The sequence below is a fragment of the Setaria italica genome, chromosome IV (genome assembly GCF_000263155.2).
Source record: "Setaria italica strain Yugu1 chromosome IV, Setaria_italica_v2.0, whole genome shotgun sequence".
Lineage (NCBI taxonomy): Eukaryota > Viridiplantae > Streptophyta > Magnoliopsida > Poales > Poaceae > Setaria > Setaria italica.
The window spans coordinates 2,448,252-2,518,501 of record NC_028453.1 but is presented as its reverse complement, the minus strand read 5'-3'; the positions used below and the strand labels follow the sequence as shown (position 1 = coordinate 2,518,501).

The following is a 70,250-nucleotide window of genomic DNA, read 5'->3' as shown; positions in this document are numbered from 1 at the left end:
TGTCGCCGGCGGCCGTGAGGCGGTTCGCCGCCCTGGCCCGCGCCATTGCATCTGCCATTCTGCCCTGCTTCTCCTCATCGTCGTCCTGGCTCTCGGCGCCGGGGATCGTCGTCCTGGCTCTCGGCGCCGGGGCGTTGGGCGGGCCGGACGCGCTCCGGCTCCTGATCACACTCGCCGGGCGCAACCCCGTCGTCGACATCGGCATCTGCGTCTTCGTCATCGGCATGTTCGCCGCCCAGCTTCTCGGCATCCTGCTGCTGGCGCGATACGTCCGCAAGCCGTCGCCGCCCGCAGGAGGAGCCGGCGCGGGGCGTGGCGCACCGGGCGCCGCGCCGGCCGCGGATCCCCTCGCCTGCATCACCCTGCTGCTGTCCCTCGCCGCGGCGTCCCTCGTCACCGCGAGCCTCGTCGTCGGCCCCGGCGGCCCGGGCTCGGTCCGCCCACTCGTCGACCTCGCCGCCAAGTACTGCTACCCCATCGCCATCGCCGCCGGTGCCGCCCTCCTCTACGCCACGCCTCTGCTCCGCGTCTTCCGGGAGCCGCGGAATGCTCGCGGCCGCGCCGCTCCTGCGGAACGCGCCGCGACGACGCGCCACGCGGCGCGCTGCATCGGCCTGCCCCTGGTCGTCGCCGCCGTCTGCGTCCTCCTCGTCGCCATCCGTTTCGGTGCGGACGGTGACCTCGACGCGCTCCGCATCTGTCCCGGCCACACCAACACGCCCGTCGCCGTCGCGGTCGGCGCCACGCTTCTAGTTCTCGTCCGCTTCTACCGCAGGGCGCGTAATGCGGCCCCTGCCGTCGGCGGCGACGCTGCCCCTGCGCCCTCAGCACGCTGACGTCCGTGGTCGTCGCCGTCTTCACCCTCGCCTGCCTCCTCGTCGACGTCGTCATCCCGAATATACCCCGCCCGGGCGCGAGGCGGATGGGGTCATGGGGAGACTCGCCGTGCATGCGCCGACGCGGATCTGGTTGGTATCATATACTACTAGCTGTTCTACTTTTAGTATTCCAGAATCCAGAGCTCGTGTAAAATTGTACCGTGAGCCGAGTACTGTACTAGTTGTACATACTTTTACAGCAAGAATCTGGAATCTCGATGGGGAAGTTATTCTGATGTTTGGATCCAATCCAACTAGCAAGGTGGCCTGTGCAAATTGCACGGGTAGCTAGTGTTTTTTCAATCTTCTATTTTTTATACATTAAAAAATTGGATGCAAATAGTTTTGTTTGGTGATGTCAATATAATTGTCGTCTTAATTGCCAAATCAATGTATCATCTATGGTCCTTCTCTCAAAAGTTATATTATGTGGTGTAAGTATAGAAACATATTTTTATATATTTATAGAAAGAATACTATATATATTTAATGTGAATATAATTTTTTTTAAAAAAATTGACTGGCAACTTATATTTTTGCTTGAGAGTTTTAGATGCATGATAAATTATCCTTAGATTTTTAGAAGAAGATCTAGGTGAGTGGTTCAATGTATATCAGCAGAAGTAATAGTATTCTTTATTTCTCAATCTCAGGTTGCTATAGCCCTATGCATGCTTCTATATATATTATCTTATGGTTATTGCACATTTTTCCAGCACGAACCGTGCATGGGTCAACAAAATCATTGTTGCAGTTGGCAAGGCATAACCTTCTTAGTTATGCTCGTTCCCTCTATCCTACTTCTTCCCCTCTCTCCTATTTCTGTTCCCAAGGAGAAAAGTCCGATTTTATAGTGTTCTGAGTTGGATAGCAAATCAATGCGTAGTTTTGGTGGGGAAATAAGAAACAACGGCGGTGCTTATAATTGATCAACAACAAGAAAAGTCAACTAGGTTCTATGCATTAAAAAAAAAGCTAAAACGATTGAAAGCTAAAACGACATGTAATTTGGAACGGAAGGAGTACAAAGTAAGATGATGCAATTTATGTTCCGAGTTGCCTGCACCTGTTCCGGCCATCCACACCCCTCTGAGCCCTCTGAGCCTTGCTCCAACCATTGATCCATTGCAAACTAGATACAGTCCCGCATGAACTGGAAACAACCTTTGCTAGCTCCAGTCACTGAATCCAGGGCACCTGCAACTTATGCCAATGACCTGAACTGAGAAAGCAGAGAAGTTGATCGACGAAGCAAAATGAGCTAGACCGAGCTATGTGTATGTTTGTGTGGCATGAACATACCACACTGGAGGGATTCCTCAAGCTTTTCAGCCGGGCTGGGAGGCAAGGCACAATGGGGCCTCAATGCGTCGTGGCGTGTGAACTCAGAGGTTCCGAGAGCGACATGGCGCAGTCTGGTGGGATAGGGACAGGGCGACGACGGGCAGCTCCGGATCGGAGAAAAACGATGCTCTTGAAGGCTCGCAGAAGTTTCTATGCTTAGCGACTAAGGTTCAACATTCAAAGGGGAAATTTCAGGGAAGCTTCTTTGTGGGCCATGATAATTTGCTTGGAAGTTTCTGCCCGGGCGGAGGAATCGTCGGCAACCTTGGTCGGCAGGAGCACCGAAAGTCTCGCGGAAGCAGTTGCCGGAGGATTTGGGCCGGTGCCGCGGTGCCAGCGTAAGATGGCTACGTGAGGGGAACTGAGAGGTGAGAGCTGAAGCTGTTCTTGACTTCTTGCGCTGCAAGGATATGTAAGTGCTCAAGACCTCCGGAGTCCTACAGTGCTCATGTTCCATTGAGACTCGCTAGAATTCGAGGGCCCGTACAATGGCCTGCAACTGCAAGGTTCGGTGTGTTGGCTTCTGCTGGCTGCACAAGCAGCTGCATAAAGGCCAAAGGCCCACAGCCCAGTCTCAAACGCCTCTCAAACGCCTCACTTGGCTGCTGCAGCTGCAGCTGCATCAGCAATCTCAACCGAACAGCTTTTCAGTTGCTGTTGTTTGAAGGTGTGGTAGACGTGTTGCCATCCCAACTTAGTTAGGCACTTGTTGCTCCAATTCAGTTGGTTTTTCTCAGCAATGCAGAGGTTGAGGAACGTTTTTGTTGTCTCCTCATCCCAATTGGCATGGATGTTAGCCATCTGAGCCCAGTTGTACAATGCATAGTTTGAGTAGGTAGGAGCTGCAATTTTATTTAACAAAGAAGAAAACGCAAGAGACATAAAAGTAGACAAACTCAGTACATAATGAACATGTCACTTGCCTTAGCAGTTGTCTTGGCGCGTTTGTAACGGAGATTGTATGGACAGGCTAGTGGGGGAGAGCATGAAGAAGTGGATGACAATGCTAGTGTGGAGAAGAGTGCACTTGAAGTAGGCTCGCTGCAAAGGACTGCATATGTGCAAAAGAAAATATTGTCAGATCAGTGCTTCAAATTTCCACTCAACATTGTACCAGAATTTAGTTACTAATCCAATAAAAATTCAGAGAAGTTTATGTCAAAATTTACTGTGAAGCACAAAAAGAAAGACCACAAGCTATTTACTATGAGAATTTAGTATACGTCAAAATTAGTTACTAATCTAATAACATTCAAAGAAGTATATGTCAAAATTAGCAGCAAGCAAAACCACGAGGCAACCTAGTGGTGAAGCACCAGTGCAGCAACAACAATGTAAAACATGTGTCTTGTATATTTTAGAAAGAAGCTACTACACATTTCAATTCACCAAACCAGTAGCACATCAAGCTGCTTGAGTACCAAAATTTAGTTACTAATCCAATAAAACTTGCGTAAAGTTCGGGATGTTCTACTTACATCAAACAAAGACCTCAACAGGGAAGAGAAATTAAAACATTTGATCTTTTGTTATGAGAAAACACATGAGCTACTCCTTCTGTATGGAAATATCTGAAATTTAGAAACTGTGTTGTCAAAATGCTGGATGAAAAATTAGCAGCAAGCAAAAGCATGAGGTAACACAGTGGTGAAGCACCAGTGCAACAACAACATTGTAGAATCATGCTGACTTGTATATTTCAGAAAAAAATACTACACATTTCAATTCACCAAACCAGTAGCATTTGAAGCTACTAGAGTACCAGAATTTAGTTACTAATCCAATAAAACTTCCGCAGAGTATCAGAATTTAGTTACTAATCCAATAAAACTTCAAAGAAGTATATGTCAGCATTTACTATGAAAAAATATTTATTTGTACCAAGAATAGAGCATTTACTATGAATATAGTATAGTATATTAGCAAAATTTTTGGTTATCCAGGCAATTTCAACCAAAAGATGTTGAAACGGATTAAAACTAGGATAGAGTAGAATGGCGCAGATGAAACTAGGCCAAGCTAACAAAATTTAAAGAAGGTAAAAGGCAGAAATACAAAAGGTCAGCACCCTAATACTAGAACCAACCCTACAGATGCTACAAAGGTTCAGAGATATCCCACACTCAATCATAAAATCGAAGTACTTACCCCAAACCACCACCACCACTATCGCTACAAAAATATCCGCTTGAGCAAGAAGTCTATAGCGGTAAAACTGCTACAAAAAATGAGGATTGCCTAGATCTGAATGGGGGCTTCCTCGGGCTATGGCGGCGGCAGGGCCAGAATATGGCGGATGGGAGATCTGAGTGAGGACCTCTTGCTCGAGTTGGTAGGCGGGGGGTGCCGCGGTGAAGATAGCGGCCGCCGCGAGCTCGGATCCCGACTGGCATGCTGGGCGGCGACCTGGATCCCTAGCGACCAGCTTGACCCTGGGTGCCTCGGCACTGCGGGTAGACGACGGAGGACGCGGTGGGGGCGAATGATCCGGCGCCGGCAACGAAAAGCCCAACCCATGCTAGATCTGCTATCCTGGAGGTCGCTTCACCTACGGAGGTAGGATGACGCTGGGGACGGAGAAGGAGGGACCGATGGAGGCGGAGAGCGGGCGAGAGGGAAAGCGAGGTGGATAAGGTTTGTATTGTTGCGGATAGAATGAGAGAGGGAGAGAAAAGGAGGTGCGAAGCCGTCAGTAGGCAGCCGAACAGCTGCAGTTCGGCAGCCGAATGTCTGGACTCATCAGCGCAGTTGGAAAAAGCCCAGCCGGCTTTTCCAGCGCAGCCGAAACGGGCTGCTTGGATCTACAGCGTAGCAGGCTGAAATTAAGGTCACAAATCAGCTCCATCAACGGTTTTTATCTAACTTCACCGCCCATGGTTAAAGCCTGAAGAGATTCAACCGACCAACCACAAGACAACTACGGATGGATTATCTAGAACTTGTTGAAAATATAGGGCATGCGTTTCCTACCCAGGAAAGCCGGCAATGTAATCACCACTTCACCAGCAGCCTGCACGTTGCTCACCATCTTCCTCAGCTTCTCTATCGACCGTTGGTAGCAACACTTTCGATACTACTCTTTTTTTTAAAAGATAATAACGGATACTACTGGTTATACTTTTCCCAACTACTCCCTGCAACGGTCTCATGTGACTTCATCGCCGACCACACGACAACGGGTAATCCGGCTCCGCCGCTAGAGCGTCTGGGCCGGCGGCCCGGTCGGTGCGCAGTGCGTTTTATTTCCGTCTTTCTGTCTTTCTAGGGGTTCGGATTTTCATCTCATCCATCCTCCATGGATGGTCTTGACGGAATTGCTTACTTGTCATGTCGTTAGCCGGCGTGATTTGCGCGCCGAATTTTCTTACCACGCGAATAGTTCAACGACGACTTCCATGTGACACCAGCTTCTCCTGGTGATACGGTCGTGCAGAATCTGCGCCAGTGGATGGCTCCAGTTGAACGAGTCGCGGATTCGGGGCAAGTGGCCGGCCGTGCACGCACGACGGCGACCGTCGACGTCGATGCTGATCTTTGGCAGCGCAGAATGTCGTCCTCTATTCACACGGTCGATGCTGATCTTTGGCAGCGCAGAAGGCGAGTCAAATCCGCGACTCGTTCAACTGTAGCCATCCAGTGATCAATTCACCACGTACCCAGCTACTCCTGGTGATACGCGCAGCAGTGCGGGAGTGTCAGGGACACTTCCGTCCCGTCACGCACAAGTCTTTTCCCAACAACAATGTGGGGGAATGAGTGTTTGATACCAGTAAAAGTTTAGCACCTATCGTATCGGGTGTTTAGATACTAATTAAAAGTATTAAATATATGTTAATTATAAAACTAATTGCATAGATGGAGTTGAATTCGCGAGACGAATCTATTAAGTCTAATTAGTTTATGATTTGACAATGTGGTACTACAGTAACCATTTGCTAATGATAGATTAATTAGATTTAATAGATTCGTCTCGCGAATTAGCTCAAAAATACTGCAATTAGTTTTATAATTTAGCAGCCAACGGCGATGCGCCGCGCCCGGCGCGCCGTTGACCATATATGGTCTACGGAGGAGGTAGAGGACTTCGCCTCGTCCTGGAGTAGGTCGCAGCGGACCGCGGCGCCGCCATGCTCCCTCCGTGTCCCAAAAACCGGCAACTCCCCACGGGCCATGGCCATGGCCTGTGAAGTCACGGCTGACGGTCACGCCACGTCGGCGCTGACGTCATAATCCGCTGGGTGCCTTAATATCCCCGCACCAGATCGACTGACACCGTGGCGACCTTTGTCTCTGCGTGCTTGTTCCGGAAACATCCTCACAACTCTCTAGAATTCCAGGACTTTACTTCCAATGAAATGATTGATGCTCGGACCTTCGAGGTTTTCGCTCAAGCTATATCTTGGAGGTGACGTACACACTGCGTGCCATTTGTTCTTTGTTTGTAAAAATGTTATCATGTATGTACTTGCTCTTTGTTAAATTGAGTCTGGCTTTTGGTAAAAGTAACTTATTTTCAGCCAATCAGGCATCGAAACTTAAGCTGTTCATTTTTCATTGGTATAAAAGTTTGCATCTACGAATAAAAAGGCTGGAGAAGGAGAAAGGCAAGGAGAAAAGTCCGATTTTATAGTGTTCTGAGTTGGATAGCAAATCAATGCGTAGTTTTGGTGGGGAAATAAGAAACAACGGCGGTGCTTATAATTGATCGACAATAAGAAAAGTCAACTAGGTTCTATGCATTAAAAAAAAGCTAAAACGATTGAAAGCTAAAACGACATGTAATTTGGAACGGAAGGAGTACAAAGTAAGATGATGCAATTTATGTTCCGAGTTGCCCGCACCTGTTCCGGCCATCCACACCCCTCTGAGCCCTCTGAGCCTTGCTCCAACCATTGATCCATTGCAAACTAGATACAGTCCCGCATGAACTGGAAACAACCTTTGCTAGCTCCAGTCACTGAATCCAGGGCACCTGCAACTTATGCCAATGACCTGAACTGAGAAAGCAGAGAAGTTGATCGACGAAGCAAAATGAGCTAGACCGAGCTATGTGTATGTTTGTGTGGCATGAACATACCACACTGGAGGGATTCCTCAAGCTTTTCAGCCGGGCTGGGAGGCAAGGCACAATGGGGCCTCAATGCGTCGTGGCGTGTGAGCTCGGAGGTTCCAAGAGCGACATGGCGCAGTCTGGTGGGATAGGGACAGGGCGACGACGGGCAGCTCCGGATCTGAGAAAAACGATGCTCTTGAAGGCTCGCAGAAGTTTCTTTGCTTAGCGACTAAGCCCTTGTTTACTTTCCTCCAAACTCCCAACTTTGACACTATGCAAAAAGAAGATTCCCCATCACATCAAACTTGCGGTACATGCATGGAGTACTAAATGTAGACGAAATCAAAAACTAATTGCACAGTTTTGTTGTACTTTGCGAGACGAATCTTTTGAGCCTAATTAGTCAATATTTGGACAATAATTCATAAATACAAACGAAACGCTACAGTGTCGCATTTATGGCAAAATGCCAATTTTGCAACTCCCAACTTGAGAAGTAAACAAGGCCTAAGGTTCAACATTCAAAGGGGAAATTTCAGGGAAGCTTCTTTGTGGGCCATGATTTGCTTGGAAGTTTCTGGCCGGGCGGAGGAATCGTCGGCAACCTTGGTCGGCAGGAGCACCGAAAGTCTCGCGGAAGCAGTTGCCGGAGGATTTGGGCCGGTGCCGCGGTGCCAGCGCAAGATGGCGACGTGAGGGGAACTGAGAGGTGAGAGCTGAAGCTGTTCTTGACTTCCTGCGGTGCAAGGATATGTAAGTGCTCAAGACCTCCGAGTCCTACAGTGCTCATGTTCCATTGAGACTCGCTAGAATTCGAGGGCCCATACAATGGCCTGCAACTGCAAGGTTCGGTGTGTTGGCTTCTGCTGGCTGCACAAGCAGCTGCATAAAGGCCAAAGGCCCACAGCTCAGTCTCAAACACCTCACTTGGCTGCTGCAGTTGCAGCCGCAGCGCTGTATCAGCAATCTCAACCGAACAGCTTTTCAGTTGCTGGGATAGGCAAAGGTCAAAGTTTTGCACTAGCAGTGCCAGGCATGATTATGGGGGTGTTTGGATACCCTTGCTAAAGTTTAGCACCTGTCATATTGGATGTTTAGTGCTATTTAGGAGTATTAAATATAGGCTAATTACAAAACTAATTGCACAGATGGAGTTTAATTCACGAGACGAATCTATTAAACCTAATTAGTCCTTGATTTGATAATGTGGTGCTACAGTAACCATTTGCTAATGATGGATTAATTAGGCTTAATAGATTCGTCTCGCAAATTAGCACAGGGGTTCTGCAATTAATTTTATAATTAGCTCATGTTTAGTCCTCTTAATTAGCATTCAAACATTCAATATGACACTGTTTACCACCTAGTATCCGAACACTCCCTGTAAACGCGGTATGCCGTGCAGAGAACTGCAGCATATATCCAAAACGGCAAAAAGGTTGCCGCAAAAACTCCGCCCGAAAGACAAGTTTCATGCAGAGGGATCCGCACACCCTCCAAATTTCTTGCCACTCTGCCAGCAACCAGCCTGCAGCATGGCCTCCAAACGGCCGGGCAACCAGCCCCAGGGGAACCGGTCCGCAGAATTTGCGGGCGATCCATGCGTGCCTGCATGGGATCCATCATCATGTGCATGCCTAGTCCGGATGGAGACAACGTATGCGAATGTGATGCTGATATCCATCGATCGATCTATCCACCAGGAACAGAGACATGTGACATATCCAGTAGTGACCGGGACACGTGTCGACGTGCCAGGTGCGCCACGAGGGCGGGAAACATTGGGCCACTCGAAGAAATGATGCTGCAACTCGCGGCGAGTCCACCAAATTCTTGGCTCTGTCAACTCTCGTGCCCTTCCTCTCAAAAAAAAAAAAAAAAACTCTCGTGCCCTTGATTCCCTTTGTCTCTGTCCGGCGGCGCCATGTGATGATGGCGGTGAATACTTCCGGTGCTCCACCCCCTTCCTAAACTCCCGTACTCCACCTAAACAATACACATCAAAATGTGCATGATAAAAACAACAAAAAAATATAGATGGATAGAGAATGCAAATATCTACATTCATGCAAAGTTTTAGGATGAACAAATTTTATGAAGGGAAAGAAAAAAGAGAAAATTGCTATATGAATAGTGCGGGTTATGGATCGATATGAAACAGTACACCCAACCCGTTAACATCCTGTTTTTCTCTTTTTTATTTCTCCTTGCAAAAAATTGTGTTCATCCTCAAATTTGCATCAATATAGATCTTTGCATCCTCTATCAATATATATTTTTGATTGAATTTATCATGCACATTTTGATGTGTATTGTTGGATGGAGTACGGGAGCATGGGAAAGGGGTGGAGCATTGTGAGTGTTCTCGATGATGGTGAGGTCCGGCCCCGCCTCTGAACGGAACCGGGGAAAAGGAGTCAAGACAACGACGATCTCCTTGTCCAAATAGGATGGTTCCGTTGAGATTATGAAAACGTGGGTTCAGGCGGGGTATTCCAGAATCCAGAGCTCGTGTAAAATTGTACCGTGAGCCGAGTACTGTACTAGTAGTACTATACTTTTGCAGCAAGAATCTCAGTTATCTGATGTTTGGATCCAATCCAACTAGCAAGGTGCCCCGTGCAAATTGCATAGGTAGGTAGTGTTTTTTCAATCTTTTATTTTTTACTTAAAAAATGGACGCAAATAGTTTTGTTTGGTGATGTCAATATAACTGTTGTCTTAATAGCCAGATCAATGTATCATCTATGGTCTTTCTCTCAAAAGTAATATTCCGTGGTGTAAGTATAGAAACATATTTTTATACATTTATAGAAAGAATACTATATTTAATGTGAATATAATTTTTTTTAAAAAAAAATTGACTGGCAACGTATATTTTTGCTTGAGAGTTTTGGATGCATGATAAATTATCCTTAGATTTTTAGAAGAAGATCTAGGTGAGTGGTTCAATGTATATCAGCAGAAGTAATAGTATTCTTTATTTCTCAATCTCAGGTTGCTATAGCCCTATGCATGCTTCTATATTGTCTTACGGTTATTGCACCTTTTTCCAGCACGAACCGTGCATGGGTCAACAAAATCATTGTTGCAGTTGGCAAGACATAACCTTCTTAGTTATGCTCGTTCCCTCTCTCCTACTTCTGTTCCCAAGGAGTTTTCACCATACCGCGGTTGTCACTGAAGACACACACGTACTGGACAGTGCGGGTCATTTCCTCTTGTTGAACACTACCTCCAACATGCTATGGATGGGCGTGCATATCAAACGTCAATTTCCAAATTGCTTTGTTCTGGATCACTTCAGCGTTCCGTGTTACTGCATCATCTATTCTTCCTTCTTTCCTATTTTTTTTACTCTTCGATGGTCCGCTGATCACAATGATGCACACCAAGACATCACCGTCTCACTACTTCTCGTTGTTGCCGGTGTTGATCACTATGCCTCTGTGGCCACATTAGGGTGATACTCAACATTGTGATTGGGTGGGGATCGAATTGTGTGGCTGCTATGACATGACAGCACCACCGTGTTTTCATTGTTGTGTCCCTAATTTTTTTTTATCAATGTTCGTGGCTTTCTAAATCGTAATCGCGTCTTAGCTTTGCAAATCTTCTTTTCTATCTTCTGATTGAGCATTTGTTCTCCATATTCTGCTATCTGGCTAAACTTCGTCATGAGTCATGACTAGCCCAAGTTTTTCTCCATGGTAGCTCTCACCCTCTTAGAATCTGACCGATGTGCTAACGTTTTTCTCTCCTTTCGATCGTAGTTCTTCCCATTAAGCTACTGTGGGGGTGAGGTAGGTGCCCTGTGCTTTGAGTATATTGTCACTGTCAAAGTGCATACCATGGATGAATGACGCATTGTTTATAACACTATCATATCTCTATTTTCAAATGCTTTACTGGGTCCTTTGGTACCACCATATCCAAGATCTATGTTGCTTGCGAGTTGCAATGGATGGATGGACGGCCTCATGGTTCCAAATTTCGGGCCTGTTTGACCATATATTGATCGAGTTGCATGCAGACATTCCAGCAAAAGTGATCTTCGATCGATCAAGATGCATGAATACATTCGCATCAAAATTGATTAAAGACCGTGAGGCTACTGCTAGGGCCACACGCATAGTTAAGAGTGTATGCATATGTTGAGAATTACTGGCTCGGCTAGTGCTAATAGTCCCAGCACGATTCCGTGTCCTCATGGTGTTTGGTGCGCCAGCCAACGTGGTCACAAATGGGGAAAGGGAAGGAAACACGAAGTGTGCTCTACCTCGACGTGAACTACTGCTCTCTTATGCCAGTCAATCAATTGTTTTCACTCTAAAATGTGTCCAAACTCGCTTAGTTGATCCTCGACTTGCTCTATTGTGCAAACACTTCATGTAGTACGACCACATCAGCTTTGAATACCCACTGATCGGACAGAAGAATATGTGGCCGCCGCCTCCTTAGCCATTGGTCTTGGATTTGTGTTGACCACCATAACATTAGGGTTTGCTAGCTGCTTTGATTTTCAAATTGACCAGCTACTCCCCATGTTACGTCACTTCTTTCATAGGCTGGCCATTTCAAGAAAGGAGAGGCATTGAAGCCTACCAAGATATAGCTGGTGGTACATGGTCGGTGACATAGCTTAGTTGGTTAGATCTTTTTTATAGAAGTTGTTCATCCAAGTTTGAGTTCTCGACTTAGCACGGATGCTTATATTTAGATTTATTCTACGAATTAAAGCTTCTATGCTTTCAGCAGATAGGCGATAGGAGACGTGAGGACCAATGGTGGTCACCCTTGGATGATGAGTGATTGACAACGTTGTGTTAGTTTGATGTTGCTCTTGGCTTGTGATGTGCATGTGTAGGATGCGACGTGGCGGTCGACGGTGTGAAGGTCAAGCGAAAGGTTCATGCCGATGGACCAAGGGTGGTGAAGGATGAACGCGAGTAGGCTTGGACCGATGGACCCGAGGAGTCTGGGCGAAGTCACGGGCGGTCCACATGGGGCACGGAACGACGAGAGGACACAATGGGATGGAGACGGCGTCGGTCGAGTCGAGCGGGAGGCTTGGCGGAGGCCGGACACGCGTCGACATTGAGAAGGTCGCGTGGCGGCCAAGCGAAGATGGACAGTTTGGGTGGTTTGGGCCTCAAAACCACCGCATAGGCAGGTTTCTCGGTTTGGGCCTCAAAACCGGGGGCGAGCCTGGAGCTTCGAGAAGGAGGGCACGTGGCGTCATCACGAAGCTTGCGTCGAGACGAAGCAAAGTCGTGAAGGCAGCATGTCCGTCCGATGCGCGGATAAAAACTTGGACCAAAATGCCCCTGCGTGGGTAGTTATCCTAGTTGTAGCTGTAGGGGTAGTATTGTCTTTCGTCCTGGACTATAAATAGGGATGGGGATTGGTTATTTCAACACCTCTTTGCTTAACAACTCATTATCTTTTGGCTTAGAGGTTAATCATATGTTTAGTGAGAGAAAAGAGGGAGATGAGAGGGTAATTGCTCTCGCTTTCTTGATTTCTTCATCTTTAGTGGGTGGATGAAGGGAGGAGGCTAGTCCTCATCTTGTATAGAAGATGTTCTCGTGATTTAGCTTTATTTGTTGTCTCAAATCGTGCTAAATCTTTGATTCCCGAGCGTTTTTCTTTTTCCCTATTTTCGGAACTATTTTTGGGGAATTTTCGTTCATCACGTTTGAGCCCGAATCTTGTGAGATTGGTTGAAGTGAAATGTTGCTAGGACCTTGGAGAACATCTTTGATATGATCCCTTTTCAAATCCCTCACGAATCCGGCTTGATTTTGAGTTTTTCCCAAATCGTATTCTTGAGTTAGAGTTTCGGCTCTCTCCAAAATCCGCGATAAATCCTTGAGGTTTTTGAGATCTTTTCCATGAATCTATTAGCCCTTAAGTTGCGCATCTATGGCTCAAGTTTCGTCTCGATTCGTGGAGTTTTGAGTGAGGATTTTAGAGTTGAAGTTTCGAGTTCTTCCTTTGTTCTTCCTGTTCCTTGTCTCTGTTCATCTGCAGGCTTCAGGGCGTCGGGGTGAGCAGCTGACCAGGCGCGAGTGTAGCGGCCCAGCTTGCTGCCGAGAAGCCCAGCAGGCGTGCGGCCCAGCAGCGTTGGCTTGGCTCACGCACCAGCACCCAGGTGGGCCTCCAGGGAGCAACAGGGGCACGCAGCCCAATAGCGCAAGTCCAGGTGAGCAGCAGGTCGTGCGTACAAGCAGTGAGGTTGTTTTTTTTTGTTCTCCGTTATTTATGGTAGTTTACTTTTTAATCCTTGAAACTAGTTAGCTAATTAGTGATTAACTGCGTTAGCTACTTTTTGATCTCTCTTTGCTAATCATGCTTAGCACTTAAAGTAATCTTTTTCCCTTGCATGCTTAGGTGAGAAATTTGTTAGTAGTAACCTTTTAATCTCTTTGGTGCAAATTTGTTGGAATCACTTTATGTTCTGCTTCCGCCATGTCATGCATGTATTTAGATCACTTTGAGCTTTGCTTTCGATACCTGTATCGTTTCTAGGGTGAGCTTGTCATGAGTTGACTTGTGTCATCTTGACGATATGTAATAAGTGCCATTTGAAGTAATACAGTGACCATGAAAATTCAGAAAGAAATCCAAAAGAAAAAGAAAGGAAATTAGCAAAAATTCCAAATTCGGCCAAATTTTGACCGAAATTTGAAATTTCAAATTTGAAATTCAGCAAAATTTGTCAAATATGTGGAATACAAGTGTAAGAGTATTTAGAAGTAAGGGATCAAAAAGTTGGAACCAGATTAGTGCTAATTATCACAAAAGAATTAGAGAAAGAAAAAGAAAAAGAAGAATTGCTGTTTACTGTTCACCGTCCGAAAACAGCAATTCAGAAAAACAGCCATAGAGTCTGTTTTCAAAATTCATTTCTGGAGAATTTTTCAACTAAGTGCACCATGACAACTATACCATATTGAAGTGTGAACTTTGGACTACAATAATCATGTGTTTTTGGTCAGGAACAGTAAAGGGAAGGAAGTCAAACTCGAGCTCAAAATCAGCACAAAATCACAAGTGACTGAAACTCTGAAATTTTGCTAAGTCTGAATGACAGTATGACCTCAACTTTGGGATTAAATTCAGAGCAATGTAGTTAAGAGAGGGTACTCGTTCATGAGCAAAATGGAACATTGGGACAATATAGAACATGTTTGAGGAGAAGTTGGACTGAGGGCAGAAGAATTTGATCATGAAATCGAGTCATTAAGTGAGCTCCATGACACTGTCGACGACTGACGAAACTGAATAAAGGTTTCGGTCGAAATTCAGAAGAACTTGAGAAAACAAATCCAAATTCCATCAAATTGGATGTTTATCTTGAGCCGATGCCAAAATAAAAGATGCCAGGCTCGAGATTATCTTCCAACTCGGTTAAAGCATGGGAGGCCGTTGGATTGAGGATCGAACACCAGTTGTTTCTGAAGATCACGGGCGGGAGGAGCGGTGACAGAGCACCCAGACGTGTCGCCGCCGCCGCCGTCGGTCGTCCGCCAGCACGACTAGCTAGGCCACCTCCTCACCACGCAAGCCTAGGGGTAGACCACGGTGGCAGCCATGCGCGCGGTGAAACCCTTGAATGTTTACTGTTCCCGCGCCACCGTTTCACTGCCATCCCTTTTTACCGCCGCCCGCTCTCCTCTGATCAGTATCGCCGCCGCGCAAAATTCTACCACCTCCCAGTAGCTTCCGTCGATTCCTCTCGCCCACTCCTCCACAGACACCCCAGCTACACCCTGAGCCAGTCGTTGTCCCACATCCTTGCCGGGATAGCCGTGCTCACCGCCGCTTCTGTCCGCCACCGTCGCGCCGCCCGCTCACGGTGAGAACCATCTTGCGCCACCTCTTTTTCTTCCTAAGTAGTTGTAATCGAGTCCTTAGGGTCCCAGAAGGGTGTAAGGGTAGTTGTTGGAGTAAGTTTTGCCGTTGTCGCGAGTAACCACGGCCGGCCGAGGGAGTCGCCACCCGTCGCCGTGGAGGGGATAGCTCCGGTCGTTTCCGGGGAAGCTGTTGCCGCGCACGGGGTCGTGTAGGTCTAGGGTTGGTGTCGTCGCCTGGTTCCTCCGCCGGGAGGGCGCCGGCCGGCGAGCCGCGCCGCCCCCTGTCGCGGACGCGTTCTGGCGGGAGGTAGAAGAAGCGCTGCGCGCTCGGGCCGTGCGGTAGTGAGAAGAAAGGGGAGGAAGGAGTCCGAAGCGGTGCGGCCAGTTGTTGGGCCGGCGCAGCGGAGGCCCAGTGACGCGCGTACGCGGTCGACCGTAAAAAGAAAGAGGGCCGGCGCGTTGCGAAGGCCCAGTGAAGTAGGCCGCGTTCGCGTAAAAGTGGAGGAAAAAGAAAGAAGGCCGCTAGGCCGGTATCGGGCCGGGGAAAGAAAAAGAAAAAGAAATCGGCCCGGGGGGGCCCGTCAGAGAGGGGAGGTAAGGCCGGCGGGTATAGGTGAATAGAAAAGTGGGGTCCGCGCCGTGGGGCCCAGCGTGTGTGCGAGAGGGTAGAGCGTGGGTGAGTAAGAAAAGTTTGCCGGGCGATTTTCGGGAAAAATTAGATTTCCTTTAGCAATTTAATCCGTTTAAATTCGTTTTACACCATTTTAATCACAGAAATTTGTAGGAGTGTCCAAAATTAGTGAAACCAATTTTGTTAGGCTTATTTTATTTTCCTTTATGCATTAAAATTTTTACACCCTAGGAAAATAATAAAAATTTGGGTATTTATTTAATGCCTTCCTTTTAAGGTAATTAAATAAATACTTAATATTTATAAAATGTATAAAAATATGAATAATACTTCATCAATCACAAATAATTCTTAACCCATAGGAAATTAGATTTTCAAGTTAGAAATTATTTACCACCTTTTCTAAAAATTAAAGGAAACGCTATAGGAAGGGTTAATTAAGAAAAATAAAAGCATAGGTTAAATCTTTTTAGATTTTGTGTGTTTGGCTTGCAACTTATTCATGATAAGTTGTATAGTCTGTTATTCAAAAAGTTTGCATTCTAACCCCTGCATGTATATCTGACGTAGATCCAGAAGCACCAGAAGAGGATTACTGGGAATTCTCAGAAGGACCCTTGGAGTCCGACGAAGTGTTTGAATTTGTTCCCTGTGAAGCAAATCCGTCGGCTTCTACTAATCTTTTTAACGATCAAGGCAAGCCCCGGTGTATTTATACCTATATATTTTGGAGTCGTTATTTCATGTGACTAGTTATAGGTTATTGGTTTATTGTATGCACTAAGTCTAGGAGTTGAATGAAACCTATTCTTGTGTATGATCATGCCTTGTTTTAAGGACATCTTTGCCACTTGTTCAAATCTTAGAAACTACCCAAGTCTAGAAATGCTTACTTGCTTACATGATGGGTTTACCAACCTTAAGGAAAACTCTTAAGTCATACATGTTGCTTAGGAAGGATAGTTTGGAATATGAAAACGGACAGAAGCTAGAGATGTAGTTCTGTCTGCTAGATTAATCTGGTTAAGGCCCGATTCGTGTCTTAACCGCTGATCAAGTGATAGCCATCTGATCACTTACTGGGTATGGGACCAGTAAAGCCCAGTAGATTAGTAAATTCTATGACCAGGAATGCTTCGTACCCGCGCTTGACGTGCTGGAGATTGGCAGGGGTGTAGCCTGAAACTCACATGGAGATCAGGCCAGATGTCGGGTCCCATGTGGGGGTGCATCCCTGGGTCCGGGTAGTTGTATTCCTAATCATTGACTTTACTAATCGAGAGGTTGTTAGTACGACCTGGATAGTCGTATAATGCTGGTGATCGGGGTGCTCTCCTGCAGGATGTAAATTGATCCGGATCGCCGCAATTCTCGGTCATGAATGCACTTGATCACTGTTGAGCACCGTAGTATAAACTCATGTGATATAAAAGCTCCTGTTGCCAAGTACTGTATGATTTAACAGCTATGATTGTTTTACTTCTGTTATCATCTAGAATGGTTAGGTAATAACTTACTAAAATAAAAGATAAAACTAAGGCCTCACTCGTAGTAAGCTTTTTCGGCAAAATTGTGTCAACCAAGCACACCCAAAGGCTGACATGCTTTCCAAAGAAAAACTATTATATTGGTTAGTCGGGTAAGACTTGCTGAGTACCCCGTACTCAGGGTTTTTCCCCTTGTGGTTATCTTTCAGAAGCTCCACCGGAAGCTACCGAGGAGGAGACCCCGAAGACCTAGAGTATTGACCTGAGTCTCACAATGCTCTAGAAAACAGTTTATCGACGCATCTTCTCCTGAACTATTTATGTTTAATCTTAGAGCTTGTCTAACACTGCATCACTAAGTTTGCCTCAACTTATGTCTTGTAATAACTCGTACCTCTTAATTATGTATGTAAAAATGTAATGTTTGTTGATATTATCCCATCGCGGATTTTATCCTGATGTATGGTTATGAGACACGCCGTGGATCCTTCGAGGAGTCCTAAGGACACTCGACGGACTACCGGACTTACGCTGTTTTAGGTGCGTCTCGGATAATTGCCGTTCTAACGGCAATTAGGCGCACTTAAACCAGCTTAAGTTGGGCGGTTCCGCCACACGATACAACACGCAGTGTGCTTTGGGGTTGCATTTGGGACATAGGCCTAGTTCTCGTTGAGAATTTTTATAGGCTCACATTCACCCCCCTCTGGTCGCCCTTTCAGTCTTTCAAGATGTCTGTGGTAACTTTGTCAATCTCAAGATATGCTATGATCGTCATAGGGTGAGTGTATGCATGTATTTCTTTCGTAAAGAAAAATTACTTTTTTAATGCAACGTTGATGGCTGCATTTTACGCTTAGGGCTCCTTTGGCAGGGCTCCTCGCGAGGGGCTCCTCGTGCGGAGCCGGAGCCGGAGCCGCGGAGCCACTTTTTTGGGCTCCTCCATGCAGGCCTAAAACGGCTCCGGCTCCTCCTAAATGTGTCAAAAAATGGCTCCGTGGTCAATGCCGTTTGGTGCGGCTCCGGCTCCTCCGTGCTTCGGTAAGCGCACGGAGCCGGAGCCGGAGCCCTGCCAAACTGGCCCTTAGTACAGTATCTGCATGCATGCGTGCTAGACGGAAGGCTGTTATCACAGGGGCACCACATGCATGTTAACTCGAATTCTTATCGCACGATTAATTTCCATCACGCTGCCTCGGCCCTAAATATCGGTGTTTTTCCAAAACGGTATTATGCAATAGAAAACGAACAGGAGGGAATAAAAATTATATTAATTGGCACCTCTTGCATGAAGTCCGTATCTTTCCGATTGTATCACATACGGGTACAATGTGCTAATTTACTTTTTTAGAAAAAATTCCAATTATATACTTATAGCTGTATTCGATATGAACTCTTGTGAGTAATGTAGACCGTTAGATCATCATAAAATTTAATGGTGTATATTCTTCTCTTTTTTAGATTAATCTTTTTTAGATTAATGTGGGAATTTCTCCCTATCGGCAAACGTGGTGGCTTCTTTTAACACTGTTGTATTAAGATAATAGATAGTAGTAGACGTGGTATCGGCAAACGTGGTGGCTTCTTTTAACACTGTTGTATTAAGATAATAGATAGTAGTAGACGTGGTATGTACAGGTATGATCCAAATCCAATAGTAGTCATTTAGGCACGAATTTGGATGAGGACTGGATCACCAGGCTTTTTCTGTTTGGGTAGGGGCTCTAGTTTACTGTTTTTTTATGTAAGAACTAGCAAGATGGCCCGCGCTAGCATGGTTTCAGCTATAGTACTAATTAGTAATAACAAATTAGTAATAACAACATGCAACTTTTTTCTCTCTAGACAATTGTCTTATTTTTCTCATAGTTCTTTTGAGCAAACTAATTTTCTCTTTGACGATTAAGATCTTGGTGCACATCTGATCCATGGACATAATGAAATAGACCTATGCTACTTGATATCACACTTGTCCCTTTTCAGTGTGTTTAGCTCGGTATCTAAAGCCTATAGACATCTCTTGAACTGGACTGGCTTGATACTCTCCTTCTAATTTTTATCCTTTTTGTCTAGGATTTTTTATGTGATATACTGCCGCTATCATTCTCGGCAACTACACCAATGTACCATCTTCTTTTTCTATGTCTCGAGTACCTTACTAACGATCACTATCTCTATGCATGTGTAGTCCATCGACATCATGAACTAAACCTCTCCTCATTGATATTCTAATGGACTTCTTTTTTGTCCGGAATGGATATAGACCTCTCCCTTCACCTTGACACAGGCTCTTCTGGTTATATTTACCTTAGCCCTCATACCTTGTAGTAGCTCTTCTGGTTATATTTACCTTAGCCCTCATACCTTGTAGTAGTACTTATTTTGTGCTTTCTGCCTCTCGAACTTAGGCTTCAACGTGTCATTATTATTCTTGCCTTATTGTTATGGTTCTTCTCTACAGAGTGCACATGCTCCCGCTTGTTTTGCTGGCTACCCATGTTCCCCATTTATCATTGAGAGCTTTGCTTGCATATTGTAACACCTCGTGTTAATGACAGCCTAAGGGTGTCAATAAGAAGTTAATGATGACTTTTGGAGCAAAAGGAGGGTAATTGACTCAAAGTCAAATTCGAGCTGAATTTGACCGAAATTGTGATTTGGAATTTCAAATTTGGATAAATTTGGCAAGGATATGAAGTTGAGGCTTGAGGGTGTTTAGAACTCAAAGGAGTGCAATTGGAGGCTAATTCTAGTCTTAAACCCCTCAAGATTGTAACTGAAAAAGGAAATCAACCGAGTTAACTATTCCCCGTCCGAAAATATGCAATTCTGAAAATCATAATGGATACCCAACTTTGGAATTGGTTTCTGTCTAATTTTTCATATAAAGGGGCAAAGGTTTCTGAACATTAGTGAAATATGGCCCTTAGACAAGTTTAGTGGGATGTTGTTGGCCAGAGAAAGTGGAGGAATCAAATTTAAAATGGGACTCAAAATCGGCAATCAAGCAGTTTTCAGCCTCGTTACTGAAGTGATTTTTCCTAAGTCTGAAACAGCAGTGGATGGCCCTGTTTGGAGCAAGTTTTAGGGAAATATAGTGCAAAAGGTATATGAGTTCATGTGCAAAATGGAATCCTTGTTAGTTGTAGAGCACGAATGGATGCGGGTTGAACTATATGGAGTAAGTTTGAGCTACTCAAATCGAGTCAAAAGAAGGGCAAATGGCCATGTACAGTGACCTGTCGAACTGAATCAAAATGATTCAGAACCGTTCAGTTCTGCCCGCAATTGAGACTTAAAAAAATTCGGCCCTAGAGTGTTTATCTCGGGTAGAGGCCAATATATCAATTGAAGTACTCGAGTTCCTCTACAAGTTTATTTAAAGGACTTTCGGACCGTAGGATTTGAAATCAACCGTTTTTGGAGGTCTAAGTTTTGGAGTATAAGAGGGGGGGGGGAGCGAGCAGAAGCAGAGACATGTCGCCGCCGGCGCTTTCGCCCGTCGTCTAGCACGATGTATAGGGCCACATCCGCACCCACGCAAACCTACAAGCTAGGCCACGGTGGCACTCATGCACGCGGTGAAAAGTTTGTATATCTACTGCTCCCGCCGTCGTTCTTATCTGTTTACCGCGTTGCCTGTTTTTACCATCGCGAGCAGAGCACGGCCGAGCTCCTGCCACCGACCGATTCCCGCCGTTCTACCACCTCCCGCCTCAATTCCTCCCACCCAAATCCCCACCAACACCTCGCCAACAACCGTACCTCCCCGTTTTTCCAGTTTCCCCGCCGGCAAGCTCTTGTCGCCGTCGTTTCCGTCTGCCCGCCGCCAACACCCTGCTCACGGTGAGCTCCTCCTTGCCGCCACCCTTTCTTCGTGTGGTAAGTCTTGGGTAAGTCCACGGGTCTCTAGGAAGCTTTAGGAGGAGTCTAGGGCTGTGTAGGTGCCGTTGCCGTGCTTGGCCACGGCCGGCCGTCGGCCAAGCCGCCCGCCGCCGTGGAGAGGCCAGCTCCGGCCGTCTCCCGGGGGGCCGCCGCCGCCCACGGTTGCGCTGTGGCCCGGGGGTGCCTCCCCGGCCCGGCCCCGTCGCCGGCAGGGCGCCGGCCGTCGAGCCGCGCCGCCCCCTGTCGTGCCCTGCTTTTGGCGCGGGGGAGAAGAAGACTGGCGCCAGGGGCCCACGCGCCAGGGTATAGGGAAAGGGTGGGCCGGCGGGTAGATTAGTGGGGGAGAGTAGGGTCGGTCCAGTGGGCCCAGCGTGTGATAGAGAGGGGTAGAAAGGAGTGGAGTAAGAAAAGTTGGTCCGGGGGTTTTTGGATAATCTTAGGTTTTCCTTTTGTAGATAAATAGTGTAAATTCGATTTTCACCATTTAAATCACAGGAAATTCTAGAAGTGTCCAAAATTAGTGAAACTAATTTTGTTAGGATTGTTTTATTTTCCTTTATGCATTAAAATTTTTACACCTTAGGAAAAATAATAAAATTTAGGTATTTATTTAATGCCTTTTGATTAAGGTATTTAAATAAATGCTTAACCTTTATTAAATGCATAAAATTTTGAATAATGTTTTCTTACTCACAATTATTATTAATCTATAGGAATTAAGTTTTGAGATTAGAAAATAATTATAATGCTTTCTAAAAATAAAAGAAAAGGCCTAAGGTAGGATTAGTAAAAAGATTAAAAATGATGGGTTAATCTTTATGGGTAGTTTAGCGTTGGCTTGCAACTTTATCATGATGATAGGTTGTATGGTCACTTGTTGGCTTGCAACTTTATCATGAAGGAAAGTTGTATAGTCTTGTATTCAAAAGTTTGCATCTCTAACCCCTGCATGTACTAAATCGTAGACACCGAAGCTCCAGAAGTGGAATTCTTGGATTTATCTGAAGGACCTCCGGAGTTTGAGGAGATTGTAGAGTTGATCCCCTGTGAAGCCGGTCCGTTGGACAACGCTAACCTTTTTATAGATCAAGACAAGCCCCGGTGCATCTATACCTATCTACTTTGGAGTTATTATTTCACGTGTCCAATTATTGGTTATTTTTCCATATGAATGCATTAAGTCTAGGAGTTGATTGAAACCTATTCTTGTGCATGATCCTACCTTGTTTAGAGGACATCTTTGCCACTTGTTCACTACTTAGTAACTATCCTATGCTTAGCAATGCTTAGATACTTCAAGCAACTTGGTTATTTAGCTCTAAGGTAAACTTTGGGTCATACATGTTAGTTAAGGAAAATTAGCCTGGATATTTGAAATGCCGATAGAAGCTAGAGATGGTAGTTTTGTCTGCTAAGTTAAATTGGTTAAGGCCTGATCGTTGTCTTAACCTTTGATCAAGTGAGTTTCACCTGGTTGCTTACTGGGTACGGGACCAGTAAAGCCTGGTAGGTTAGTTGACTCTCTGATCGGAAATATTTCGTACCCGTGCTTGACGTGCTGGAGAATGGCAGGGGCGTAGCCTAAAACTCACATGGAGATCAGGCCAGACGTGGGGTCCTATGTGGGGGTGGTCCCTGGGTTCGGGTAGTCATATTCCCAATCTTTGGGTACGCTAATCGAAAGGTCGTTATGTGCAACCTGGACAGTTGTACATAGTTGGTGACCTGGACAGTTGTACATAGTTGGTGGTCAGGGTGCTCTCCTGCAGGATGTAAATTGATCCGGATCGCCGCAATTCTCGGTTATGAATGCACTTGATCACCGTTAAGCATCGTAGTGTAATCCAGTTGAATGTAATGTTTTTCCGAGATTAAATATGTTGTATGACTTAGTCCAACTGGTTGCAAAAATATTTTTTTTCACCATCTAAACTGGTCAGGTAACAAACTCAATCTGAAATAAAAGATAAAACTAAGGTTTCACTTGTAGCAAGCTCTTTCAGCAAATATGTGAGTCAGCCAGTACACTAAACAACTATCATTCAGTTTTGGAAAAACTATTATATTAGTTAGTCGGGTTAGTCTTGCTGAGTACCCCGTACTCAGGGGAATCCTTCGTTGCTATTTCAGAGCTACAACAGGAGTCCGCCGAGGAAGAAGCCCCGAAGAACTAGGGTATTTTTACGAGTCTCACAATACCCTAGAAATAAAAACTCAGATGTTTAACTTTCACCTGAACTCGTTTGTGTTTTAAACTCTTAGAACTGCTCTAACCTGCATTATTAAGTTTGTTTCAAATTATGGTCTGTAATAATTCGCACCTCGATAGGTATGTAAAAATGTAATATCTGTTGATACCTTCCCATCGTGGAAGCGATCCTGATATATGGCTATGGGACACGTCGTGGATGTTTCGAGGAGTCCTAGGGACACTCGACGGACTACCGGACTTATACTGTTTTAAGTGCGTTTCGGATAATTGTTGTTCCGACAGCGATTAGGCGCACTTAAACTAGTTTAAGTTGGGCGGTTCCGCCACACATATCCATTATGATGTTCATTTCCTTTTGAAGCATCTTGATCCGACCAGTAGGCATGTCTTTGAGAAATCATTTGGCCTTACCGGGATGCTATAAATTGACCTTATAATACTCTAGCTCGGCTCAAATATTTTTTATGCTCTAATCCTATGTTTAGTTTAAATTAATTATATTTTATATAGCCTCTTTATTTGGGTCTTAATTCTAGGGTAATGCATTTCATAGATGCTACGGCATCACATTTCTTAGACTTGCTATCTTTTTGTTTTTTATATAAATCTTTAGGTTAATATTTATATTTTGAACGGATTAGGACGTTTTCGGAAATAAAATAAATAAAATACAAATAAGAGAAAATAAGTACCCTTTTATCGTACATTTATGGGTTCATTAGAAGGTTTGGATAATTCTCAGTACAAGATTAAACATGAAACGAATCTGATATGGAGACTATGATGTAGGATAGTATAGTCTGCGTAGAAAGCATCTGATATGGAAACTATGATGTAGGATAGTATAGTCTGCGTAGAAAGATAAGGAAGTACAACCGAACCGTCAGTGAGCCACGGTATGTCCGTTTGTGAGCGGTGGTCGGAGCGCGGTGGCGTGGGCGGGGGCCGCCCTCAATCGACCGGTGGTTCTTCTCCGTTTCGTTTCCCTCCTGCGAGATCCGAGCAGCAGCCTACGGAGGTAGAAAAGCGAGGAGCTCGCGCGCGCGCGGCGAGTCCTGAGCCGGCGGCCGCAGGTCCCGAGCCAACGGCCTTGGATCCAGGCGGGAAAGGGGCGACCGCCTCAAGGGCGGAGGTGGTTGGGGACGGGGCAACGACCCCGAGCGTGGCAGTCGACGGGGAAGTGGCGACATCCCCAACCGCAGCAGCGGACGCAATCTCTGGTGAGCACGCGGCTGCTGCTCCTTGCTTCCCTTATCCTTCTCCATCTTCCCTCTCACATACCCTTTTTCCATTTCCCTAACTTTTTTTTTCTCTAGATCAGGAATTGGTTTTCCTCCTGTGGTCTTCCTATTTGAGGTGGATCGACGGGTCCCGTGTATGGCGAAGCTCGGTGGCGGAGATCGAACAGGAGACCTGCGGATTCATGCGGAGCGTAGCTCAGTGGCGGAGATTGAAGAGGAGGTGATGGGTCCATGTGCGGTGGAGTTTGGCAACTAACGGCGTGATAGGTGATACATTTGAGCTACTGCCGGGCTTCCTGAAGACTGCGTCGCGCCCGCCATGAGTATGATGACGACCTCGGCTTCGATAGGCGACGATGACCACCGGGGGCTCGATGGGACAGTGTTGCTGTCGCATGTGCCTGCTGTGGTGCTTGTGTTTGTGGCCATCATGCACATTTGCGTCCTGCCGCCATGGGGACCGGATGGAGTTCATCTATATACCAAGAGTATAGCTACCTTTTCGAGGTACAGGTACCTTCTCACCTGGCCAGTTTTTCTTTCTTTTTGGTCGTGTTCATGCATGCTGCTCTCTTGATTAGGCCTTTTTTGGATTAGCAGATACTGATTCGTCAAAAAGAACTCAATGATTCATGTGTTGTGCTGTCTATCCCATAGTTTTTCTTTGCTTCTTGGTCTCAAACACTATGGTTTAAGCTACTGGTTCTTTACCTGCGTCGCATAAAAGTAAACACAATGCCTGATTACTTGGTCTCTAGGATTACTCTACACACTACACCATATGTTGCCACAGTTGTGAGATGCTGATAAGCAGTCGGCAAAAAGACCGTCGTCATGTAGTACTACTTGACTACTTACATTTACTAATACTTTATCTTATAATAACTATCCATCGTCTGATATTGCTAATAAACAGATTCATGTGCAGGAAGCAATATGCAGATACATTGATTAAAGGTCCAAGTTACCATCTTGTTCGAGAACTTAAAACAAAAAACCTTTGTATTGTGAGAGAAGTATTGTGGTTTTAGGCTATAATGTATACAGATGGTATGAAACAATTGATGGTACGCATATATTTTCAGTAGGCATAAGTGCATAGTCACAGACATGCATGATTGATTTTTCTTAGAACATTTGTGTCATGGTTGAAACCCGAACTCCCAATCGGAGCCAACCAAATGCATGGATAAGTTACGAATCTTATGTAGGCTGGCTGGCTGGCCATGGCCAACGGAATGCACTAAAATGCAATGAGCCAATGGAATGCACTAAAATGCAATGAGTCTGGTGCTTTTTGTTACTTGTTCTTACCTCTAGAGTTGAATTTTTTGTGTACTGTCATGTGCTAAAAATTAGAATTCAAAAGTAATAGAGTGAGGTGCCGGTGCGGCAAAAGTTATTGCGTAACTGATTTTGGCCTTTTGGTTGGCAGATGGATTTCCTATGTTTTTTAAGCTCCAAAGACGCAGTTCGGCACCAAAGTATGGTATGTAATGTTTTACCTCACCTATTCCCTGTTATTTTGTACTGATGATTTCTCATTCTTGTCGTTTATGTTCCTAGATATACATGTTGCAATATTTTTTCCTCTGATCATGAAATGACTAGCACTCACATAATTTATATCCCAATCTGCTACTTATGTTCGCTTGGGTTTATAAGTTCTTCTACCCTCTCGTATTGTTTTTAGTACAGCTCTGAATAGTATTCCAGACTAAAAAATTGTTTTATACAAATAACTTTTAGAGAAATCCAAATTCTAGATAACTTGTGCACAAAGGTTCTCTAACAAATTTCTCCTCAACAGCATGTGGTAGCTTTTTAGGAATAGTATTCTAGATATTTTTCTGCCAAATTTTTCTAGAAATTTTATCTTGAGAAGCTGCTATGGTACTAACACAAGTTTTTTCTTGATAAGATTTCTTGAAAAGTTATCTTCATGATATTTCCAGTTTAGATTAATACAAGAGCAATTAACAAATTTTCTCCTAAAAGCTATAAAGAAAAATTCTGCTAAAAATTTATTCATCAAAGTTTAGTCAAGGAGTTATTCTAAAACTTTCATTACATAAATATAGTTTTCCTCAACATTTAACGATTTTTTAAAATAGTTTTGCTTCAAAATTTTGTTACACAAATATTTGTACAATCTTTTGCTGCAAAACTTTCGTTACTCCATCTTTTGTACAAACGTTTTCCTCAAAATTTTGTTACACGGATATTTTTAGATAAACTTTACCTTCAATGTTTTGTTACATATTTTTTTTACCTATGTTTGCTTCAAAAAAGATCTGTTAGAGAGATTATGATGACTAATCAAGTTTATAGAATTTTTTATGGAAGGTTATTCTGAAAAGTTATCTACATAAAGTTGCTTAGTGATAAGTGTTGTAAAAGAATTATCTAGATAAGCTTTTATGTCACAAAGTTATACAAAAGAGTTATATAGAAAAGTTATGTGCTAAAGTTATCTGCATGAAATCTGTACAACATGTATCTAAAAACTATATAGAAAAGTTATCTCGGACATTGTTTAGTAAAAGTTCTCTCCCAAAACTTTCAAGCTTATGTGGAAATGTTATATAGGAAAAATATGTAGAAAATGTTGCATGCAAAGTTTTATACTAGTTGGAGAAGTTGAGTGCAAGGATTTATCAATTGAATCGCTTTATCCTTGTCAAAGTCATTTGACAATAACGGATACATATATGTACGTGTGTGTGTGTCTATATACATGTGCGTGCGTGCGTGTGCGTGTGCGTGTGCGTGTGCGTGTGTGTGTGCGTGTGTGTGTAGTCTAACCTATGGCAGTTAACTAGTGTTTGTGAGCGGTTCGTTTCATTCTAGTTCTGAAAGTGAGGCAAATTGCAATTCGTTTTGCTTTTTATAAATTTGGTGTTGGATGTTTTCCTCCTTTTTGTCCATGATTGCTTTGCTTATGTAGCTCATTGAGTTTGATTATGTGACACATTGTACATTTCTCCATTAGGCAGAGGGAAGGGAATGCACCAAATATATAAGGATGATAGGTTTAGGGCTTCAGCTCCTTGCCCTCCAGTGCAAGAATTTCACCAGCCTGGATGTCTCTTACACCATGGTGAGTGCTGCAGGTTTTCATTATTGTCGAACTGAGCTTCTATTATGGTATCCCCTCTATGGATGTGATTGATGGTAGGATCAGAAGTAACCTATAAATGATGAATTAGGCCTGAATGCTGTTTAGATTAAATAGCAGTTTGAAAGAAGAGTTAGTATTCTAGGTGCTACTGTAAGGGGAAAAAAAGGAGAGGATCACTGAGCTACAACTCAGTAGGTTAGATATCTGCTAAAGTAGACTGAATGCGTTGGATGGATAAAAGCAATAACTCTGAAAATGACAAACTCTGCATTTGCTTATGTGTTCCTTTTAAGTCTTATTTTTTTTCTCCGACTAGTTGTCTGTGCTGTTTTCTTTGTCATGGCAAATGGTGACTAGTTGAACCCTTGAACCCTTGATCGAGCAATGATGGGGGCGGGCTGCCGCGGAATCTCAAAAGGGAATGGCGCGGGTATCGATACCAGAAAGGGAAAGTGAAACCTGGTCGGAAATCGACCGTGCTTCAGAGTTCGTATATGACAGTTCAAGAATTCGCGGTTCAAATCAGTTAAACAAAACATTACTCAACAGAATAGCTTCACAAGCCAACAAGGGCAACAAGTCACGACTAATCAATAGCCAACAAGCTAACTTTACAGGCACAAGCATGTGAATTCAGAGAATAATCTTGGACGATGCCAATAATGAGGTCGTGCGGCTCGCTGGTGGCAACGAGTCGCTGGGATCAATCGATTGTGGATTTGTGGTGGTAGTGGTAGCAGCTGCAGGAACGGAGGAGACGGCGCCTGGCCTGTGGCCTCGCGTCGGCGCCAAGAACGGCAAGAAGGAATCGCGATGGAGCCAAAGAGTGCAAGATGCGACGCGAGGGAGAAAGCAGAGGGAGCGGCGGCCGCCGCTTGACCGGGAGGATCGGGGAAACAGAGATATTTTCCAGGGTTTCAGAGAGGGAGCTTTTATACTATTGGGCTGGATTGTTGGGCCATTACGGAGGAGAATTAGCCCAAATTATACTGCTATATCGGGTCCCCGTGGAGCCCCACGGGGCAAAATCGCCCCCGCCCCCGGCACGATAGGAATTCGGGGCCCCGCCCTGACGCCCCCGCGGGGATTTCGTCCCCCGTCCCTGCCCCGATCGGGTCGGGTCCCCGCACAGGGATCCGCACCACGGGAAAAATTGCCACTCTGAATTGGGGCACAGGTGCAGCCGTGCAGAGTCGTAGATGGGGTCGCCACTCCAGGAGAGAGAGCTGGGGTTCGGGCTAGGACCTGGGTTTGCTTTGAGGAGAGATTGACGGGAGTATTATGGACATCTAGCCACTGACCACCAAAAATCCTACCAGCTAGAATCCTGAGATCCACACAGTCTGGATTTTTATTATCTAGAATCTCAGATTCTAAAGTCTCTATCTATAATACAAAATCCTTATAATCAAAATCCAATCCAAATGGAGCCTAAGGTCCCATTTGGAACCTGTTGGGATTATGGGAATCTAGATTGTCGATGGAGATTATAAAAATTCAGATTCTGGATAGTAATAATCTAATAGGTTTGGATCCTAGGTTTATAATCTGGATAGTGGGTTGATTGAGAAAATGAATTATCTATAATGCTCTTAGTTTGAGTAGGAAAAATATGGGGCCGTTTAGATCTAATTAAATAATCAGAATCCAGCTAAGAGAATCGGAATCTATTCCAAACGGATTAGATTGTACTAGAAATTTCAAGAATCCTGCATAATCTACTATCTCCTCTCAGCCAGCTTATGAGGGATTCTAGCCGATAAAAAGACAATTTTGCTCCTGCTCTAAACCTTATCCACTGCCATTCTGATGCATAAGACAAGGGCAATATGGACATGTGCCTTCGAACTACAAAGAATCCAGACACCTAAAATCCATGTATCCAAACAAACCAGATTTTTTTTTTAACTAGAATTCAGATTCTACAATCTCTATCAATAATCCAAAGATTCTTATAATCTAAATCCAAACCAAATGGGGCCTATATGTGGTAGGGGTACAATCGTCCTTTCTAGCTAGGTTGAAGTGGATAATGGGATTATTGGAATCTACGGGGCTGCAATCTTATAATCCACACTATAATCCAACCCGTTTGGATCCGCTAGTGATTTTTTAATCACGATTGTATAATTTGTTTGTAGTGATCCAAATGGGCCCTAAGTTCAGCTCTGCAAACATCTGGTCTGATATTACTGGCATGTTCTCCGCACCATGCGTTCCTGGTGGCCATGCAATTACTACCGTTTTAACTTGGTTGAGCTAAAAGTGGAACTTTGCTCATATGTTAAAAAGATTGACGTCTATTCCTATAGGTTCATCACAATCCATCAAGAGTATGAAGCAAAATGTTTGCGCAAGTTTACCTACGGACCGGACGCTAATACGATTTCAGTTATTTGAACCAATGAACCTTCCAGGTTTACAAAAGGGGGGCTCAAGCTTCTACGGTGTTTGCACAAAGCAAATCCCAAACCTCTTACGCGTTACTAGGCTGGACTCTACAAGCAAGCCAAGAAGCTCCCGTGCTTCCGCTAGAATCGGACAGCCTTTTCCTGTCGTCTACGGCCTGTTCACACACGCCGCCCTGCCCATCGATTTGCCCGGAGTTTTGTGATCGAAAAAGACATGTGATCGTCATTTTGTGGTCCTGACAAGATTCTGATGTTTCCTTTCCCCACGTTCCAACCTCCAACCCTCGCGCGCGCACAGAGAGAGATCTCGCAGCAGGAGCTTGCAAGTTGCAACGATTGATAGGGACGTCCAACAGGTCTAGAGACCGAGTAACGCGCGCGGACGCGCCCAAAGAGAGAGAGAGGTCTCCAAGTAGACCCGAGATAAGCCGAGAGAAAGAGACGGGGAGACGGGGAGAGAAGTTTTGACGAGGGAAAGGGGTAGGGAGAGGGTCAGAGGGAGGGAGAGAGAAAGGGACAGGGAGAGGGAAGGAGAGACACGCTTTTGTCAGGGAGAGGGAGGGACAGGGACAGATTGCGCTTTTGTTTAGGGACAGGGAGGGAGAGAGAAAGGGACAGGGAGAGGAGGGAGAGACACAGAGATGGCGTTTTTATTATTAAAAAATGGTAGAGAGAGGAAAGCTTTGACGGCCTAGAGAAACAAACACAGAGAGCGCTTATTAAAATGGCAGAGAGAGAGGTTTGCCTAACAGTGAGAGAGGGAGAGAGATAGAGAGAGCATCTCCTCCATAAATAGGCCCCCCCCCCCCCCAGCAATCAGCATCCCAGCTCGCCCAAGCCCACCCCCATCTTCTAAAGCGAGCTGCGAGCAAACAGGGACCATGCCCCCCGCAGCTTCGGCGCCCATCGCGTTCAGCGGCCTCTGCGTGGGGATCAGCGCCGCCGTTCTGCCCCCCTTCCTCAGCAAGTCGCCGCCGGGTGCCTTCGACGCCGCTCAAGCTGCTGCACAGGCACAGTTCGATCCCGCTCCCCATGGGATGCTAGCTGCAGTCGCCACCTTCTTCACCGCCATCACCATCATCTACGTCCACCTCCGCACCGGCAGCCGCGGTGGCGCCAGCGCCGGCGACTGGCGGATCCCCGAGGTGATGTTCTTCATCCTATGCACTTCGGTGGCGCTCGTGGAGCTTTTCTTGTGCATACAGCCAGGCCCAGTCCAAGCTCCGGTACTACTCAGAGTGGCCGCCGTTCAACTCCTCCCGTACGCCGGCGCGGCAACGTTCTACCTATCCCTGGTGCTGACCTATGTGCACGTGCGCGCCGCAACCGCTGCCGCCGGCGGTGCTGGGAACGAGGAGTACCCGGCGGTTGTGGAGCTCCTGAACACGATGACGCTTGCAGCTGCTCTCGTCACAGGCGTGCTCAGCTCCATCACCGCCGCCCTCGTCTTCAACACCAAGTGAATTTCCTACAACTTCTACATGCAGCACGTCGGCTGGGGAAGGGAACTAGAGAGGTTGTTGTTTTTCCTGTTCTTGTGAATAATTGCGGTTCTTGGGTTGGCAAGACAATGATCAATGAGATGACCGTCTTTTGTACCCGTATTGGATATTTGGATGTGGTTGTCATGGGATTTCAAGCTCTGATTTTGCTGGTGTTTTTTTTTGTTTTGGTTATTGGATTGCTATAGGACACTAAGTTCGTGGGAATCATGTAGTTCGTTGTCGTTCGCTTCCGCTGTGTTCGGTGTTGGATCGTAGAATTTCGGCGGGGTAGCAGCTCTCCGGTGAGAATTAGGAAACGGTGTTAGACCACCGAGCGCCGGAGAAGCGGAGACTATAGGACGAGACGCAGGAGGAGGTGGATGGGAGTTAGAGTAGTTGCAGAGGGACGGGTTCGCCCGTGAACAGGTTGTGGACGTGTAGATTGCTTTGGAGCGGAGAGGAGGTTGCGGGTTGCGGCGGCGGACGAAGGGTTCACTGGAGGACCGTGGTTGTGGAGTGTTTATAGCTTGGACTAGAGGTAGAGGACGCTAGCTCTGGAGAGTGAAGGCAGAGGCAGTGTGCAGGCTTGGCGGTTGTGGTGGCGCCGGCCCGGCGCTCGTGTGGGTGCCTGTGCCTGGGCGGTGTGTTTGTGGTGCTCATGTCGCGACAAGATTCGGCAGCGGCGCTGCAGTTGTCGTCGGGCGCCGGACGGACGGGCCGACGCCGAGGCCTTGGGGCGCGGCGGCCAGCGGCTTGGGTTCCTGCGAATTCGGCAGCGGGGAGGATTGGATCATTTGATTGCGAAGTAGCTGGCCGGCAGCTATGGTGTGCAAACATGGCGCGGCTCGCGCACGGCGCCTCCGTGGTCGCGTGGAGTGCTTGTGGCGAACTGGCGATCAGGACACTTCGATTCGCGGCCGCGCTGGAGGTTGTTGGTGAGCGGTGTGGCGAGCGCCGCGCGTTTTGGAGTTTGCTGCAAAACGGCGTCGGCCGGCTGGAGCCACTCCGGGACAGAACGTGTGGGCGGCGGGGGCTGGCGGCGTGCCGGCGCCCAGCATGGCGCGTCGAACATGGCGGTGGACTCTGTACCAACGGGAACGGCGCTGCGGAAGTCTTCGTGCATGCGTGGTGACCGCGCGGACGTACGGCGATCTTCGTGATCGGGTCGTACGCCGTCCTCGTCCTGCTCTTCTACTGCCTGCGGTGGCTGGAGAGGGCGCCTCCTGGTTCAGCCGCCGAGGACCGGGCGAGGGCTGGCGTCTGGGTCACCACCATGTTCCTCACAGCCATGATTTCTTGCGGGGTCGTCCCGGTGATGCCGGGGCTCATGGCCGCCGCTGTCTGGTTGATCGTCCGGTGATCGGCCTGGGGGATTCTACGCGCTCTTCCTTCTCCCCATGGATGACTCAAGACTTTGTAAATAATTCAAGGATATTCTCATGATCCTCTCCGCCGTGTATAATACATACTCTGATGACAGACAATGAGTTGTTTGAGTTGTCGGTTATTAGTTGACTTGTTGTGTATGTAATATGTATACTTGTTTATATATCTGATGACTGGTCGTTGTTAATCCATTTCCTTTTTGCCATTGATATTCTGTAACTATACATATATGCGAGTATATTTTACCAAGAAGTAAATAAAGATATAAGTTTCCCCTGGCATCAAACTGTTCACAATCCCTTTTTAGCCACAGAACGTGTGGGCGGCGTGCCGGCGCCCTAGCATGGCGCGTCGAACATGGGAATACCTGAATTATACTAGACGTGAGGGAAGTTCTGATCATGCATTCTATTTAGGTACAATTTGTGGAAATTATAAGATTTTTGCCATCCTCACAAGCATATTTTCTGGAAGCAATGCAGAGGACTTAAAAGGTCCCATAGCCAATCGGCTTTGTGGGTTGAGCCCTTTTGCAGCCCATCTTTCTTTTGACAACTTCTTGACATTTCATAAGTCCGTACCCAAAAGCTAGCACCTCACTAAGAATTACCCTCTTATGTTATACTTATTACATATGATTTATCAATAGGCGTAGAAATACAAAAATAACTCAAAACGGGATTAATGTTACTCGTCAATGGGTAGCAACACGTGAGTGCAGCAAGCGCAACAGAACCCATGTACTCGTTCAAGAGAAAGAGAATAAGTTAAATTGCTTGTTTTTCATTAATGGATACTTTTTTGCACAATGTGAAAAAGATTGATCATTCTCTTGTATCAGGTCTTATCTCTTTTGACTTTTTTTTTCTGTGTTTTCATTTTCTATAATTCTCGTATTAAAGTACTAAGCAATATTTCTATTAGGCCCAACGATCCTTGGAATTGAATTCCATTCTAATAATCATTATTTAGACACAAATTAATTAAGCTAATATAATTGTATGTGGAATATATTTGTATATTATTGTTGGCGATATGGGAGAAATACTTATGTGCTGCACTTCTGCTATAGGGAAGCGAGTCCAAGAGCATGCTATAAGAATTGAATTCCATTCTAATAATCATAATCTATAGAATTAATTTCCATCTCCCACCGAATTTAAGATAGGTTTATATCTAAACTTTGGAAAGTTGTGGAATGCAACATTCCAAGATAAATTAGCCTACTCCATTAAGTAGATTCCAATTCCTTCAAAATGAAGGGATCCAAACGGGGCCTTGCATTTTACATGAAAAGTTTATTGAATTGTAGTTTTGAACTTTAAATGCATATAGAGTGCAAGAAATAAAGGCAGACTGCTTGGTTTCTTTAACAATAACATATATATATATATATATATGGGTAATAAAAAAAGGTATAGGGTTTTGGACTAGTTTTCTATAATGGTAGTGGTAGGTTATCAACATGTAGAAGGGTATATTATATCCTTTAGCCATGGAATCACTATCAAAATAAATAAACTACTAGGATAGATTGAGGCCCAGCACATCTTCTCATTAGACAAATGGATTTAAGAATTTACTAGGAAACCGAAAAAGATAAAAGAAACTTGCAAGAAACCAGCAAAATGAATAGTTTTCTGATCAAATATAAGGAGAGGTTAGTCATTGCATTAAGGAGAAGAAAATAAAGAATGCAAAACACACACACACTGGCGGAGCAAAAAAAAATATATAGGTGGGGCGACTTCTGGCTAGAGACTCAACCCAAATGTACTGATTCATACCATGTTCATATATTGCAATTGCTACAAACTACGGTAAAAAAAAATGGATGATAACAAAAGTGAAGTTTTAAGATATTACCTCAAATTTAAAGATAAACTTATATTTGTTGCACAAATAGATGATTTATAAATTATATAAAAATAAATTAACAAGTAATAAAAATGTTATCATATGCCTAGTGCCGAGTTGTTGCTAGTCCTCTTCTTCCATCACCCGCCCCACGCCTCGCTGGCTCGCTCACGGCTCGCATATTAATCCGCACTGCAGCCGCGCCGCTGGTTAACGCTCCATGTAGCACTGCAGCTGCACGCCGCTGGTTAACTCTCCTCGTGCTCACGCAGCAAGCTTGGCTAGACTGCTATGATTGGGAGCATGAGCACCAGCAGCGTGGCAAGCGGACGCACGGAAATTGGATGTGAAATTTGAAAAATTGTGATCAATTGAAGCTTACATTACATTTTATGACTTGGCTACTTGGGCCTTCACATATTCCTACAGGCTGCTGCAGGATGCTTTGGCCTGACCAGCCCAAGAAAAAACAATACCAGGGGGAGCGACGGAGGGCCATCTTCTTCTCGCGCTCTCCGCTCACTCGTCCATGGCAGCCAACGCCCTGCTCGGCAAAAAGATGAAGGGGCAGGGGGCGAGGCTAGGGTCCAAAGGAGGAAGGGGGTAGTGGAGCTAGCATGCCGGTAGCTGGGGTGGCCGCCGCACTCCGCCTACGCGTAGCTTCGCCCCTACACACACGCGCGCGCGCACACGCACACGCGCGCACACACATGCATGCACACTGTTATTACAATTTTGGATATCCTCACCATGTTGATTGCCCAGTTATTAAAGGTGGTGAAAATAGGGGTTGTTCCTAAGTGTCCTAGTGAAAACGGAGGAATTCCCTTCTTGAGCCATTCATTCAAAGAGGTAGCATAGTTCTTATGGGCATTGAACTACCTAGTAAAACTGGTAGTCATTTTCAACAATTGAAACTATAGTTGCTTGACTAAATCTATATGATGATCATTGAATCTTCAACGGCTATAGTTGAGCTTATGTTCTTAGCTTGGGACAAGGCATGACATTGCATCTTATGGCATTCTGACATGGTGTGCCACATTTGCATGAACTTGAAAATAGTTTCTAGTCGGAAGGAATGATCTATTCAAAGCATCAAGTTAGGATCCAAATGGTGACTTAGGTGCTAGTGTTAAAGATGCTTAAGAATAGTTGCAAAACACACACACGCACACACACACGCGTGCGCGCACGCGCGCGCGCGCACACACACACACAGAGAGAGAGCATAGGCACTACAACAACAATTGGCAATTGTCTCGATATGTTATCAACAAACACCTGAAGAAACAAAAGAGTGTTTTAGACAACAAATTGAGTAATGCATCAACCTTTTAATCCTGAGTTCTTCTTGTAGTAAGGCACATTCTCAACCTCAAGCATCTTGCTAATATCACTGACTGTCTTTGAGGCACTCTAAACTGCAACTTGATCTCCTGTACCACATCGAGGTCACCATATATAGTACGTCTTCTCAGGCACAATAGTTGTTCTTCCAACACACTCTGCTCCACTCCATTGACTGTGCTGCTTCCGGTGCTACTAATGGCATCTGATGATCTGAACACAATGTGCCCCTCGGCCTCCTCCTCGCTAGTGCTACTGACATCCAATGACTTGGACTACTTCTTTCTCTCTTCCGTGTAAGCGACCCTAGGAGCTCATCTTGCGAGTCCTATCTCTTTTATGGGTGGATGGGAGTGGGCAGTGAGAGTCGGCGTGAACGGCAACAGCTTCCCATTGGTCGACCCGCACTCCACGCTTCCCCTTTGACTGTAACACATCATCCTCTAAAACCACATTGCCCAGTCCTTTTAAGAAGCGGGCATGCATACACAACACCCTGCTTAAACTTTTATCCATGCTGCGTGTAAAAAGGTTAACGTGAAGGTTCTATAGCTGGATCAGAGACCTATAAGTCGATAAGATACTTGCTCAACTATTAAGGTGTCACTAAACACGTGTAAGCAACACTCGTAGACTACTAATGAGCCACACCCAAATTGGGTTGGCTGTCAAGACTAAGTCACATGCTGAGGTGGCTGCACTCCGCCTAGTCATGTGATAGGTATGGTGTTGGTTGCTGTGGGGGGATACCATGTTCTTGGTGGGCTTCTTGCTTAGGCGGCAACTAGAGCAGCAAGGCGGGCTGGGGTTAAATGAGTCGTGCTGAGCAATGCCCGTTGGAGCGGCGTAGTTGCTTCATGAATGCAATCGTCATGATGCATATTTGGCATTATCAAAAAAATGATGCATATATATTCGGTGTCTTCCATTAGCTTCGCATGCGTCCAGTTTTCCAGGGAATTGAGAACCGGGATATCTCCCGTCGTCGGATGTGAAACAATGGATATCATTTTGTTTCGACGGTGAAGCTTTTTGGAGGTGTTAGCACGGTGGAAGCAGCGATGGCTGAGCCGTCAATGGAACTATACCGGAGGATGGCTATGACCTATGAGGTGGGACGGTGGACGTGTTCATACCAAACAAAAAGGTGGGAGTGCTGAGGAAGAAGGGAGCAGAAGGAGGAAGAAAGATCATGCGCCGTTGGATTTACTTAATGGCATATAGCAGCTTCCTTTGCCTTTGAAGTTACACACTTACACGTGTGTGGATGTGCACATTTAGACGACTACTAGACCGTTATGCTCGGCGGGAACTTACACATACCGGATGGACCAGAGCCAGGTATAACAAGAGAGAAATTAAATGAGGGCTCCACAAGATCCTGGATGACAGATCATTTGTGATTTGTGAAGCGAAATGCTCCTTGGCCCTTGCTGCAGTATTGTCACGAATGAACACATGAAGATCCAATCGGTCCATAGAAATACTAGCATCAAATAGAGCTAGTGCACATATAAAAAAAATGATATTTGGGTCCTGGAGAGTAGCTAATACTGGTTAATACATATGGTTCAACACATAACTATGACACCAATGTGCAGGCATCAGGCAATATATTTAAGAGTACATATATACTACATAATCTAAAGGCGCTGAGCAAAGGAAGATGGGTCGATTACATATAATCAGCAGGAAAGATCCATGTCGGGCACCACTTTCTACCATGACGCTGCGGCACTGCCACGGTCTCTGTCAACAACGGTGTGATGATCCCAGTTCTCATGTTGTACACGCCAGTCACGAAGAGGATCTAGGTTAGGATAGTAGTCACACATGAAGTAGGTCGCAAGCACCACATTCATATGTTCGACAAGCTAATTACAGTTGAACTTGTAATAATTTTTAGAACTGAAGGTGTGAAATTAACAGGCAGTCTCCATTCCTCTAACTGGAACCAGCAACAACAACAGGAGTATAACGAGTTGTGAGGAAAATGCCTTAAAATGTGCAACGCCTAATGTTAATGAGACCAATAATTTTGCAGTCATTGTTATATGCAAAAGCCGTACGCCATTTATTTTGTTTATATAACATACCCTCAATATTTTTTTAAGGAAAAATAAGCGCAACCTTTTTCAAGAACATGCTCAAGCAGTGGGAGGCGCGAATCTAAACTGCGTACTAGTAGATCAGATAGATTCCATTGCCAGACAAAATAAAAACCTAGTTTTGGCCCATAAAGTTGGACTCGCCAGTGATTATGACCCTAAACCAGAGCACGGGGAGAAACGAGGTCCTGCAGCGTACTGGTGACTGGTGAGGGCGTAATTGGCCGGCCGGCGACAGGGGAGGAAGTGGAGCCGAGTCCGCCGGTCCCTTGCCGCAGCAGAGGAGGACGGCAGGCGGCCCCGCTGGAGATCTCCGGCGTGGTGGCTCGATGGGCGGCTGGGCGCAGTACTGTGACCTGGTACTGGGAAGGAGGGGAGGGGACGAGGAGAGAGCAGGTGGGCTGGTGGCGAATGGAGTAATGGAGGAGGTAGAAGAGCCCTGCATTTATATGTCTCACGAAATGCTGCTGTAGCACGCGGCGCCTCTGCAGCTACGAACGGCAGAAGCAGAACAGGGGAGGACGCGTCCACCCGAAAGGCGCGACCCAATCGCGAAAGCGTAGAACATTTTGCTGCTGCTGTAACTGCAACTTCCTGCAGTAATCTGGATGCTTATGAGTGAATGGATTCAGGAGAAAAGCCTTCGGAGCTCATCTTCTTTCTTCACAAGTTATCCGGTGGTCTACTTCTGCGAAATAACTTACTATACGAAACTTCCATGCCTATTTGGATTTTGGAAAACCTGTTCTCTTTGTAACGCATCTTTTTTTTTTTGTAACGCATCTATTACCGGATGGCTAATAGACAGGATATGGAAACTTCAAAACTCGACACCAGCCAATTGAAACGCCTCATGTTTGAGATCATAGCCACAAATCACACAAAATTTGAGCATATAAACAGCAGGGTGACTAGAACAATACTAAACAAGAAAAATTACTGAAAAAAAAAAACAAGGGATTGACAACAGATAACCTACCAACTCGGTTACCAATCATCTTTAAGTTGGAAAACTATAGATCAGAAACTAATAAGATTCTGAGCATAGAAGAAGCAACTAATAATAACCAGGTGAATTAGCATTTTAAGCGTCGCTAATACTACTCACTAGAAATTATGCTACTGATCAGGTGAATAGCAGTCTGCTCAGGTAACTAAAGTCTAAAACTCTAAAATGGGTGGAAAGGGGGAAGAGGAGTCTTCGGATAACCCATGAAGTAATTTCCGCATTTTAATAGACACTTCCTAGATATAGGGCTTAAGATAAGTCAGCTACAAATTGAGTCTCAATACTACTAAAAAAATGAAAACAGGTTGATTACTTATTGACAGTGTTGTAAAACTTGAAAAAGAAACAAAAAAAAGCTCATGTTCGAGATCATAGCTACAAGCCTACAATCACACGGAAATTTGAATATAGAAATGGGGACCTCCAAAATAAAATAGTAAACAGATAAACCATCCAAATCTGGTTAGTAATAAACCACTCTGGATTGGGAAAGGAAATAGATTCACCGCAAATTATAGGCCACAACTCAACCACGACTAAAATATTCTGAGCACAACACAAGAAACAGATGAAAAGAGCACTCATGTTAAATCAAATACTAAAATAGCAGTTGCTCCAGTTTCTGAGCATAACACAAGAAACAGATGAAAACAGCACTTATGTTAAATCAAATACTCAAATAGCAGTTGCTCCAGTTTTACTGAGGGAGCATATTTGTGAAATAACAATAACATTTGACAAAAGTATGCATACAAGCAGAGACCAGTCTATTAGATTATGTGCAAGAATGCCAAAACAGCAAAGGAAACTTATATTGGGCAGCGTATCACATTTCACAGAGCTTGAGTTGCGAAAAGCCATGTCAGACGGCATGGACCAACATGATATGATGGCAATGGCACAGCTGATGTATCTGACAGCAAAGGAATGGTAACTCCATTTTTCATGTTGTACACACCAGAGTCATGAAGAGGATCTGCAACAAGTTTCAACCCAGAAAGCTCACTCATGAAATAGATGCAATTTTCTTGAACTCCACTGCATTCTCCAGCTGGAAAAGATTTGGAGGAACTGGAGCTGACAAAGAGCGCATGGCCACCCAAATCGTTGACCCTTCTCCACCGACAAGGCTTGGTGATGAAATCTGCCTCAAAAACATCAAACTTACGAGTACGATCATAATCAATACACGGTGCAGGGTGTAAGCCGCAAATCCATCGGTTCACCATCAACAATTTACCAGCACATTCAACAAGGTATGGCTTGACTATATACTCCTCATCACTGGACATGGATTCAGGCCTGCTCAACAAATCATCAGAGGACTCAATGATGCATTTGAACAATGAGATCTTTGGCTTATGTTCAAGGTCCTCGACAAGTTCAATGTTTAAGAGCTTCCTGGAGCTATCAATTGCAAACAACTTTCCACCAAAGAATGAAATCTCTAAAAGGGCCTCTAATGGTTCCCTTCCTTGGATTGTGTCAGTGACAACAGGTGGCTGGAAAATACAAAGACCCCACGACTCATGCATGATAGCAACGAGCGGATTCAGTGACGACTCCAGGGGTGAGGGAACCGATAACTTGCAGAAAACGGGATTGAACTCAGGGCAACCAGGCAACCGTATATGCCAACCAGTTGATAGGTCAGGAAGCTTCAGGGTGTCCTCAGAAAAAGGGTTCATCAGTGAGCACTGACCATCACTATGCACAAGGAAGAGCCAGTTGTCTACAGAGCCATAGCAAAAAGCATCATCTGGCATAGGCATTTCGATAATTTCACCATCCGGTATGCTGAGGAAGGTCCCATCAAGGAGGGCGAGCCATGGAAGCGGAGGAGGTAGGGGTTGCAACAGAGCATTGGAACGCCACGGGTGGCAGACTGCTCTCAGCCGAACACGATCAGCTAGCGATGGAAGGCGCTTGAGGACAAGGCCTAGGAGCTCCGGAGGGAGGTCCGACCAAGACATAGGCCGTGCAGTCGCCACAAGTCTGCAAAAGAAGGCACATGGTTTCAGAGTATAACTTGGTAGATGGGCATATATAGCTACCAGGTATATACTTCTAATTTTTGGGCCAAAAGGCTAGCAAAGCTGAAGATTTACAGTACAACTAAATCATGAAGATGCTATGAACTCCACGAAGTCATCAGACATTCAGACCAGAAAGAAGCTTACCCTCTACTTACGCTACTTGCTCTAGCCAAGGGTAGAACATGCAGATAATACAGTAAACACCGTAACTAAGCCTAGAGTCTGTATAGAATTCGGAGTTACATGCTAAAATAGGGAAGATGATGAGAAACAACATATGTAGCACCAGGAGTATGGCAAACTGCAAGGAAATTGCTTTCCCCTGAGTAATAATTCTTGCGAATTGTTAATGATAGAATATTATAATACAATTCTGCTGTTGCAGTTATGTTTTAAATGCAATATCCAGATGACATTGTACAGAAGATGAGAAGAACATAAATCTGAAGAAAGGATCGATTTGTACAGCAAACTACTGTTACAATCCAAAAAACACGATACCACTGGTAGATTCTGGTTATGTGAACAGCAGTTTGCAGATGAAATTAGATACCTGAACCTGAACGTGCAGGGCCGGAGCCAACGAGGGCTTACCGCTCACAGCTTCATCGCGAGGGCCAGATGGCCGGTCGGCGAGAGGGGAACAGGCGGATCCGAGCCCGACGCCTGCAGCGGAGAGGATGGCGTCCGATCGGAGCTCACTCCTCCGGCGTGGCTCGAGGAGCGCAGGGGGCGCGAGTCGCGGCCTGACCGTGGGTGGGAGGGGGGAATCGGAGGAAATGGCGGATCGAAGCGGGCAGGTCAGTTATCACGGTTTGACCGTGTAAGTCTTTGTATATCCGTAGGGTTAATTCATAAAAGAACCCTGTGCAACCTTGGAAATTATAAATTAAAGTCACAAGATGTTAATTCAATGGACAGATTAGTGGTGGGATTGTTTTACAAACTATCTACCCCGTGCAACCAGATACGTTCCCGCTCCCTGTCTTTTTAAACATAAGAACTGAGTCACTACATTGTTCATAACGCGTAGGCATAAAGCTAGAATCTTCATGTATTTTTAAATAAGACATTTAATTAGCTTCCTGAGAAAATATCATGCTAGAATTACTTAAGAGCCGTATCACGTTATAAGAAAAGCAAAGTTTACTATTTTTAGTGGTGAATAAGAGCCACACCGCATTACCAAAAAAAAGCATAGTACATTATTTTAGTGGTGAATAAATGTTTTGAAACGACTAGTGTTTTCTTTTTTTCGTGTGCCATCGTGCTGCTGCGCTTTCATTTTTTTTTTTTGCATAAATAGTCTGAAAAGAACGATCCGATAAGGCTCAATGCGTGCAAGTCATAACTAACACATACATTAATCTCTCTGAAAATACCTGACTGGTTCTACGCGAGATTGATAAGAGGAGAAAAGGTTTCCTTTGGGCAGCCAAAAGCAAAGCTCAAGGGGGAAAATGCATGGTAGCATGGCCGGTGGCCTGTCGGCCAACTGAGCTGCGGGTTCTTGGAATTCTGGACCTCAGGCTGGCCTCCTTTGCTCTGCGTTTGAGATGGCTTTGGCTGAAGAAGACTGATGGTAACAGGCCATGGAGATACCTACCGTCAGACTTTGCCCAAGACAGGAGTCTGCAACAAATACTGCAAGTTTCTATTCAAGTTCAGTTGGGGGATGGCAACCTTGCGCTCTTCTGGGTGGACAATTGGTTTGGCCAGAACTCTCCCTGCATACTTGCCTCAGACCTCTGTCAGCTCATCACGCCAAGGATTAGAAACACTTGGACAGTAGCAGACGCTCTCACCGGCAAACGTTGGATTGCCGATATTGTCGGACGTGCTACAGTGCATGCCATCTCACAGTATATTTCTCTTTGGCATTCGATGGCAACGGTTCAGCTAACGCCCGAAGTTGAGGACAGGGTGTCCTGGAGGTGGGAAAGCGCGGGCACATACTCGGCCAAATCAGCCTAGAAAGCGTTCTTCATTGGATCTACAAGAGCCCCGGCAGCAAAGTCTTGTGTGGCGTGCCTGGGCGCCGCTGAAAGTAAAATTTTTCATGTGGCTAGTAAGGAAAGATTATGGACTACAGCTCGGAGACAAAGGCATGGTCTGCAAGATCGAGCGGAATGTATGCTGTGTGACCAAGAGATTGAAATAGCAGAACACCTGCTAGCTCAATGCTGCTTCACGCAGGAAGTTTGGCAAAGCCTCACTTCAGTACTGAACCTCCAGAACATTGCGCCTTCACAAAGCCAAACTCTGTCAGATTGGTGGTTGCACAAAAGGGAGATGATCAGCGCTGACAAAAGAAAGGGCCTGGACTCCGTTTTCATGTTGGTCTCTTGGCGAATTTGGAAGCAACGAAACGACCGCGTTTTCCAGAGAGATTCACAGAAGACCCCAACACAGCTCTCCCGCGATATCGCTGAGGAGGCCAACCTTTGAAGTGCTGCAAGCGCCAAGCACATCGGTGTGTTCAGTTGGCCTCCTGCATCGAGCTAGCTCATCTACACTCGTTGTAACTGTAATGTGGGTTGCGTTGGTTTCAATCATGTAACAGTGTGTCAGGTATCCCGTGTGCGTGCGCCCGGTTAGGTCCGTGTTGTAAAATTTTTATTTCGCTCTTCTTAATACAAAGATACGCAGCTCTCCTGCGTATTCTAGAAAAAAAAAGTCATAACTAACACTATACAGCAAGAAAAAAAGGAATTGATGATAATGAGTACTCCGTCTATCTCAAAAAATAAATCATCATTCTAAAATTTAGAACAAATTAACAAAAAGGTAAAATAATCTTACTTGTTCCTATTTATTAGCTATATTTGTTCCTATTTATTAGCTATATTTATAGCTAATTGACTGCATGCACATGCACCTACCAAATAGGGTAAATGACTTGTTTTTTTAGATAAATTTTAAATCCTAGAATGACTTGTTTTTAGGATAGAGAGAGTATTGCTTTGACTAATAAGGATAAAGATGGAAAGGACACCGAGCAAAAGAATGACCAGAACCCCATGATCTGATCCTTGGATATTTGCCACCCTGTTCATGGTTTGTGATAAGAAGGACAACAAGATCAATTTCACTGTTGCATCGTGAAATTTATCTATCAGACAATAAATTCTAAGAACTTTCAGCAATAATAACATCACATTCGCTTGCTGGATAAAGTACTCGATAAAGTATTAAAAGGCAGGAAATGAAAACCCCACAACATACAGGTTAAATCAATGAATGTAACTCCAATGTTGCTGATAGCATGCTTGTGAACAGAAATGAAATGCTCTCTCATCGAAATATTGGCACAAGTAAACAGATAGAAGATAGGCTTAGTTCAAGGAAAGACTTCATTCAAATATAGAGCATACATATAGTACTTGAGCCCAAGGAGGTTCTATACTAACATCTGGCGATAAATGAGCTCCAGGGTGTATGGATCGGAAGGCCAACTTCAGAAATCTTTCTGATTTAATTCAAGGAAATTTAGGTCCCAATTCCCTCTATCCAAACAGGCTAAGACACAAGGTGACTTCAGATAACAAATAGGAGTACATATAAGAACCCAAGGCAATAAACAACCTAAGCTGGGTTGCTTAGATAGACTCAGCAGGGAAAAACCATATAGGACGCCATTAACCAACACGATACGGCGGCATTGTTATGTTGTACACACCAGAATCACGGAGAGGATCAGCAGCACAGTGCAGCCGAGCATAGTCACACATAAAAATATATGCAATCCTCTTGAATTCCATTGCACTCTCCAGCTGGAAAAGACTTGGAGCAATGCTGGCCAAAAAGAGTGCATGGCCACCCAACTTATTGACAACTTTCCATTGACCAGGGTTGGTACTCAAGTCTGCCTCAAATACCAGAAATGCAACTGTACAGAAATGCTCAAGGAGACCATGACTCGTTGGACGGTCACAGGCCACGTTGCGAAACCATCGTTCCACAATCAACAGTCTGCCATCACATTTAACTAGATACATTCTGATGGAAAACAGCTCACCTGCTGACAGGTGGTGAGGACGGCAACTCGAATGATCCATGGAGTCAATTATGGATTTTACGGATGCGATCTTTGGGTTACTTCCAGGGCAACCAGAAATCTCAAAGATCAAGAGTTTGTGACATGAGGCAATACCATACAGATTGTTACGAACGGCGTATGGAATATGAAGTTAAGAATCAAACCACAATAGGAGACACACGATTTACGTGGAAAACCCCTTCAATGTGAAAGGGAAAAACCACGGGCACCAGCCGGGAACAATCTCACTATATCAAGAGTTTAGGGCTACACGCCTATGGCGGCTTACAAGAGAATCTGATAATCTCTCTCTCTTCTATCTCTTCTGTCGTTCTAAACCCTAGCAAGGGTGTATGTATATATAGTACCGAAACCCCAGACAGGGGGTATTGAGCTGTACGGACTCTTGGTCCCGTACAAGGATGGAACTCCTCCTCGTCCGACCTTGAGTCCTTCGTCCTGGAGTCGGATGCGCCTGGGATTTCGCCTCGCCCGACCTCAAGCCTGGGGTCGGATGCGCCTGACCCCTTTAGGGTCGATCTCCGACTCGCCCGACTCGCCCGACCCCAAAGTCAGGGGTCGGGGAACGCTCCGCCTCGCCCGACCCCGAGTGTTGGGGTCGGGATATTCACCGCCTCGCCCGACCCCGAGTGTTGGGGTCGGGATATTCACCGCCTCGCCCGACCCTGAGTGATAAGGGTCGGGAAGGTCGGCCATTATCCTGGAGTGAATTTGGAACAACTCCAACAAACTCCACCTTGAGACAAATTCATCTTGTATCATCAACCCTTCAACCTGAACAGAACAAAGACAAGAAGAAACCACTAGTGCCAATAATAGTCTCTTGGACTATCCAATTAAACCAACTAAGCCTGAGCACAGCTCAAACTTAGTAACAGGAACAGGCTTTGTCATCATATCAGCAGGATTATCATGCGTACTGATCTTGCATACCTTCAGCTTACCTTCTTCAATCACATCACGCACAAAATGATACTTGATATCAATGTGCTTAGTTCTTTCATGGAACATTTGATCTTTAGTGAGGTAAATTGCACTTTGACTGTCACAGTGCAAACTTATGCAAGATTCAACTCCACAAAGCTCGGCGTACAAACCTTTCAGCCAAATCAATTCTTTGCACGCTTCACAAATCGCCATATATTCTGCTTCAGTAGTAGACAAAGCAACAACCGACTGTAAAGTAGCCTTCCAACTCACAGCACAACTGCCAACAGTAAACACATAGCCTGTGAGTGATCTGCGCCTGTCCAGATCAGCAGCATAATCTGAGTCCACATAGCCAACAAGACCTTCATCAGTTCTTCCAAACTTTAAACAGGAATTTGCTGTGCCTTTGAGGTATCTGAAAATCCATTGAACTGCCCTCCAATGTTCTTTGCCGGGATTAGACATATATCTACTAACAAGACTCATAGCATATGACAAATCTGGGCGAGAGCAAACCATGGCATACATCAAAGACCCAACAACACTAGAATAAGGAACCTTTGACATGTCTTTGACCTCTGCATCTGTTCTAGGACACTGAGCAGCTGACAACTTGAAGTGAGGTGCAATAGGAGTACTTACAGCCTTAGCATCTTGCATGTTGAAACGCTGAAGAACTTTCTTGATATAATTCTGTTGACTAAGAAATAGCAAACCAGAATTTCGGTCTCTACTAATTTCCATACCAAGAATTTTCTTAGCACTACCAAGATCTTTCATATCAAAACCGCTACTCAATAGCTTCTTTAACTTATTTATTTCAGTCTTACTCTTGGCAGCAATCAGCATATCATCAACGTATATCAGCAAGTATATAGGTGATCCATTAACATGCTTGATATAAACACAGCTATCATACTTAGATCTTTTAAAACTGTGTGATAACATAAATGAATCAAACCTCTTGTTCCACTGTCGAGGGGACTGTTTCAAACCATACAAGGATCTCTTCAACTTGCACACATATTTCTCCTTGCCAGGCACTATGAAACCTTCTGGTTGGTCCATGTATATGTCCTCCTCGAGCTCTCCATGCAAAAACGCAGTCTTCACATCTAACTGCTCAAGCTCAAGATCATGTGAAGCAACAACACTAAGGAAAGTGCGAATTGAACTGTGTTTTACCACTGGAGAGAAAACATCATTGTAGTCGACACACGGAATTTGGCTGTAGCCTTTTGCAACTAACCTTGCCTTATATTTCGGAGGCTCGCTTGGAGATAAACCCTCCTTTCTTTTGAAGATCCATTTGCAGCGGATGGCCTTCTTATTCTTAGGCAAAGGTACAAGTTCCCATGTACTGTTCTTCTCAAGAGATTGCATCTCCTCATGCATGGCCGAAATCCAATTTTCAGTATCGCCACAATGAATAGCTTCTTTATAGGTTGCTGGCTCATGAACATTCTCCACCTGTTCAGCACAACTCAAAGCATGGTAAGACAAATTACACGCTTCAATGAGGCGGTTAGGAGGGGCAACTGTCCTTTTGGACTTGCGTTGAGCAATGGGTAGATCCTCCTCTGGAGTTGGCTGGACATTATCATGAGCATCAGCCGACCCCGAGATTGAGGGGTCTGGCGTATCAGCAACATCCGACCCCGGAGCCAAGGGGTCTGGCGCTTGAGCATCAGCCGACCCTGGAGCCAAGGGGTCTAGCGCATCCGACCCCGAGACCAAGGGGTCGGGGTTATCAGCATCATTACGAGCGTTCTCCACCTGCATGCGCATACGCTGCAGTTCTTTGTCTGGAACTTTATCTGAGGGTAAGCTGTCAGTAAACATCACAGATTCATTGAAAATAACACTTCTGCTCATAAAGGTCTTTCCTGTTTCCGGGTTCCACAATTTATAGCCTTTGACACCCGAACCATAACCAAGGAAAAGACATTTAACAGCTCTGGGCTCTAATTTTCCATTATCAACATGAGCATATGCAGTGCATCCAAAAACTTTCAACTGTGAGTAATCAGCAGGCGTACCAGACCACACCTCAATGGGAGTTCTTTTATTTAGTGGAATAGAAGGCGACCTGTTGATCAAGTAACAGGCAGTATTAGCAGCTTCAGCCCAAAAACGCTTGCTCATCCTAGCATTAGACAGCATGCAACGAGCCTTGGATATGATGGATTTGTTCATGCGTTCGGCCACACCATTCTGTTGTGGAGTATGGGGAATAGTGTGATGCCTTACAATGCCTTCTGATCTGCAATAATCATTAAATTTACGCGAACAAAATTCTCCACCATTATCAGTGCGAAGCAATTTCACCTTCCTTTCAGTTTGCCTTTCAATCATGACTTTCCAGTCCTTAAAAGCAGCAAAGGTATCATCTTTCTGTTTCAGAAAATAAGGCCACACTCTTCTAGAGTAATCATCAATGATTGTGAGCATGTAACGAGCACCACCAAGCGAGGACTTACGGGAAGGACCCCATAAATCAGCATGAATATAATCAAGAGTACCTTTAGTGGTGTGAACAGAAGTGTTGAAACGTACCCTTTTATGCTTCCCGAAAATACAGTGCTCACATAACTTCATTTTACTCGAAGTGCAGCCATCCAGTAGGTTTCTCCTCATCAATTCTGCCATACCATGGTGACTCATATGTCCCAGACGCATATGCCAAAGGTTAGTTTTACTAGGTTCCTCATTAGTAACAGCAGCAACAGCGGAATCAGATCCAGGTAAAGTACACCCTCTAAGGACATATAATTTTGCAGAATTGAGATCACCTTTCAAGCAGACAAGATTACCTCTTGATACCTTCAGAACACCATCCGAACCGGAATATTTGTAACCTTTTGCATCAAGCGTGCTCAATGAGATAAGATTTCTGGACATCCCTGGTATGTACCTGACGTTTTTCAGAGTGCGTGTCATGCCATCATGAGTCTTGATCTGAACTGATCCAATCCCCACAATATCACACGGGGTATTATCTCTCATCCGCACAACATCTCCTTTCGGCATAGACTTATAAGAGCTAAACCAATTTCTGTTAATGCAAATATGAAATGAACATGCAGAATCAAGGATCCACTCATCATGACCAGCAACACAACCGGCAAATACCACCAGACTATCTCCAGATTCTTCATCAGACACGGCAGCAGCAACAGAGACCTTACCAGCCGACTTGTTTTTCTTCTTCTCCTTATTCTGTACTTTTCTGCAATCCTCAACATTGTGATTTGTTAGCTTGCAATAAACACAGAATTTTTTGTTACCATGCGGCTTGGACTTTGAACGGCCTCTCCTTTCATAGTTTTTTCTTCCATCATCATTGGAGGATCTGTTATCAGTTCTGCCTCTCACAAGCAAAGCATCGCCTCTGGGGGACGACGTTCTGTCATTCTGCACCATACCTTTCATCTTCTCCTTTGATTGGAGAGCCTCATAAACTTCCTTTAAGGTTAGTTCATCACGGCTCAAGAGTATGGTGTCACGAAAATTTGCATACGAAGTTGGCAAAGAACATAACAGTAAAAGACCTAAGTCCTCATCATCATACTTCACCTCCATTGATACTAGATCGGCGACGATCTTCTTGAATTCAGCGATGTGGTTCATCACTGAATCTTCTTCCTTCATCTTCAGGGTGAATAGCTTCATCTTCATCTGCATCTTACTGGTTAGATCCTTGGACATACAGATCGATTCCAGTTTTAGCCATAGTTCTGCAGCAGTTTTTTCTTTCAGACACTCCTGCAAAATATCATTATGAAGATGCAACTGTATTAAGGCGAGAGCTTTCTGATCCTTGCGGATCTCTTCTGGAGTCCACTCGGCCTTTGTCTTCTTCCCGAAGCTATCCAGCGCCTCATCATAATCATGAGTTTGCGCCAGAATTCCCCTCATCTTGACTTGCCATAGAGAGAACCGCGTGTCGTAGTTCAGCAGCGGTAGATCAAACTTCATCGACGTCGACATGGAACCAAACAGCAACCAATGCTCTGATACCACTTGTTACGAACGGCGTATGGAATATGAAGTTAAGAATCAAACCACAATAGGAGACACACGATTTACGTGGAAAACCCCTTCAATGTGAAAGGGAAAAACCACGGGCACCAGCCGGGAACAATCTCACTATATCAAGAGTTTAGGGCTACACGCCTATGGCGGCTTACAAGAGAATCTGATAATCTCTCTCTCTTCTATCTCTTCTGTCGTTCTAAACCCTAGCAAGGGTGTATGTATATATAGTACCGAAACCCCAGACAGGGGGTATTGAGCTGTACGGACTCTTGGTCCCGTACAAGGATGGAACTCCTCCTCGTCCGACCTTGAGTCCTTCGTCCTGGAGTCGGATGCGCCTGGGACTTCGCCTCGCCCGACCTCAAGCCTGGGGTCGGATGCGCCTGACCCCTTTAGGGTCGATCTCCGACTCGCCCGACTCGCCCGACCCCAAAGTCAGGGGTCGGGGAACGCTCCGCCTCGCCCGACCCCGAGTGTTGGGGTCGGGATATTCACCGCCTCGCCCGACCCCGAGTGTTGGGGTCGGGATATTCACCGCCTCGCCCGACCCTGAGTGATAAGGGTCGGGAAGGTCGGCCATTATCCTGGAGTGAATTTGGAACAACTCCAACACAGATTGCCATCAAATAATTCAATCTCCTCAAGGTAGTATGCTAGTTCTCCATACCTTCCTCTCGACAAGTCAGTGGCAATTGGTGATTGGCAAATACAAACTGTACGGCCATTACCATCATCCGAGATCAGCATAGTGACAAGGGAATCTAGTGATAAGTCCAGGGGTGAGGGAAACCACCAGCTTAGAGAAAAGAAGATTAAATCTTTCATTTGCATTAAACCAGTCACGGCGCAAATAGTGGCTAGATTAGGAAGGTCCAGCTTGGCCTTGGAGAAAGGGTTCATCAATGAGCACCCACCATCATTTTGCATGAGCAAGAGCCAATTGTCAATGGAACCACAGAAGTTTCACCTGGTACAGGAACCCTGATAATTTCACCATCTGGGATGATCAGTCAGGAAGGTCCCATTGAGGAGAGTGAGCCACGGGACCGGAGGAGGCAGGGCTTGCAGTCGAGCATTGGAGCTCCAAGGGCCACAGACTGCTCTCAATCTGACACGATCAGGTAGGGAGGGGAGGCGCTTGAGGACTAGGCCTAGGAGCTCTGGAGGGAGGTCTGACCAGGATGAAGAACATGCAGCCTCCATGGTCCAACCTACAAGGTATAGGGTTCAGAGTTTCGGAAAATACTTGGCTGAAAGCCTTGTAACTGAAGGTCTGTATGCTTCTTGTAATTTATGTGCCAAAAAAGAGCCAAACTGAACTTCAGAGTACAGTCAAATTTTGTTTCAAAACAAAATGTTTCAGAGTGCAGTCAAATTATTTTAAAAAGTGCGGGGGATACCAGCAAGCAATAAGGTCTGAAACAAACTTTGATTATCATAACTCCTACTTTCCTGCACTAGCAGTTCCAGTTGACATTAAGATGTAAACACCATATGTATGACAAGTAACATGATAAACTGCAACTGAGCTTAGCCTTGTTTTCAAACTCAAGTTGCATGAGTAAAATAGAGGAGGACGATTATTTCTAGAAAGAGAAACAGCAGCCACAGTAGTATGAGGAATTGCCAAGTTCAGAGCCAAATATCTTTCAAACCATGGATCTTTTGAACCTGATTTTCATCTACAAGTTGTAGCCCTATAATCCACATACAACTTTGCTTAAGGCTTGACCGGGGAGTTAAGGTTCAATTTTGGTCGAAATTCATCAAACAAATGGTCCAGTTCAGATGGATGTTTGTTCACTGAAACTTAACTCTGAACCTTTCAATTTTGGCAAGGTTCGTGGCCACAGATCTTCGAAACCGTGAAAGTTTTAAACATAAACCTTGTACTTCAAAGTCTAGTAAGGATATCTGGTGAGTGAGTTTGTTTTGGACACATTTCATCAAGGAAGTGATCGGGTTCAGAACTTTGACCGCACTGAAGATTGTTATGAAACGTGTATTTTGATCACAGCTCAGAGATGTTTACCTCTCAACCGAATCAATTGTTGGGCTTACGGAGCACGCATGCGCCGACCGACCGAATTCCTTCCGCCCGGAGTCCAACCACAACCCCTCCGCCGCCGGACGTCGCCACCGGAGGCCTCATCTCGTCCCGGCAAGGCGGATCGGCGAGGCCTATGCGGCTATGCGTACCTGGGCTTGAATGAGACGAATGCGCGAGCTTTCGTTCCTTGCCGCGGCGGCGGGTGGGTGAAGAGCTGGTGCTAGGGCTTGAGGATGGGGAGGGCATGGATTGGTCGAGCCTTGCGCTTGCAGTGGACAGAGGGCGGCGACCCTCGGCGGCAGCGGATTGCTGAGAGGGGAGAAGGAGCGGCTGCCCATCTGGAGGAGGAAAGGGCTTATTTATAAAACAACAAGGAGCTTTATGAATAATATCGGATCGCGATTATTGATCGCCATCCAAATAAGGGATCTTTACATAAAATGGCCACCTGATATTTTACATAAAAACCCCTAAATTGGATCGCGATCAAAAATCGCGATCCAAAAGAGGGGTGTTAATGAAAAATCCTTGGTCCGATGATTTTCAGGAAACCCCCTATTATGCAAGCCAGCAAGACGGAGGCCGACGAGGCCGCGCTGCCACCGGCGTCCGTCGCGATGCAATCGGAGGATACATCCGCCGACAGAGTGCACCAAAGACGCAGCTCCGAAGGCGGCGGCGGCTTTTCTGCCCTCCACGGCGCCGCCACCACCCGGGGACGAGGCGGCCGCCATGGACACGTGCATCGTCAGCATTGCCAACCAAATGCGGCCGCTCGACTTCACCGACAAACACCGAGTGGTACAGCACCAAGCTCCGCTCCGTGGCAGCACTCGCCGGCATCCTCTACTCCTACCAGACCCTCGTCCAGGGCTTCGCCGCTCGGATGATGCCGGCGCAGGCTGCGCAGCTCGAGGCCTCGAGTCCAAGGCTCCAAGCCCATCGTCCTCGTTGTCAGCCCCGAGCGCCGCTACGTGCTCCAAACCACCCGCACGCCTGAGTACCTCGGCCTCGACAGGGTCAACGGCCTCCTCGCGCAGGCCGGCGGCGGCAGCGACGGCGTCATCAGCGGATCAGCCTCGTCGACTCCGGCGTCTAGCCCCGGGCCGGCCAAATGGCGGGGCAAGTGGGACGACGGCCCCAACTTCACCGCGTCAGCGTGCAACAACAAGCTCATTGGCGCGCGGTGCTTCGCGGCGTCGTACCAGGCGTCGCCGCGTCGGCGAACAAGGGCGCCGGGCTGGACGGGACCAAGGAGGCGCGGTCGCCGCGGGACGTGGTTGGGCACGGAACGCTCACGGCCAGCACGGCGGCGGCGCACGCCGTGCGGAGCGCCGGGCTCGGGGGGATGCCGGTCGGCACGGCCAGGAGCATGGCGCCGCTCCCGCGCGCGCATCGCGGCGAACAAGGCGTGCTGGGCGGGCGGGTGCTATCGCCTATAGCAAGGACATAGTGGCGGCCATGGAGGCCGCGGTGGCGGACGGCATTACGCATTGTGAAACGCACTTGGAATTTTGCCCGGCGGAATGGAATGGAAGCACGAAGAAGGTTTCTTCAGAAAAAACTGGTGGTAAGATCTGAAGCAAGCGCACTGACGAGCCATGTCCATCAGCATCCTGCAACTGCCCAGCCACAGCACGTGCTCGCCTTCGTACATGAGGTGCAGCCTGGGAGGAGAACAATGCGAGGCGCGTAGCCGCGTACCATGTCGTCCATGCCCAGCCGGCGCGAGCACAGGCGCGTGGAGCAACTGATTCCGGCCGGCGGCGCCCGGTCGTAGCTGCCGGAGCAGAGGAGAGGAAATGTTGCTGGTGCTACCCCTTGAGCGAGATGGAGCCTTGCGATCCCCGCCGGGATAGGGGGCGGCGCGGCGGCGGTGCCGACCGATGGGAGCAAGGATACGGAGACGGGTAGCGGCTGGAACGCAGCGGCGCTCCGGCGAGCCAGGGCACCAAGGCACCAAAGCAGAGGAAGCGCTTGTACCGGGGGTGGACGGTATTTCATTTACCGTCCACCCCTGGGGTCCTTGGGGACCGTTCGATCAGAAACGTGCGGATCGAATTCGGCGCAATCGGAGTCTGACTCAGTCGTCTCGTATCCCGCGGAGGCCGGAGGTCGGGTGGCGCTGGCGCCCCTACGACCGCTGGTCGCCGGCAGCCTGGGTGCCGCCGTGTCGTCGCCACATTGCCGTCGTGAGCTTGCATTGCCTGGTTTTCCGAAATTGAACTCGAGCTGCTGCTGCTCGGCCTTTGTCCGCGAATGCGTTGCTCAGCTCAGTACGGTCTCAACGGCTTCGACATCGACGTCGTCAGTCTACAGCAGCGCCATGGTAAAGAGCATCTTCGTCGCGTGCTCCTCCGAGATTCGAGAACAAGGGGCCGCGGGCATAGGCACGCTCGCCAACGGCGCGCCGTGGCTCACCACCGTGGGCGCCAGCACATTGGACCGTCAGATCCCCGCCTATTTCGTCCTCGGCAACGGCAACAACATCACAGGGGTGTCCTTTGTACGGCGACGACCCCTCGCCACTCATCAACGCTGCCAGAGCGTCAACGACACCGAGGGCAACGGCGGGCTCTGCTTGGCCGCGCCGGCACGCTTGTCCCGGATGAGAAGGTTAACGGCAATAAGATGGTCATCCGCGACCGCGGCGTGGACCACGTGGTCCAGAAAGGCATCACCACACCGTCGTCGAGAACGCCGGAGGCTCCGGCATGGTGGCGTCGAACACGGCGCGGCGGAAGGCGAGGACCTGATCGCCGACCCGCACGTCCTCCCAGCCACCAGCGTGGGGAACATGGACGAGCGACAGATACGTGGCGAGCAGCCCGGTCGCGGTGATGGCGCGAGGAGATCGTATGCATGAAGCTCTTTCCAACGACAGTTTTTCTTCGAAAGGGAGCTTTCAGTTCGCTCCCCAGTCCTTCAACCCTGTTTGCCTCCTTTCTCTTGCTTGAAGGAATAGTCCCTTTTGAAAAGCTCGTTTGCAAATTGCAATAAATGATTGATGTCCTCATCTCAATACAAAGAAGAGCATGTAAACCAATACCATAGTGATCCTCACAGTTAAAGTGATCGACTAAACCTAATAGCAAGAACCCACCATCATCTAGGAACAGCTGTATATGTGAATCTCAGAACTTTGCAGGTTACTCTGAAACTCGGGATTCAGAGCCAAATATCTTTCAAAGCATGGATCTTTTGAACCTAAGTTTCTTCTACAAGCTGTAGCCCTGTAATCCTTCTACAACTTTGATAAAGGGTTTACCGGGAGGTAACATTCAATTTTGGTCGAAATTCATCAAACAACTCAGCCAGTTCAGATGGATGCTTGTGCACAGTGCACTGAAACTTAATTTTGAGTCTGAACCTTTCAGTTTTGGCCAAGGTTCGGGGTTAGAGATCTTCAAAACCGTGCAAGCTTTAAACACAAACCTCGTACGCAAGTTAAAGCCCTATGTCCACTTCAAATTTTAGTAAGGATATCTGGTGAGTTGGATTGTGTTTTGGACACATTTCACCAAGGAAGTGATCGAGTTCAGAACTTTGGCCGCACAGAAGATTGTTATGAAACGTGTATTTTGGTCAGAGTTCAGAGATGTTTATCTCTCAAACGAATCAACCGTTGAGCTTACAGCCTTTACAGAACCTGTAGGCCTATGAACGGACTTCAAAACTTAGTAAGGGTTTTTGGTCTTTTGGAGTTTGTTTTGGATCAAGTTCACTTAAAAAGGGGGCCTGTTTCTCGGTGCACGTTTGAGCTCTGGAGCTTGCCCTGCAGCAAGCAGCTCGCCCGCTTCACTTGCTCGCCGCTGCACGCCGCGTCGCCGCCGATTTTTATCGCGCCACACGTTAATCCGAAACAGAATCTGGCCTTCAAAACCAAATTCCTTCCGCCCGGAGCCCAACCAGGCAACCACAACCCTTCGGTATTTGTTCCCGCGCTGCGAAGCCAGAGGCAATCGGTGGCTGCCAAATAGAAACTTTAGGCTCAAAACCACTACCCCCAATCAGTGCAGCAATGAGAGAAAGTGGTGACAATTCCAGGCGTGAGGAAACCACCAGCTTATAGTCATACTCGCACAGCTTAACTGCAGTGCAGCCATCGGCACAGCAACGAAAAAGAGCCATGGAGAAAGGGTTCATCAATGAGAAACCACCATTGCTGTGCATTAGGAAGAGCCATTCATTAATGGAGCCAAAACAGCAAGCGCCATCAGGAACACGTATTTCACCACCTGAAATGCTGAGCATCGGGCAGAGTGAGCCATGGGAATAGAAGGGGAAGTGACTGTACCCTGGTATTTGATCGCCATGGGTGGCATGCTGCTCTCAAACGAACACGATCAGCTAGAGAGGGCCAGAGGGGAGGCGCTGCAGGAAAAGATCCAGGATTTCAGGCTGGATTTCTGACCAAGGTGGATAATATGCTGGTGCAGCCGACATTGTGCGAGCCTACAGAACAAGACAGGAGAGCATCAGATTAGCTTACTATGAGGGAAAAAAGTTTGGACTCCAATGAAACTAGTGCTGGGAGTCTGGGACCACCTATTTCCACGAGATCGGAAAAAAGAATAACAGCTTGTACTTGATAACAGCAGCATCAATGACAATATGCAGTAAGCACTACTCTACATTTATACATTCGACGGTGTAGCTAGAACTGAACTTTGTGTTCAAAACTGTATGCGAACAAAATCCTTCCTTCAACTAGCAACAGCAGAATCACTATGAAAGGTATGACATTGTCAAGAAAATGGCTTCTTTCCATGTACGATGACCTGAACGCAATTTATTGAACAACTGCAATCCCAACTCTCTAGTAAAACAGCATACATTGGTTAAATTAAACATAAATGAAACGTCAATTGGATCTTCAGAAATTTTTTAAAAAATCGTTACTCAAAAAAAACAGTAAAATTTTGGTTGATACCAGCAAGAAATTTAGCAATATCTGGCCCAAGAGGAAGGCTTACACGCGGGGCCTAATGGCTGGCCGGCGAGACCTGGGAAGGTCGTAATAAGTGCAGCGAACAGCAGCGGTGGTCGTGCCCGGCTGCTGGTGTCGGAGAGGCGAGATAGAGCGCGGCCGCAGCGGGGGAGAAGGGCGTCCGAGTGGTGGCGGTGATTCCGCTGCGAGGTTCACATGGCCGAGCCACCGATGGTGATGGCGGATCGGCGGATGGGTGTAGACGAAGGGGAAGGGGAAAGGGGGAAGCCGCCTTGCAAATTTGGGTTTTCGTCCTCATCTGGCAACTGCCTCACTTTTACCGTAGTAAAAAAAAAAATGTGTATATTTTCATTTTACCCCTCTTCAATAAAAAAAGGAATGAGTTTGTTTATATAATCTCAAATGAGTAACTTTTTTACTTTTTTTTTACACTATAGTCAAACACTCACACTTAAGTTACCCCTCTCCTGATGAAGGGGCACACACAAATGACAACTTAATAAACTTGATAAATAATGAGTTCATTTTTAAGTGCCTTATAGTAGTTTCCGAAAATATCAACATCATACAGTTAAATTTTGAAACACAACAAAAAGTAACAATTTCACAGATATCGCCTTAGAACCCGTGCCCCCCATCCCGATGAACCAGCGTTATTTTCTTTCTTCAGGATGCACGCAGCCTGTTTCACCTAAGAACACTGTACTTCTGGTCGACGGCGGCTGACGACCTAACACAAACAGATTCAACAGCGAGCTGCGGCGAGTGATTTGATCATGTGACGAGGTTCAATCCCTCGGTGATGAGCGAGTCGGCGATGACCTGGTTGGCCGCCTCCGACGGGTGGACGGCGTCCCAGAAGACGTAGGACGTGGCGTTGGGGCACGTCCCCACCGACTTGGGGTTGCAGAGGAGCACCGTCGTCTCCACCGTCCCCGTCCCGCAGCACCCGCGCCTCGCCTCCGTGAAGCCCTGCGCCTGCGGGTCGGTGGCGAGGTCGTGCAGCGGCGTGTAGATGTCGAACACGGCGATCTTGAGGTCCGGGTACCGGCGCGACAGCGCCTCCACGGTGGCGTTCATCTTCCCGTTGAAGCTCTGGGAGTCGCGGTTCAGCCTGGAGACGCAGCCGTTGCTCCCGTGCCCGAACAGCGTGATCGACGCCGGCAGGCAACCCAGCGGCGGCAGCGACGTCACGCCGATGCGCCGCGCCCCCATGCCGTAGAGTTGCTGAAGATGATCATCAGAACACCATTGAAGCAGCTTAATTGGATGATCTGGAACATGTCGATCGATCAGTGATGAGTGTTGCTGAATTACCGAGACGGTGTTGCTGAAGATGGCGACGAGGCGGTCGGAGAACTGGTCGGCGGTCTGGGTCTTGAAGAGGAAGGGGTTGATGTAGTAGTTCTGGACGAAGTCGCTGGCGCCGGCGCTGATGATGTAGAGCGCGCCGGAGATGATGGAGTGGGCCTGGGCGCCGCCGGCCACCGCCGCCAGCTTCGACTGGTACTCCCGGAAGTACTGCAGCTGCTGGGACAGCGGGATCGCGTGCTGGATCGATCACACAGTCACAGTCAAGAGCTTGGTCCAGTTAGCAGAGATCAGCTCATCATTCACACTCACATGCAGGATTGCAAATCAGATCAAGTACCACTGGTAGGTACCACCAGCATCGAGATCGATGGCGATAGATTTCTGCTCGAATTCTTGGGAATGTTACTGAAGATGCATTATACTTACATACATGAGCGCCGTGTGGTCGTAGTACCCGGATCCTGCAGACGCGAAGTTGGCGCCGATCAGAAGGTTCTGCCCTGACGCCTGTGGGCTCAGGTACGCAGCAGGGTAGGTAGTGAACCCCAGTGTATCAGCTGCAAACCACAGACGAGAAGTCGTGACACACGATCTCATATCCATCAGAAAACGAACAGAGTCCGAGCAAAGAGTGTACCGGTGATGTCGGTGGCGAGCTTGCCGTTGCAGAACCTCCCCGTGGCGACGTGGTTGGCGAAGTCCCTGCCGTAGGGCGGGAAGTTGGCCTTGATGATGGTGTGGAGGTAGTCGTTGTTCCCGACGTCGACCGACGAGTCGCCGAACGTCATCACCGCCGGCACCAGCGGCTGCGCCCGGCCGCCGTGGATCCCCACGGCGAGGAGAAGCGCCACGGCTAGCAGCCACCTCGCCTGCAACGTCGTCGCCGGAGCCATCTCAACTCTGACGACGAGTGCTCTGAGCTCTGACGAGTGTTCTGAACCTGTTGTAGTGTAATGAACCCGTTGTGGCTTGTGGGCTTTATACTAGTGATGAAGTGATTAATGGAGTTTGTTACGAGTCCATAAACCACAGGCATGTGAACAATGCTGCCCTGACAAGCACCCAAGCTTAATTTTGCAGGGCCCAGCTGTCTGTCATCCGGAGCCACTCGCGGCTGTTCTTCCAGAACAGGGCACGCACGGGGCAGCATCGGCCATGATGACACCGTGCCAAGAAGCCTCAAGATAGCACGCGCTCATGGCGACCCGCCGAGTCCAGTCCACGCTGCCCTGCCTCGCACTGCATTCCATTCCATGGGGCCATGGCTATCCTACCCGCCATTGATTTTTTTCTTTCTCCCCATCTGCAATGGCGACTATTTATTAGGGTGATGGCGAAAGCACCAACACACAGGGGTGGTTGAGGCGGTGCCTCTGCTCTGCTGACGCTGTGACGAACTAGGCCAGAAGTGTTCAGGAACAGGATGAGAGCATTGAGAGGGCAACCAGGGAAAGCACCAACAGCCACCACGCAACCACTGGTGAGTTATTGCACATGTTGGGGATGCTGGGACTGAGTTACGCAGGTGCGGTTGGGGGCTTGCATTGGATTGGAACAATGGTCTGTGCTCAACTGCTGAAGAAGAAACAGGTGCAGAGGAGGAGGTACTGGAATGGAGGATAGGTATGAAGATCTTCCAAGTACAGGGTGCCAGCGGGGAAGAATTTATCGACATTGAGTTTGGAATTCCCCAATGGCCAATGCTGCCCCAGCTCTCTAGAGTCTAGACTTCCTTCAATGCCAATGATCTGGCTACACCGGCAACCAGACATATCTCTTCACCGGGATCAGATATTGAACAAGATGTCAGATTGAATGCGCCATGTGTTACCACTCAGCATTCAGTAATGCTGAGGGAGCAGGGGCAGAATCCAGCGACCAAATTATTGTGGCAAGTTTCTAAGTGGTACTGGTTGGTTGCTTTGAGTTCAGGTGCTGAGATGAGAATCTATTTTGAAACGGTGAATGGAGTGGCCTGGTACAGTGCATTGCATACTACTCTTGTCCTTGTAGATTGTTGATGGAGGCTAAGATGCATAGATGCATGAAGAGCTTTCCTAGAAGAAAAGGTTCGTGTTTTCCTCGAAGCTAGGATGAACTATTTGCGAGTATGTTTGATTCCGGCGCATAACTGTATTTTCTAAATGCAATGTCTTTAAATGTTGCCCTCCTGTCCTGTCCACTGTATGATAGCTGGCAGTATGCTCATTACATTACTTCTGCAGCTCCGGGTTATAGGACGCCAAGAATTTCTCAGTTGTGATTAGCAGCAAAGTACTACGGATATATCATTGACTTGGTTCATCCATATGAAATATAAACCATGACTGTACCAATAATAATGGGCTTTAAGATGTACTGGAATCTATAGAAAGAAAAGCTCAAAGCTTTTATGTAAAATTAGGGAAACTGATATAAACATGACAAAATAAAGCTAGTGACAAACAACAACACCACAATATAATGCAGAGGAGCTACTGGGATGGAGGATGGATTTAAAGATCTTCCGAGTGCAGGGTGCCAGCGGGGAAGAATTCATCATCATTGAATTTGAAATGCTCCTATGGCCAATGCTGCCCCAGCCCTAGGCTTCCTTCAATGCCAGTGGTTATACTGGCAACCAGACATATATCTCTTCATAGATATCAGATATTGAACATGTCAGATTGAATGCGCCGTGTGTTAACTCTGCAGAGATGCGGGCAGAATCCAGTGACCTGGTAAATGATTGTGGCAAGTTTCTAGTAGTGTGGTACTGGTTGATTGCTTTGAGCTCAGGTGCTGAGAATGTACATTGAAATGGTGAATGCAGTGGCCTGGTACAGTGCATACTACTCTTGTCCTTGGACTGATGGAGCTTTCCTAGAAGCAGCTAAGGGCATGTTTTTTTCCCACACGGCCATGCCAGATTATATAATCCAGCTTATAATTTATAAGCTGATGGAGATGGTTTATTGGATTATAATGTCTGGCATATGAATTGTCACAATCTAGTTTAAAAATTGTAAGCTCGATAATATAATCTGGGGTGAGAAATAAACAGAACCTAACATATGGCATTATTTCCTTAAAGCTAAGATAAGCTTTTACGGTACCTAACAAGGAGCTAGTCTGCTAGTTTGTTGATTTCGACGCATAACTGTATTATGTAAATGCTATGGCTTTAAAGTTGCCCTCCTGTCCACTATATGGTAGCTGGCAGTATGATCATCATGTTAGTTGTAAAGTTCTAGGTGATATCACGCCAAGAATTTCTCAGATGGCAATTAGCAGAAAAATACCACGGAGATATCATCATTATTTCATCAGTTTGGTTCATCTATATGAAATAAAAACCATGACTGTACCAACAATGGGCTTCAAGATGTACTAGAACCTATAGAAAAGAAAAGCTCAAAACTTTTATGTAAAATTGGGGAAACTAAATAGAAACATGACAAAATAAAGCTAGTGACAACAGCAACAGTAACAATATCACGCGAAGTCATAAATATAAATCATTTATTGCACTTTATTTGCAATATTAAATGATCACCACATGCCATTCCTGATAGGTCTTACCATGTGACTTAATTTAATATCAACGAGCAGTTGGACTCAAACAGAGGTTTTTGGAAACAAACTTCAGCCGTAAAATGGAAGAAGTAGAACATGGACAACTATGAGAAGCTGAGATGGAAATGAGGCAGGGAGTAAATCACCAAACTAAGGTAATACACTACATTATAATATACTAGTAAGGAGCGGAATACACACAACAACTTGCATGATAGGTACAAGTCATTAACTTGTACGATGGTCTAACAAGTCTTCATCCAAGTAAACAAGCATGCGACTGCAAAAATTTGCAAAGTGGCCCTTTCTATATATCGGTCCTCTGTTTTTTTTTCTTAGCATAGTTACTTACATAGTCTTCCTCCGCTCGTCACCAGGCAACAAACACTGCTTGGATGCATGTTGTACCCTGCAATAACGTTAAAAACCTGTATGTGAGGAACGAGATCCTTCAGGTGAAGGGTTAGACAAAGGCCATGGAGGAAGGGTTAGAAACTGTGGGGGAAAAAGGAGAAATACTCCCGAAGAGGGATCAGACCTGCAAAAGAGAGTTGCTTCAAAACATAATTAAGAGTAAATGTCTACATATTGGACATTGATGGACCATTGTAAGTTTAGAGAAATGATCATCTTTCATATTCTTGAAATCAAATATTGAATGCATGAGTCACAACTCACAAGGATAACCCCAAAGAGAAGAAGAGACATTGTTGAAAATGTCAAAAATCTCAGCAAGTACATACTCGGATGCTTTTGCTCTCTTTCTAACGTAATGTTACAAAAATTCATAAGAAAATAGATAGAACAAGAAAAAACAATTTAGAATGAATTTGAATTAAGACAGTGGGCCAGGTTTATGTGGATATGAAAATTTTCCACACCGTTTACTCTTTTAGAGTGATGGGAAACAAAGACATCAAACAAGGAAGGACAAGGAATGGTAAACTATATCCAAAGCAGATTCTGCTGCTTCATAGAACAGCAACAGTGCTCTTGTTAAATAAATGTTCCATGATGGACTTTGGACTAAGAAAATAACTAACAGCATCCCTTCATGTTTTCAGTTTATCCAATACCTCCCCTTCCAAGCTGACAAGCACCCTAAATCATGAACATATTACTGGCAAATATTCAGAGTTAAGAACTGAGACGTCTAAATGAAAAGGTAACATGCAATAGAAGTTTTAGTGATATAATGTTAAAAGATACCTTAACCAACTGTTCAAATCATCCCATGTGGAACAACGAACATTAACAGGGACATACATGACAATGTTTAATTAGCAGAAAAACTAGTTGGATGTCACATCGTTGCATTCATATTTCTACAAGTTTCTACAAGAAGAAAATCTTCTTCTTTTCCAAACAGTGCAATACAGTTCATTGCATTGAGCAAAAAAAAGGAAAAAAAATATAAAAGGTCATTCATCATAAACAGAGTTATGAATCAGCTATACAGGTTCCATCATAACTGTCTTAACTGGCACTTACATACTTACAGGATCCATTAACTCTTAGATACGATGGACAGAACATTTGTGGAAACAGTGACAGAGCAGCTACCATCATGAAACATACAAGAATGAAATATCCTGTCCTTATCAAGAAATGAGTCAACAATGCGAGCATTCAGCTGTCCTTATCATCATTGAATTGCTATTAAGTGTGCTTTGATGTACAGAGAATAATTGCACATACTAAGGTTCAGTAAACTAGAAAAAGCCATAAAAGTTATCCAAAATGCATAACACAAGCTTTCTTCCTCATCAGGTTACCTCTAATTATGCACTCATAAGAGGAAAAAGAGACTTTCCTATGAACACATTTGGCATAACATAATGAAGATTGAACACAAAAGGTTCTTTACTGGGTGGTTTAAGCCGGCAATCTGGTTAGTGATATCTGAAAACTATGGCAGTCAACAGAAACAACAACCATTTTGTGCCAGGTAGGTTCCACTACTATATATATTACTAACTGCTCAACAAAATAAGTAACTGATTAGTAACATCAGCATTCTGGCCGTAGATATTACCAATTAAGGTCTGAACTGAAACAGCAACTAGTCCATCGGTAACTAAATTCTGCAGTTTCAACTGTAAGCTATGATAGTTACAATAAAGCATCTGATGCTATATCTAGAAGTGAGCAAATCTTTCACTGTCACTATGATCATCATCCAAAAAGACACGTACGATCTGAAAATAATCCAACTCATACGCAACCTGTCAAAAAGACCAAGCACCACGTTTTGCACATGCTTTACAGCAGGTTCAGGCATTCAGCCGCTGTGATCTCCTCCCATGCTGCGCCCATGGCAAGAATGGCACGGCCATGAGGCCAGTCACCACCCAAGGCTTCCCACCAGCTTCCTCCTGCGCACCAGCATCACCACCGCCTTCGTTCTGCATCCCACCATTGGAATTGAACTCCCCAAGATCAAGAGCAGACGCGGGCATCATCACCTCCCGATCACAAGCTCTCGCCTTTGCGTCAACGTTGCCCTCCACCGCCGTCGGCTTACCCGCGTCGGCCTCACTCCCCGCTTCACCCAACGAGGCCAGTGGCTTGGACACGGCGACGCCTCGCCCGCAGCCCGGCGGATACCTCCGCACGGCCGAGATGCAGGGGATGGATTTGTTAGCCACACGCGCGAGGGAGGGGTTTGGAAGTGGGGGTTTGGTGGCGGCGGCGGTTTTGGGAACCGGGTGGCGAGGGGGAAGCCCCGCGGCGGCATTGTGGTGGCGGCCGCAGCCCCGCGGAAATTGGCGGAAGGCGGAGGCGCGGCGATCGGCGGGGAGGGCGGCGACGCTGGAGAGCATCGCGAGGGCCGAGGGCGAGTGCGGGCGGCGGTCAGTTGGTGCGGCGAAGATTGCCAGGGAAGGAAGGAGATTTCATTCGTTTTTCGCCGGCTGTCCGGTTCACAGTTTTTCGGCCGAATTCAAATTGAAATGCCTTTCAAACAATGGGACAAGGACCAATTTGCACCATAAGTCAAATAAACAAAAACACTTTCATGTACCAGTGAAAAAAAATTTAAAACCTAAGAAAGTTAAGTCAAGGCGAAATTACATTAGGTTTTGTTGCCACTGAAATCTGCCAACATGTGCCATGTTATACGTTTATTGATGGGTGCCAATATAATATTTTTTTAATCAAATTCTATTTAAATTAATTTGTATTTGGTCTAGTATTTTTGATATATTGTGTTTATAATGTGTCTGGTATTTGAAGTGGACTCATAAGTGATTCATTGACGCTATGCCTGCACAACAAACATCACTCTTGAGAAGTAAGACCAGCGGAAGTGAATCAGAGATGAGACGATGATTGGAACATTTTGGGTATGTTTGGTTTATGATCAAAGATACCCTAGTGTTGTCATGCATTAATAGCAAACTTGGCTAACTTGTGACCAAGAGGATCTTTGCCACAACTCCATAAGTGCACACATGTGTGGCAAAAGAATAAAAAACTACCCCAATATGATTAAACTTTATCTAAGAAACTTGTGGCACTCGACCTACAACCAAACGCTCTTTTGTTTCTATATTTAAAACTTTAGTTAGAACATTGTTTACATATTTTTGGAATGATCTAGTATTAGAACTTTAGAAGCAGGTTTGTTTTGTTTGATTTGTGCCCAAAGTAGTCAAACCAAAATTTGGCACATTTGACTAACTTTAGTTTTTTTTTTTAAGATCAATTTGACTAACTTTTTGGTTGGAACAAACTGGGCCGTGAGCTCTCTCCCGAGAATCAGCCCAGTAGCCCAGCCCAAGTTCCTCGTCTAGTCTCAACCCAACCCACCAATCTGTCCGCTTCCCTACCCACAACACAAAGTCCCGAATCTGTTCTCTGTACCCACTTCGCTCTCCCGGTGAGGAAGTCGCCGGCGGCGCCGCCGTCCACCGTCTCAGCTCGCCGGACTCCCGACAGCACATGGCGGACCGCTACCGCGGCTACGCTGCTCCCTACGCCCACGACAGAGGTGCACGCCCGCTCTCTCTGACCCGACGAACCCGGCATGGTTTACCGTTCGTTTTGCGCGGACAAATATCTGTGGCAGATTTGTGCTTGTTGTTGATTGTCTGTAATCTACAAACTTTGTAGAGGAAATTCCAAATTTAGGGTTATCAGGGTCCAGGAGCTATCGATTGGGGCAGTTTAGTTGTAGTTTTCTAGCCAGTTGCGAGTGAGTATCATCCCCGACCAAATTAGTACTGAAATTTAGGTTTCACTTGGTAGGCAGTAGGCACTGTATTGCCCATTATGTCTCTGAGAATACATCATATTTGCAACTTTTCATGTGCTGATTGAGTGTAAGAACAAATTTAATCCAGCTGTATGTAGTGCCCTTGCAGGAGTATAGTGCAGACCAGTTTTCCTTATATTTTTTAGTGTAAGACCTCCCTTTTTTAAGAAGCATAACTCCTGGCCTCTTAGCCTTACCAGTAAGATGTTAAGACTTAAGATGTCCAGAGTTATATAGCTACTGGAAATTTGTTGTGAGAGGTCATGTGACGTGATGATCGAGTGACATTGGAGATCTGATTGCAATAAAAGCTACTATTAAAATACATAACCATCATGAGTGTTAAGTTTTGACTTTTGAGTATGATTGATTAAATAATTTGCTATTAGCAAACTGCAGTAGAACCGTTAGTGAAATATTTCCCATGTTCTCCATGTCAGTTGGAGTGATTTGGATAAATTTAATTACTTGTACCTTATACTTGGAAAAAATGCGTGGCTAGTTTTCAGGCAGAGTTATACACTGCAAAGATGAATATGGAAATATGTGTATGCTTTGATAGCACATGCCTTGATGAGGTATTCTTCATGTTTTTTCGATTCCTTCCTTTCCCTTTTTTCTTCTTAAGTTTTGAAAACGATGTCTATTCTTGCCTTACAACTGATCAGGGTATGTTTTGTTGGCTAACTTCTTAACTTCATTTGATTAGCAGATCCACGAGGTGGTTATCCCGAGTATTTTCCATCTGATGGCTCAATAGCATCTTATTATGCTTCAAGACCTTCTGTTCTACCGGGTGGACCAGATGTTCTTAGAAACGATGTAATAAAACCCTAACTTTTGGAGGATTCATTAGTAAGAGGAAAATGACCACCGTTATCTCACATATCACTTTGTCTTGATCTACAGGTAGTGTTGCAACCAAGGGCTTATGCTTTGGATGGTCCAGGAGGAGTGATTAATCCTACTTTGCCTGGCATGAATGGACTACCTGCTGCAGCGAGGGCACATGGACCTAGTCCTTTGGAAGACCCGTCTTTTGCTGGGATGAGTGGACTAGTTCCAGCCAGGGCACTGGGACCTAGTCTTTTGGAAGAACCGGCTGTTGTGGGGAGAAGCTCGTCTCTAGGCAAAGGTGCTGGTATTCCAAATGTTGAGCACCACAGCCCACTTCCAAACCTTGATGGGCCCTCAGAAGATGAATCCAACATTCTTTTTGTTGATGGTCTCCCTACTGATTGCACGAGGAGAGAAGTAGCCCGTATCCTTCGCGCTTGGCATTCTTTTGCATCATATTTTCATACCTTGCAAGTTTCATTTTTGCAAGCCTTAACTTTTGCTTCAAGATTTGTTTCGGCTCTTCGATGGCTTCAAGGACATCAGAGTAGTGCACAAGGAGCCCAGGCATGTATGTACTTGCCTTTTCAATGCATTATTTCTTCTTACTTGAAAAAAATGGTCTAATTGTTCTTTGCTAGCTGTGTATTGCATTAATTCATGTTTTTGAACTTGGCTTATGTTAAGATATGGTGAAATTTATAGTGCACTAATTTCAAAAAAAAAAAGAGAGCTGCATTCGTTGATTAAGAGGTGCGTGCGATTACAGAGAGAGAGAAGAAAACAGGAAAAACTATAAAGGGATGCCCAGATGCAAGAGGCTCAGGAGCTTATCCTGCATTCTCTTCTTTGAAAGATGAAAAACTTATTCTTTACATAGTTTGCAGATAGTGGCCATTAGATATAGATAGACCTGATTTTCGTCGTCATGACCATCTGACATATATAGATCCATTGTGTTGTGTCCATCAAATTTAGAGTGTTTCCAGTTTCCAAATGGGCCATTCTTAGAGATTGATTTCCTGCTTCATGGCCACTGTACATAGGTCTATTGCATTTTGAGTCCACCAAATTGGAGGTGTTTTCTCTGGTTTGGTTGTTTTCTCGGAAAGGTGGTTGCTGCCAGTATGTTAGTGCAGTCCAAACAGCTAGGGACTAATTGCAGTGAAACAACAGATGGTCGTCTGTCTTCTTTTCTTGAACACACAGGAGATCTGCGTATCATTATTTTAAAGAAGAAAAGAGGGTATAGGAACCCTTACAAACACAAACCCCACACACAGGATGATCGGCTGTTGCCATGCATTATATGCATGACGGGGCAAAAAATAATTGTTGGGTCCTGCCCTGGCTAGTAGCCTATCAGCTGACAATATCTTGACTTGGATTACTAGCCAAGCAAGGAGCTTGTATTTCGAGGGTGCCCAAGGCTTACATATAATGTTCAGGGAGTCCATGGTGGATTATCCATGGCATTGAGATCACTCACCACAGAACTCCTAATCCATGCTTTGGTGATAGTCCCTTATTACTGTATTAGTGGGTTTCTTTCCTTTTTTGTGTGTGTTCATTTTAGCATTCGTTTGACTTGCCTAAACTTTCTTGCATATTGCTTCCTGCTGTTACTTGCAGAGCGGTGACAAGGCTTATGTCCTGTGCTTTGTGGAGTTTGATGATGCAAAAAGAGCACGGACTGCTATGGAAAAACTCCGAGGTCCTTGTTCCTGCACCTTAGATTTGTTTCATGCATATGTTCATTTCATGTTCGTGCATATCCTTGGGTGGACTCGAGGCATTATTCATCCTGATTTAGAATAATCATGGTAAAAATAAAGTTTGAATAGGGCTTGCAGGGATGGGAAATTTTCATGGACTTTATATTAATGCCATCCTGAATCAGTCTTGAAATACTTGCTATCCACTGTTGCCTGTTCTCTCTCCAGCAGTTACTAGACAGTGCCCTTTACCATTTTTTTTAACCATGTATAAAAGAGTTTGAGATAGATCTGCAGAGACTGAACTTCCACCTGATCATTTTGCAGCATACCGCTTTGACGACCGGAAGCCCGACTCCCCGCTTCTTGAGATCCAATTCGCAAGGTTCCCTTTCCGTCTGCCTGCCGCCCACGACGATAGGGAACGCCTCATCGGGCGCTGACCACTGCCTCCTGCCACCCTCTAGCTACCAGTGTCGTCTGTGCAGCCGGAATCTTCAGATGATCCGTGATCAGCCTGTATGTACGAGTAATGAGCGGTTTAACTGAAGATGCCCATTAGAAAGTCTTGCGTGACACCAACACGGAATGGTGTGATACTGTGATGTGCCTCTCTTTGGCCCAGTTCACCCCTTTTTCCGCATCAATCACGCAGTTTTCGTCACCATCAACTATGTTAGGATAATGAGCATATATTAACTGGTGGTGAGCAATTCTGTGGACAATTGGGACATGACGGCAGGTAAATGCCGAAGACTTCAAATGTATCCTGCCTTTTGTGAAGACTGAAGAAGAATGGCACCTCGTCGCCTCGAGTCATGTCTGCCAGGTTGCTGTCCAAGCCTTGCATCCGGCGCAAAAGCCTTTGCAGATGTCGTCATCGTTCACCTCGGCGTCGATGGGTTCGCCGTCGAATCTGAAGTGCTTGCCGACGACGGAGAGTTCAGCGACGACCCTGGGTCAGCGAGGACCTGCTTGTCCGGCGCATCCGCTGTCACCGGACGGAGTCCAGAGGCGTCGTGGGCTCGTGGCCCGGAGTTGCTGCGGCTCAGTGACGTTTTCCTTGTGAGGTCACTCCGCTGCTCTTGCTAACCGTGGTTGCAGCTGCAGTTACTGAGGTTAACTTGGGTTGGAGGAGATGAAGGTACCACTTGGACAGTGGATAATCCAGGGCATTTGGTTCTGTCTGTAGA

At 46.0% G+C, this 70,250-nt stretch overlaps 5 protein-coding genes, 1 long non-coding RNA gene and 1 pseudogene across 15 annotated transcripts in view; 3 read left to right on the top strand and 4 right to left on the bottom strand.

The window, feature by feature from the left end:
- Positions 1-1,525, top strand: part of LOC101776605 — a 2,242-nt gene extending 717 nt beyond the window's left edge. Inside the window, exon 1 of the mRNA XM_004964511.4 lies at positions 1-1,525. This exon is cut by the window's left edge and continues 717 nt beyond it. Within this exon, the coding sequence (XP_004964568.1) occupies positions 1-836 (836 nt within the window). The 3' untranslated portion in view covers positions 837-1,525.
- Positions 1,526-1,803: 278 nt separating this feature from the next.
- Positions 1,804-7,399, bottom strand: LOC105914316. 7 transcript variants are annotated; one of them, XR_002677356.1, is made up of 4 exons: positions 7,300-7,399; positions 7,064-7,194; positions 3,701-3,793; positions 1,863-3,273 (listed from the first exon to the last, which is right to left on the bottom strand). XR_002677356.1 is itself a non-coding variant. In XM_012845651.2 (3 exons), the coding sequence occupies exons 1-3, from the start codon at positions 7,113-7,115 to the stop codon at positions 2,817-2,819; spliced, it is 387 nt and encodes a 128-aa protein (XP_012701105.1). In that variant the 5' UTR covers positions 7,116-7,393; the 3' UTR covers positions 1,820-2,816. The 7 variants fall into 7 exon arrangements, 1 of the variants encoding a protein (XP_012701105.1); XR_002677357.1 differs by lacking the exon at positions 3,701-3,793 and having other exon boundaries at positions 1,804-2,100; positions 2,181-3,273; positions 7,064-7,393; XR_002677353.1 differs by lacking the exon at positions 3,701-3,793 and having other exon boundaries at positions 1,804-2,075; positions 2,181-3,273; positions 7,064-7,393.
- Positions 7,400-24,074: 16,675 nt separating this feature from the next.
- LOC101776341 lies at positions 24,075-28,020 on the top strand. Its single transcript, XR_215000.4, has 4 exons — positions 24,075-24,569; positions 24,666-25,097; positions 26,026-26,079; positions 27,583-28,020. It is a non-coding gene; the product is annotated as an uncharacterized LOC101776341 (long non-coding RNA).
- Positions 28,021-40,099: 12,079 nt separating this feature from the next.
- Positions 40,100-42,084, bottom strand: LOC101767724. The gene is made up of 2 exons (XM_022826228.1): positions 41,947-42,084; positions 40,100-41,311 (listed from the first exon to the last, which is right to left on the bottom strand). Exon 2 carries the CDS (start codon positions 41,287-41,289, stop codon positions 40,150-40,152), a length of 1,140 nt encoding a protein of 379 aa, XP_022681963.1. The 5' UTR covers positions 41,290-41,311; positions 41,947-42,084; the 3' UTR covers positions 40,100-40,149.
- A 2,906-nt stretch (positions 42,085-44,990) lies between these two features.
- LOC101767326 lies at positions 44,991-51,583 on the bottom strand (annotated as a pseudogene).
- A 6,298-nt stretch (positions 51,584-57,881) lies between these two features.
- LOC101775522 (GDSL esterase/lipase APG) lies at positions 57,882-59,656 on the bottom strand. Its single transcript, XM_004964509.3, has 4 exons — positions 59,333-59,656; positions 59,122-59,252; positions 58,699-58,932; positions 57,882-58,608 (listed from the first exon to the last, which is right to left on the bottom strand). The coding sequence occupies exons 1-4, from the start codon at positions 59,586-59,588 to the stop codon at positions 58,156-58,158; spliced, it is 1,074 nt and encodes a 357-aa protein (XP_004964566.1). The 5' UTR covers positions 59,589-59,656; the 3' UTR covers positions 57,882-58,155.
- Positions 59,657-66,086: 6,430 nt separating this feature from the next.
- LOC101774592 (RNA-binding protein 1) lies at positions 66,087-69,876 on the top strand. Of its 4 annotated transcripts, none has more exons than XM_004964506.2 (6): positions 66,087-66,241; positions 67,218-67,327; positions 67,415-67,766; positions 67,852-67,909; positions 68,975-69,056; positions 69,385-69,876. In XM_004964506.2, the coding sequence occupies exons 1-6, from the start codon at positions 66,193-66,195 to the stop codon at positions 69,604-69,606; spliced, it is 873 nt and encodes a 290-aa protein (XP_004964563.1). In that variant the 5' UTR covers positions 66,087-66,192; the 3' UTR covers positions 69,607-69,876. The 4 variants fall into 4 exon arrangements, with proteins under 4 accessions (XP_004964563.1, XP_004964565.1, XP_012700821.1 ...); XM_004964508.2 differs by having other exon boundaries at positions 67,852-67,913; XM_012845367.2 differs by having other exon boundaries at positions 67,215-67,327.
- Positions 69,877-70,250: the final 374 nt, after the last annotated feature.

Coding starts and splice junctions, on each gene's coding strand:
- LOC101767724 (XM_022826228.1), bottom strand. CDS start 41,289: ATGTCTTGGTCGGACCTCCCTCCGGAGCTCCTAGGCCTTGTCCTCAAG.
- LOC101774592 (XM_012845367.2), top strand. CDS start 66,193: ATGGCGGACCGCTACCGCGGCTACGCTGCTCCCTACGCCCACGACAGA. Junction 66,242..67,214: donor TCCCTACGCCCACGACAGAG/GTGCACGCCCGC, acceptor TCATTTGATTAG/CAGATCCACGAGGTGGTTAT. Junction 69,057..69,384: donor TGCTATGGAAAAACTCCGAG/GTCCTTGTTCCT, acceptor ATCATTTTGCAG/CATACCGCTTTGACGACCGG.
- LOC105914316 (XM_012845651.2), bottom strand. CDS start 7,115: ATGGTTGGAGCAAGGCTCAGAGGGCTCAGAGGGGTGTGGATGGCCGGA. Junction 3,274..7,063: donor GGTGTGGATGGCCGGAACAG/GTGCGGGCAACT, acceptor GCACATATGCAG/TCCTTTGCAGCGAGCCTACT. Junction 3,024..3,145: donor GCGCCAAGACAACTGCTAAG/GCAAGTGACATG, acceptor AACTGGGCTCAG/ATGGCTAACATCCATGCCAA.
- LOC101775522 (XM_004964509.3), bottom strand. CDS start 59,588: ATGGCTCCGGCGACGACGTTGCAGGCGAGGTGGCTGCTAGCCGTGGCG. Junction 59,253..59,332: donor GCTCGCCACCGACATCACCG/GTACACTCTTTG, acceptor TGTGGTTTGCAG/CTGATACACTGGGGTTCACT. Junction 58,933..59,121: donor ACCACACGGCGCTCATGTAT/GTAAGTATAATG, acceptor TGATCGATCCAG/CACGCGATCCCGCTGTCCCA.